The sequence below is a fragment of the Dreissena polymorpha genome, chromosome 15 (assembly GCF_020536995.1).
Source record: "Dreissena polymorpha isolate Duluth1 chromosome 15, UMN_Dpol_1.0, whole genome shotgun sequence".
NCBI lineage: Eukaryota > Metazoa > Mollusca > Bivalvia > Myida > Dreissenidae > Dreissena > Dreissena polymorpha.
The window spans coordinates 40,637,122-40,709,210 of record NC_068369.1 but is presented as its reverse complement, the minus strand read 5'-3'; the positions used below and the strand labels follow the sequence as shown (position 1 = coordinate 40,709,210).

The 72,089-nt window shown below is 35.3% G+C and overlaps 3 protein-coding genes across 5 annotated transcripts in view; all 3 read left to right on the top strand.

Moving 5' to 3' along the window:
• Positions 1-7,434, top strand: part of LOC127860464 (bromodomain adjacent to zinc finger domain protein 2B-like) — a 232,918-nt gene extending 225,484 nt beyond the window's left edge. The window contains 5 exon segments of the mRNA XM_052398546.1: positions 893-1,005; positions 1,453-1,498; positions 2,090-2,454; positions 4,039-4,182; positions 4,839-7,434. Of these exon segments, the coding sequence (XP_052254506.1) occupies positions 893-1,005; positions 1,453-1,498; positions 2,090-2,454; positions 4,039-4,182; positions 4,839-5,007 (837 nt within the window). The 3' untranslated portion in view covers positions 5,008-7,434.
• Positions 7,435-12,386: 4,952 nt separating this feature from the next.
• On the top strand, positions 12,387-68,303 carry LOC127860468 (F-box/LRR-repeat protein 20-like). 3 transcript variants are annotated; one of them, XR_008039815.1, is made up of 15 exons: positions 21,395-21,821; positions 22,490-22,560; positions 24,265-24,319; positions 25,389-25,463; positions 44,904-44,998; positions 45,674-45,742; positions 46,089-46,184; positions 46,753-46,879; positions 49,047-49,121; positions 51,071-51,201; positions 53,534-53,594; positions 55,171-55,272; positions 56,372-56,584; positions 62,344-64,467; positions 64,613-68,303. XR_008039815.1 is itself a non-coding variant. In XM_052398556.1 (14 exons), the coding sequence occupies exons 1-14, from the start codon at positions 12,488-12,490 to the stop codon at positions 62,449-62,451; spliced, it is 1,350 nt and encodes a 449-aa protein (XP_052254516.1). In that variant the 5' UTR covers positions 12,387-12,487; the 3' UTR covers positions 62,452-68,303. The 3 variants fall into 3 exon arrangements, 2 of the variants coding, with proteins under 2 accessions (XP_052254516.1, XP_052254515.1); XM_052398556.1 differs by lacking the exon at positions 21,395-21,821 and adding an exon at positions 12,387-12,559 and having other exon boundaries at positions 62,344-68,303; XM_052398555.1 differs by having other exon boundaries at positions 62,344-68,303.
• Positions 68,304-68,690: 387 nt separating this feature from the next.
• LOC127860185 (pantetheinase-like) lies at positions 68,691-71,463 on the top strand. The gene is made up of 3 exons (XM_052398075.1): positions 68,691-68,812; positions 69,136-69,364; positions 69,572-71,463. Exons 2-3 carry the CDS (start codon positions 69,149-69,151, stop codon positions 70,877-70,879), a joined length of 1,524 nt encoding a protein of 507 aa, XP_052254035.1. The 5' UTR covers positions 68,691-68,812; positions 69,136-69,148; the 3' UTR covers positions 70,880-71,463.
• The last annotated feature ends 626 nt before the right edge of the window (positions 71,464-72,089 follow it).

Below are 72,089 nucleotides of genomic sequence, written 5' to 3'. Positions count from 1 at the left end.
AAGTGAAGTTTCTAAATATTGGGATGAAATTAGTGGGAAGTTTTGTGTGTTCTTATCAAATGACAAGAAAGAAAAGTGCTGCAATATACTAGTATAGTAATTATGGTACTATTTATAATACAATGTTATGTTGTTACATATTGTTAATAGAAAGTTTATTTTACTGTGATTGAGTTAAATATGAGTTAAATTCCTTTCTATTGTATCCAGCCTAAATGATAATAATCTCATGAATAATAGTTGGCATATTTTATTATATGAATGGTAAACAATACTTACATATTTGAGTATAAATGACTGAAAACGTTTATGTTTTACAGTTAACTTATACAACATTAAAGCTGTGAAAATCTGTCACATAAATATAAAGTGATAACCCTGTATCCACAATCTTGCATCCAATTAATCTCATTTTCAAATCTAGGAACCATAAATCTGGGCGTTGCTTTAAAAACCAATAGATGTAAATTTCATTTTGTGTCATTACTTTTCATTGGCGGAAAAAACAAACACTGTGGTTGAAGTATGTACCAATCAACCATTTAAAAGTTGTTACATTATTTCCATAAGATAAACAAATACAATACCTATTGATTATATTACCCTGTTGGGAGGCGGCATAGTGGAGTCATTTTGTTTGAGGTTTGGACAGTCTTTATAACATGAGTGTGGTCTGTGAAAACTAGGGTTATTGCATGTGGGTAAAGTGTCGTCCCAGATTAATCAGGGATGACACTTTACACATAACTGGATTTGTGCTAAGATTTTATTTCTTTTAAATGAAAATACCATGCAAGCTGAAAGTGACATCCCTGATGAGCCAGTGTGCTCTGCTCATGTATTAAGACCAGTTTTCCCAGAATGAGGCTCATATTGTTGTTGTTGTTTTCAGGCAGTGGGAGAGTCCTGTTGTCTGGTGTGTGGCAGACGTCTGGGTAAAATGGCTGAGTGCATGCAGTGTAACCGCTGTGTTCATATCGAGTGTCTGGAACCACCGCTACCAAGGTGATTGAGAATTGTGCAGAAATGTTTGATTTATTTTTATGCCCTCCAAGGTGGGCATATAGTGATTGTGTCACACTTTTGCGTTTAGATTTGGAAAAATGTTCATAACTTCTATGTTGCTTCAGATGTAACCTTCATATTTGGTATGCATGTGTTTATGGACAAGGCCTTTCCATACGCACACAAATTTTGAACTTTTTTACCTTTAACTTAGGGTCCGCGTTTAGGTTTCGAAATCTGCGTTTAGGTTTGGAAAAAGCGTTTTTCGGGGGCATATGTCTTCCTATGGAGACAGCTATTGTTACGTAAGATATTGATTTTTATTGATAATTACATTTGCCATTGAACAAGGATTATGTGAAAATTATTTTGTTGCTGTCCTGAACTTAAATAGTCTATTTTAAAAGAGGTATATCAATAAATTAATGACTTTTGTATTGTTTTCAGAGTTCCTAGGAAATGGCACTGTGCCACATGTAGTGATACTGTGAAGGTAAATTTCTATTGGGAACTTTAGTATCCACCCCCCACTCTAAAGCATGAAGAATATGTCATATATAAAGTTGTTAAACAATTTATGATATCATTTAAGGAGTCACACCCAGTTTAAGTTGTGTTTTTTTCTGTTCTGTATCTTGGTTATCATGCAAACCATTTATATGGGGATGAATATAATATATCAAATAGATTTCACATTCGAACAGTTACAAGATTTGCGTTTATTGATTGTTTAATAGCTATAGGGTTATATTTTAAATGACAAATGGATCTTCTTTTGCCAAATCTGTTCCCAAAGTTTCCATTTGATAGTTTGACTTTCAGATGTTTGGAGATCGAGATATTTGGTGTAAACATAAAGAGTTTTGAATTTTATATAACTATTTTACTCATTAGTTTCTGTTAAGTATTTTCCTTATTTAAGTTGTATTCAAATTTATTACAATGTTATTAATCCAAAAAGTATACTTTTGTCCCCCATTTAAAGTTTTAAGGTAAATTGATTCATTTTCACTGGTATAGACCAAATTCCCAAAATGGTGAAAAAAAGTGCTGAGTTATGAAATTCCCTGTATGTTGTTGACAGGGCTCTGGTAAGAAGAGACCTAGGAAGAACTCCACAGCAAGTACCGTTTCCACGTCCACCCCGTCCAATCCAGCACCTGCCCCCGTGGTTATCCCGGCAACCCAGTCGCCCCCACCCCCTCCCGCGGCCACCCCCACTGCTGATCTCACCCCTACAGGCCGTAAGAGGCGTTGCGATTTTGGGATGCCGAGAAAAAGAAAATCCTCTGAGTCCATGGATACAGATAGCTTTAGAAAACAGTTGGATGATTCTATAAGCAGTGTGGATGATAGTTCCGTAATGGCATTTGGTGATAAGTCGGAGAAATTGAGTGATAGCGAAAGATATAAACTCCAGGAGCAATCAGGAGATATGCGGGTTTGCAAGTAAGTCGTGCTTGCTTTCAGTTTCACTACAACAGATAGCTTAGTTTTAATTAATTCATTGGTTTGTGCAAATGCAAAATGTGTATTTATCAGATTATAATTGAAGACGTTTGCAAGGAATTATGGATAGATTTGAGATAAAAATGTGCAATTTGTGTAAAAAACATAAAATTAAATACTAACTGTAGGTAATAATGCCATGTTTATTTAGTCTTTTTAGTTTATAACCAAAAATGTGTCTATTATGTGGGAATAAATATTAAACTCGATATCAAATGTTTAGACCTGATGATATTACAAGCTGAAATGGGGCCTTAAAAGTCCTTTTGTTAGATCCCCTTTTATAGAGGCAATCTGAAGATCTTTTCGAAGCTTCAAAGTACTGCTTATTTCAAGACAATTTCAAAAGTGTCATGTAAGGCCTAAGGCTTTTGATGGGATAAAGTGAAAAAAGAGCCTCTCTTTGGGAAAATAGGCCAATCAGGGACAAGACTTTCTGCCTGGACTGGATTTTGTTAGGAAGAGACTTTCTTTAAACAAACAATTCCATCAAAGCAGAGACTTTAAAGAGACTTTCTTTAAACAAACAATTCCATCAAAGCAGAGACTTTAAAGAGACTTTCTTTAAACAAACAATTCCATCAAAGTAGAGACTTTAAAGAGACTTTCTTTGAACAAACAATTCCATCAAAGCAGAGACTTTAAAGAGACTTTCTTTAAACAAACAATTCCATCAAAGCAGAGACTTTAAAGAGACTTTCTTTAAACAAACAATTCCATCAAAGTGGAGACTTTAAAGAGACTTTCTTTAAACAAACAATTCCATCAAAGCAGAGACTTTAAAGAGACTTCCTTTAAACAAACAATTCCATCAAAGTGGAGACTTTAAAGAGACTTCCTGTAAAGAAATAATTCCATTCAAGCAGAAAGTGCAATACCTGATGAGCCAATGCGGACAGCACAGGGTTATCTGGGACAACACTTAACGCACATCTGTAAAGCCCCGTTTTCCCATTACAAGGCTCAATTGTAAAGTATATGAGCAGTGCTCTGTGAAAACTGTGTTTAATGCATGTGCGTAAACTGCCGTTCCATCTTAGCCGGTGCAGTCTGCAGAGGCTAATCAGGGCGACACTTTCAGCTGTTATGGTATTTTTCGTTTACAGAAAGTCTCTTCTTAGCAAAAATCCAGTTTTAGCGGAAAGGGTCGTCCCTCATTATCCTAAGCGGACTGCACAGGCTAATCTGGGACGACAATTTACGCACATGTATTAAACCCCTTTTTACAGAGCAAGGCCCATATTTTGACTCAAACTCATGTTAACCCTTAATCACTTAGATATTTTGAGGCATTTGTAGTCCATTTAAAGATTACATTTACTTAATTAAATACATTCATTTCTAAATTCAAGTTTTAAAGGCTTCATTTCCAACCGTTAGTTACTGATGAGCAGCAAACGGCATAAAACCTGAACAGACTGCGAGTTTACCCCAACTCAAGGTCAATGTCACACGTCAAGGTCAAAAGCCATTTTCACTTTGCTTCTTATGGGTGAATGGGTACAGTATATGTTTTTTCTGCAGACTGATTCTGACTGAGATGATGAAGCATGAAGATGGATGGCCGTTCCTGCAACCAGTCAACTGCAAGCACTTCCCCTCCTACCGCAAGTACATCAAGTGTCCCATGGACTTTGGAACCATGAAGGTTAAACTCAGGGATCATGTGTAAGTGATAAGAACAGTTGTATTGAGCCTCGTTCTGGCAAAGCAAGGCTCAATGCATGTGTGTTAAGTTTTGTCCCAGATTAGCGTGTGCACAGGTTGATTTTGGAGGACCCTTTCTGCCTCACTTGGGTTTTTACTAAGAATAGACTTACTTTAAACCAAAAATACCATAAAAGTGGAAAGTGTAATCCCTAATTAGCATGTGTACACTTTATGCACATGCATTAAGCCCAGTTTTCTCAGAATGTGCCTCTCAAGGATCTTGCGTAAGTGATAAGCAAATTTGTTTTATTGGTGAAATCAAGTTAGAGACAGCTGAAAAGTATTATGATTTTGGGTCAAGTTTAATTGGTGTATTATCTTTCACACTTTTAATGTAAAAACACTACACTTGTTGCTGAAAGTGAACTCCTGTTTCAATTGTTCATTGATAACACTTATAAGAAGACCAATTTGATTATACAATAATTTTGATCACAGTGAAACTAAAAAGTCCTCATCAATAAAATAACTAATTAAAAATCTATAAAAAGAATATTATTTTTAATCTCAAAGTTATAATGGCTCGACCATAAACCATGTTGATTTTGTAAGCTAAAAAGAAGATAACAAACAACAACAATAGTTTGTTATAAACAAATGTATTTTCATTACAGATATCAGAAAAGGATTGAGTTTGTGAATGATTCTATCCTTGTGTTTGATAACTGTCAGCTATTCAACGAGGATGACTCAGAAGTAGGTCAGTGTGGACACAACATGCGTGCGTTCTTCATGAGGCGCTGGAAGGAGTTGCTCTTTGAGGGCATGACAGAGAGGGTGTGATGGGGCTGTTTTCTGTAGGAAGCGATCATTTGCCTGAAGCTATTGTATTTATGTTGCTAGTATTTTGTGTTATTAATAAACAATATTTAGCGTGTTTATTAGAAGATGATCAGCCCAATGTTTGTATCTCTTCACTCTAATGGTAATATTTCAGCTCTGCTGTGCTAACTCAAGAAATCATGGGTGATATAAATTAAGACACATACAGCACATGCTGTTTGGTGTATGTAAATTTGGCTTGGTGTAAGTTTACCATGCAAGTTATCATGCTTTATGATGAAAAGCATAGAAATCATAGATCCTTTCTTTTGTTAATTTTAAGTAATGGCTTATTAGTTGGCATAATATGGTTTCAGAATTGTATAAAATATACATGGGTAAATTATAATAAGCATCCTTAATTTGTGCCAATAGAGAAGTTGTTTTTTAATAACATTAAATAGAAAAGTATTATACCTTATATTAGGAAACACGCTTGCCTTTAAAACTTAAATTTCAGATGTTCGTGCAATAAATATTTTCTACAATTATCTACCGCTGGGTTTAAAAAAAAGAGTCTTATACATCTTTGTTCATTTACAAGGTTACATTGAGATTGAAATAAAATAAATTCATATTGAAACTTGTCAAATTAATCTCTTTTTAATATACATAACCAGCTTCGTTACATGAAGTGTCATTTGTTACGTACGATTTTATGATAATTATATCTTAAATGAGTATTTTCAAAAGTCTTGAACATTTTTTACTCTGACAGAAAAAATGCCTTAATACTACTTGTAAGTGTTGTTGATCTTTAGCTCTTGCAAGTTTTATGCTAATTGAAACACATTAGGTATTTAATAAATTGCATTATGGATTGTGTTTGCTAGTCATACATTTAGACATTTTGAATTTCTTGTTGTTTTTTTTCTGTATTTTGTATGTGTCATTTTTGTTAAAAAAAAAACCAGTTAAATTGTCTTGATCAGACATAGTCAGAATGTTTATTTTGACAATATCAAGGCTATTATTATATCTGGGTTCAGTGGTATAAACATTTTGTCAACACGTCAAGTCTGAAATGATTGGTGTACCTTGAACAAATGTGAGCGTTTTTGCACAATTTTTACGAAAAAGTGTAGAATTAAATTTAAATCAAATAAATACCAGACAAGCATAATTCTAAATCTAAATTTAAATGATGTTTGATATCAATAAATTCATGACACATTAATGTAAACGTAATCCATTAAGCCACATAAATACTGAAAATCAACAAATGTTTGCTAAAATATTTCACAATATATTCCATGTGAATTTCCCGCGCCGATATCTGAGCATTTACGTTTAAATGAGAGATCAGCCAGTGTCGGAAGCACTATGTAGTTCTAATGAGCTGCCCGAAGCCAATCTCGCATTCGCTTATAAATGTTCGGATATTGTAGCTGGAAAAATTAAAATGGAATATATTGTCACACAAAAAATAAAAACAAGCATTTTGTATCTCGTTAAATCTATGTTACCAGACCACATCTAGCGTTGACATTTTGGACATTGCTATATAGAATACTGATTTTGTATGGGTTAACTTTATTTTACAAAATATTTTATGAAATATTTGTTGATTAAGAGTATTAATGTGGTTTATAAGGAATAATACTTTAAATACCTTGCTACTGTGATAAGCTAACGCTTACTTTTTAGCTCGACTATTATATATGAAATATATGTAGTGGAGCTATCCTACTCACCCCGGCGTCGGCGTTTCCGTTCCGTTAACGTTGGCGTGCAAATGTTTAATTTTTCGTACTACCCCAATTATTTTCATTGTCCCTTGACATATTGCTTTCATATTTTGCATTCTTGTTTACCAACATGACCCCAACCTATAAACAAGAGCAGACAACTCTATCAAGCATTTTGTCATAATTATGGCCCCTTTTCCACTTAGAATATGCAGCAATTGTTAAAGTTTTCGTACTACCCCATTTATTTGTTTGTTTACCAACATCACCCCAACCTATAAACAAGAGCCGACAACTCTATCAAGCATTTTGTCATAATTATTGCCCCTTTTATACTTAGAATATGCATATTATTGATAAGTCTATGTTAAAGTTTGCGTACAACCCCATATGTTTCCTATATCCTTTGACATATTGCTTTTATATGTTGCATACTTGTTTACCAACATGACCCCAACCTATAAACAAGAGCAGACCACTGTATCGAGCATTTTGACATAATTATGGCCCCTTTTACACTTAGATAATTGAACATTTTGCTTAAATTGCCATAACTTCTTTATTTATGATCACATTTTATTATTACTTTGACAAAACAACACTTACCTGAATACCACAATGGATTCCACCCAAACAATACCCCACGCCCCTACCCAGAATCCCTTCCCTTTTTTTTTTAAACATCATCTTATAAATTACCACACCTCACATTATACCCCCCTCTCACCCCCCTACCCCCCCCGCAATTTTTTTTTAAACATCATCTAATTACCACACCCCACATTATACCCCCTCTCAACCCCCCCCCCCCCCCCCCCAAAAAAAAAAAAAAAAAGATGGCTTAGATTATACTGTCAAGCACTCGAATAGTCGAGCGCGCTGTCCTCTGACAGCTCTTGTTTATATGTCAATTAAGTGTGCACAAATTTCCTTAAAAAAATAGATTTATATGAAATATATGTTAAATATACAATATTAATACCAGTTTATACTGAACCAATAACTTTAAATTAGTCATATAAATCAATCAAGGGGACTTTAGCAAGTTATTTTAAAAACATATTAGTGTTGTCAGGATTCCTCAACATTAAAACAAACACACAAACATGATTTTCCTTATTTTAATCTTATGCTATCAGTAGCTTAAGCTTCTAATTTAAATATGAGCCTATGATTCAAATCATTGCTTCTACTAAACTGCCCCAGCACGTTTTCTGCAACTGAAGTTTTTGAAATGATCAATGCATTTTAAAAGTATTTTAAGAATTAAAATCACATAACAGCAGTATTTATATGGTATTAAGATTGCACACGCAGGAAATGTTATCATATCTTATTGCTTGCAAATGATTACTGTTCTTGATGCTCTACAAAGTAATTTAATGTGTAGTAGTTTTTGTACAGATATTTTGTAACCAGACATTGAAAACGGTATATTTTTAATTCAATGTCTCTTTACTGTTCACTGTTGTTTGTGTAAATAAAAAAAGCGTCATGTATGCCATGGATGTAGTAGGCAATATTTCAAGATTTATTTTTGTGTTGTAATATTCAAATACAAATCTTGTTGTAATGTGTGTTTGGGATCAGTTTGATGTTGTAATACGGTGATAAATCTACTGGTACATAATAACATTTATAGTATTCTATTTCAAACATTAGTTACATTACATATAGTTAAAACATCACTATTAAACGAAATCTTCTAAATGGAGACATAAAGCCCTGTTTTAATGATACAAGTTTGTATATGACAGAAATAGAATATAGAATATTCTATAGGTCTTTGCAGAAATGGACATTCAATAGGGAACCACCTCATTATAGCATAAGGTATGAGTTGGTTGTGTTTCATAGCAAAGTACATAAATTGTTTTTCGTGGAAAGCATCTAAAGGTGGGCTGTATTTTTTTGACGGTATGCATGGAATGGACAGATAAGTTTATACACTGTGTTTAAAAGGCAGCTTTAAATTAATTATGTTGTACAACATTTAGGTAGACACCTGCTGTGTTCTCTATGTTATGGATAAGCAGGCTTGTATACCAGCTTTGCTCTGGGAACATAGGATTCAATGCATGTGCATAAATAGTTATCGCATATTGGCCTCTGGAGTTCGCACAATTTCCCACTATAAAAAGATAGACATCGCATATTGGCCTCTGGATTTCGGCACACTTTCCTTCTTATAAGTCTGCCATAGGGAAAATCTAGTTTAAGCAGACATTCCCTGATAAGCATGTGGGGACTCCAAAGGCTAGTCCGGGATGTCACTTTACACAGATCAAAGACCTATTCTATAGGTCTTTGCACAGATGCATAAAACTCTGTTGTCCCAGAACAAGGCTCACACCGATGTATTTTACATCATTGTTCTTGTGCTTATGTTTTATGAAAGCAGCTAAGTACCAACACCCATCAAGAAACACTTTAATCATTGCAATGATCTGGGCACAGATATTTGTGTTAAATCTTTAAAAACAGATCTGACATAAAAGTCTCATATTCAAGTACAAGTAGTTTTACCATCTGAAATGTATGCCAGACAGCCATTTCTGAGTGTATTTATACATACGGGATGCAGCTTTCTGGGTATTTGTTTGCATCTTCATTTTTTTGGGTGCATTTTGGGTTTTACTTCAGTTTGTAAACCCTTTTCACCTCATATGATCAATCTGATTTGTGTCACTTTAGTTTGTTCTCACCATCTTATAGTATTTGCATTCACTGTTGTGTTGATATGTGTATCTGATATTTCTAACTTTGGCATTTTTGTATTTATACATTTTCACATTGTAAATTACTCTTTTTGGATGTTTTTTTTTATTTATCTGTGGACAATTCACTGATGTAGATATGTACCAAACAGTAAAGCAATAAATGTGAATAAAATATATAAGTGGTGTTAATTTCTAGCTTACCTGTGCCATTATTCAGAAAGCTCATATAAGAAATAGTAAGAGATGTCGTAAGTTGTGTGTTATTGAACATTGCGGATCACATTTTCTTAACAATGTTGTCTGCTTACATAAAGAAACAATAAAACTCATTTTAGCTATATTTACTAAATTGAACCTTTAATGAAAACATACCTCATCAAACACTTGCCAGCCTGGTTAATTACCCCATAGCCCTTAGTCAGTCGTCAATTAAGACTTGATAAAAAAGTTGAAATGGGTGTCCGTTTAGAGCAGTGGTCCGCACACAAGCTTTTCGCCTAGGCAATCCAGGCTCGATTCCTGCTCAAGAAAGCATGTCAGTGTGGTTGGTGGTCACCATACCAGACAGGTGGAGTTTCATGCTGGTACTCCAGCTTCACCCTACTACACGAGAATCAAAATAAAAATAAAAAAAATATATCTGGTTGTTCACGCATATCTTTCTCCATATATATATACCTTATTTTAAATTTTGATTATAAAAAAAAAAATATATATATATATATATATATATATATATATATATATATATATATATATATATATATATATATATATATCGTAGCAATGTAGCAATAATTAAAAAAAATACGTCCCAAATTATGCGAGTCAACTAGGTAGGAGTGCTGTGACATACTCCCGGTTCTCACAAAATGCAGCCGCAGGGCAACATAAAAATCGAAATGCCCATTCACAAAGTTGGAATAACCGAATAACCGATGCAACTATACATGTGATGAACAACATTTAGCAAAGCATCCTCTGTGAAATGTATTTAAACCATACCACACCAATCGTTTGAGAGTGTAAGCAGGACAAGTGCTTGTCTGGTGTTATTAAAACAATCTAGTAAAATCGGTTTGATGTGCTGATGAGTTAAGGTCATTGAGACGCTGTGCAGAAGGTGCGAGTCATTTACCCCAACTCAAGGTCAATGTCACACGTAAAGGTCAAGTATTCAAAACTGATTGCATGTGCGCTCCATATCTCATTTTGCACGTCTTATAACGTTAATAAAATGTTCAATGCATTGATACATTGTGCAAAATCCATGCGTTGGTCCACTCCAGCTATAAGCCACTGCCAGCATTGAAGGGTAATTTTTAGACTCCATTTTCCTGACCGTTGTTAATATCCACGATACTATCCTGAGGATTATCATCAACCTCGTTTCAAACGTTTTGCTCGTTTTGACCATAAAGGCTAATCAAACTATTAAAAAGTCAATGCTTGTCTTTGATCGCATTGCCGTGACTGGCCTATGTCTGAAAAAAAATCAAACTCGAAGTGTGACCTGCGACCTGATAAACCCCATTTTAAACAAGAACATTTATTCAAGCAACAAAAGTTTAAAGTTGAAAAAAATTTCGAAGAAGTGTCCCATATGATTATTACATGTGTATATCTGAATTCTATTCTATTTCGTAAACAAACGTGAACAGGCCCCTTTAATGTGTAACTTTTATTAATATTTGTATACCGTAAAAACCCAGTCATACGTCAAGATTTTTTCCTTAAAATATTTCAATATATTCCATAAAAAATATAATAATCGTGGCAAAGGAAATTCAATGGCCGGTATCTAAACAAAAGCATAATCGCCATCAGTTCGGTTCGTTAGGACCGCGCGCTACTTATTTCCGCCTTCATTCCTTACTTGCTTTCATTTTTAAACCAATTTTTTTTCTATCATATACAGAATTCTATTCTCCTAAGCAAGATGTTATTTTTAAAACTGAACTCCAAATATAAACGCTACAAATCGGTATAAAGTACGAACATGTCAACCGTAAATCTAGATTCTAAAACTCCAAAACGTATGATATTTGCAAAAGTTAAAGTTATAACTCGCCGAGCTGCCAAAATCAGAAGAAAAACTTAATATATATTTATATATCTGAAAACTACATTACGTAAGCTTTCTAATGATATATAATTTGTCAAAATCGGACTAGAAATGAAACTATAATTTAACAAAATACGTGAGTGGGTACATCAAATGTATAACATCGGCGCTTCGATAAAAGATCGACAGATACGACACGGTCACGTGACTTAGACACAACAAGATATTTGGCGTAACGGTCCCGTTTCATATCCGTGTAATCTAGAGTCCGTGATGTACTTGATATATACCGCAAATCTTGTTTAAATGTTTTATTTCTGGTTCCTTGTTGTTGTTGAGCTGTAGATCTTACTCTCATTTAAAACACGAAACACTCTTGAATTATCTTGAAGATCTGTTCAATATAAAAACAAAGAATCTAACAATATTAATTTATGTTCGTGACCGTTTCAGATTTAAGATCAGTCCAGGTTGAAACGGTCATGACTCTCAAGTATTTATCAATAAACAGATCTTTATTGTGCAGAAATGCGTATGTTTGGAAAGCAAAACTAACATGTATGTATATAAAAAGATATTCGGCGTTTGTCACGATTTTTAAAAAATAATACTAGATCTACGATATATCGGTAAAAACATTTAAGTATAATATAGAGTTTACATTTGCAGACGCTTTATTTCATTAAAGTTCGGCACTATTCATCTTTTTACGACAGATGTCGGAGAGATACCAATCTGAACGCATCGGACAGTGGGCTACACCACACCGATATGGCGAAATTGTCCGAGGAGTCCCGATTGGGAGAGATACGAGTAACATTATCCAAGCACCTGTTAACATGACGTTTATCCAATCAAAACTATCGTTACAAAATCAACACAGAGCTGTCAATGTTATTATTTTCTTTTGTTGTTTTCCTACTTTCAACCATGCAATTGTATGATTAGGCGAAGAATCGTTGGTAATTATGAACAACCACACAAACCACGTTCATACCAATGGATTTAGCAACAATTTTCATACGAAGTCACGCTCAGAGGTAGGCGACAGTGTCCATGTTTTGATGAGATTATTGTTGTTCAGATGGCATAAAACCAGCTGATCTGGTTCATTTCGTTTTTACCTGATCGAATTTCATTGCATTAAACATGTAAACGAATTATTGTCGCTCTATGTTTGAAGTAATTATTGTGTGACTTATTTGGATGATAAATAACGGTTGTCTGATTAACGTCTTCAATATTAAGTAATGGTAACAACGCACTTTCTTCTAATATTTCAACTTATGTACACAAAGGGTATTGTCTGTTTGAAGCACATGTTTATACTGACATGCATGAAACTGAGTCTGACATTTCAACAAGGCCAAACATTTTGAAAACAATATTTATAACAATGTTGAGGGGTTACATAGTGCACATTTTGTTTTTACATGTTGAATTCCAAAAATGATATGTAGATCTTTAATGTTTCAACTATGTCTACATGAAACCTTTAAATGACAGTTTTCATAATTGTTGCAATCTTACACTATTTGGTTTGTGTAATACTATGTTACAGTTAATAATTTGTCATATATTAAGTTATCAAACCATTAATACCAGTCTGTTAATAAGTGAGAAAAGTAATACAAAATTAAGAAAAAACAAAAACAATTATTCTTGTTAAACCTGACTCATGAATATAACATACCCAATTTTGATATGGCATATTTCCTGGGCTTGACACTAAATTTGTTTACTTACTGACCTAAAAGACCACCAGCTTTCAGAAATTACTGGTCCTCCAAAATTTCAAGTGGCCGGACAATTTCTATATTATTTTGACTAAATTTCAACTTACTTTCCGAACTATCCACAAGGTATTGTGCATTAATAAAAAGAAAACTATTAGTTATGTTTTTTTAGGCGGAGGTTCAACCACCCCGGGAAAGAAATTCCACATAGCGAAAACTTGTAATCTTGAAAATACGCACATTTACTTTCCGGCAATATCAAAAAATTATTCGCCGGCCTCCAGTGTAAATTTGCATTTTTGTATCAATCACCGCGAAGTCCGGAGACATTTGCAGAACGCAAATCAATTTTTTTATCAGACAACAGGCTTTTGTCATGTCCAGATGTTGTTGTCATCTGGGCATCTAGAAAACTGGAATTTCCAATATGTTGCTATTTTTATCCTGGTCTCAAGTCAGCCCATAAAATAATGATGAAATTATCGGTTTAGTATGAACATATAAAGTTGTTTTATTGATGAAAACGGCTTTCCACCAGTATTTCACAATTAGCTGGCCAGGATTTTTAACTAGTTCGACGGATAAACCAAATTTCTAGTTTCACTGGTCCTCCGTATTTTTTACTGACCCCGGGTTAACGGACCACTGTTCCGTTAGTGTTGAGCCCTGATTTCAGGCTTTCTGGCATAGCTCTGGACAATAGGTCTTACAGCTTAATATTACAATCTGTCCAATAGAAAGTATTTTAGGCATTGGTCTGGTAATTACTTATAGAGTTCAAATCTGTCATAGCATTTAAACTTCTTAAGTAAAACATTTTCAACATGATCAAAATCTGGTCAGACATCAAACTAACAGCATTCTTTTGATCCTGATTACCATTTTAGCCATTCTTAGTGAAAAAGGGGTTTAATGCATGTGTTCAAAGTGTCGTCCCAGATTAGTGTGTGCTGTCCGCAAGGCTAATCAGGGACAGCTCTTTCTGCTTTTATGGTATTTTGCATTTACATAAAGTCTCTTCTTAGCAAAAATCCAGTTAAGCCCAGGCAGTTTATACTTGCTGAGAATTGAAAACCTGGTATCCTGATATTTCTGTGTCTATTGTTTTAAAGATATTTATGAGTTAATCAAGTAAATATACTTAGTTATTTTGTTCAGTTAAGGAAATGAGCTACACTTTTTAGTTACTTTTGTTACTGCTTTTTACTGATCATCATTTTATTACATTCATTTTATTAGCTCGGCTGTTTTCGTAGAAAACCCGAGGTATTGTCATAGCCAGCTTGTCATCCGCCGTAGGCGTCATGCTAAAACCTTAACATTGGCTCTAAAATCAAAGTGCTTCCACCTACAACTTTGAAACTTCATATGTAGATGCACCTTGATGAGTTCTACACGCCACAACCATTTTTGGGTCACTAGGTCAAAGGTCAAGGTCACTGTGACCTCTAATATCAAACTTTAACATAGGCTCTAAAATCAAAGTGCTTCCACCTACAACTTTGAAACTTCATATGTAGATGCACCTTGATGAGTTCTACACGCCACAACCATTTTTGGGTCACTAGGTCAAAGGTCAAGGTCACTGTGACCTCTAATATCAAACTTTAACATAGGCTCTAAAATCAAAGTGCTTCCACCTACAACTTTGAAACTTCCTATGTAGATGCACCTTGATGAGTTCTTCACGCCACACCCATTTTTGGGTCCCTAGGTCAAAGGTCAAGGTCACTGTGACCTGTAACTTTAACATAAACCGCTACATTCGCTCTATAATCAAAGTGCTTCCACCTACAACCTTGAAACTTCATAATTAGATGCAACTTGATGTGTTCTACACGCCACACCTATTTTGGGTCACTAGGTCAAAGGTCAAGGTCACTATGACCTCTAAAAAAAATTAATTCTGACAAGCTTTCGCAGCGGAGCGTGGTACCCGTTATGCGGTGCTCTTGTTTTATAGTAAATAACTACAAATATAGATAATTATTATGGTATGATAACATATTTTTACATAATACATGTACATGACATACAAAATTATGTAATGATTTTTGTTTTCTGAGAAAGCAGATACCTAAATGAAAATATGCAAGTTTTATTAGAGGAGTATAAGAAGGTTCAGTCACTGAAAAACTGTTACCATTTTTAGTTGTTTGCTTGCTAATAATTAATGTCTTACAAGTTTGGCTGTAGCGAGTTACCATTTTTAGTTGTTTGCTTGCTAATAATTAATGTCTTACAAGTTTGGCTGTAGCGAGAAAGTACTACAATCACATACTTATAGAAGTTTGAGTGTGAGTTGTTGTATTTTTTTATCATTTCCTTATTAGGTATACAATTTTATTTTGCATTTGTCCAAAGAAAGACGTTCTTTGTGAAGGAAGAAAAGATTGTCTAATGTTAACATTTTCTTGTTGAGTAAAATAGTAGAAAATTGTATTTTTAAAAAGTGATATGTCCTGAGCTTACCAAACGGAAAGAAGGAACTACTAATGCTTAAAAAGCCAGATGAATTTTTTAGTTTGATACAATGTACCATTATGACATTGGCAAACTGTGAAAGAATTGTGCTATTCATAATTGCGTTTTTTCATACACTGAAAGAAGTGCAAATTTAAATTAATCAATGATTTTGCATACAGAAGCATGGTTTTGGTGAAGAATTTGATAAGAATATAAATTATATAATATATGTTTGAAACAGTAGTTAAATTGCTGACTCTGTTGAGTATAAATCAATGGAAGTAGTAGAATACTTACAGAGATTGCCAATTCATTAAAAGGTTAATTATTATCTCGCTCGTTTATTGATGCAAGTTGATTTTTATGCATTTGAGTGGCCTTGTGAATACTTAAAACTGTTATGTCTAACAACTGTTCATTTTATTGCGAATAAAAATGAATGAAATAAGTATGCAATTTACGTTGCACATTTAGTTATCTGAGGCTATTTAAAGGTCAGGTGAAATGAAATGTCTCTCAGAGAAACTCTTCCTTAGCTGTTAACTAAATAATTTGGTTTATTTGCAACATGCGTAGAATGGTGCGGTTTTCAGAAAGTCGCGAAAAAGTGAATAATTGCAACATTGCAAAACTCAAGTTTTTATACTACTTACATTTGAGAAGTGTCGAATGTTTTTAGTATTTTGAGCAACAAAACCACATAAATTTTAGAAAAATAACAAAATCGGCTTCTTTATTATAAAGAAACATTAAAGCAGACGACAATAAGCGCCCGCTGACTTAAAAGCAATTACGGTATCATTTGAGCAACGTAAATAAAATAATTACAAAAAAAATGAAATCATTATCACACATCAAGAAATTGTTGAAGCAGACAACAGATGGCGACAATGACGTGGATAATTAGTTGATGGCGATTAAATAATTATTTAATCAAGAAATGTTCAACGTAATTTAATTGAAGAAATAACGGCATGAAAAACTAAACCAACCGACAATATTTGCGGCGATTTTCATATAATAATAATTGGCAAAAAAAAATAAATCTAACAGTTACTGATAATTGGTAAAGCACTGGGAGATTAAAGACGTTTTTTTTCCGAAATATATCACTTCTGTCGGACACTGATTCAGAAAAACGCCCTAGGCCACGATATCGCAGAAGTTATTGAGGAGTGTATGACAATACACAGGGTCGAGTGTGTACACAGGTAATCTCGTTATCAATTTTTCCTGCTTGATGGCCCGATTTACAGGCGTTTCGCATTCGCCGGAAAACTTGTAGAGGCAAATTTATTTTTGATCTAGGTGGATAAAATAATCGCCATTTTTTCTAGACAATTTTAAGAAATAATAGCCAGTTGGATTAAATTATCACCATTGGGGATAATGTCTGGCAGCAGCGTGAGCACTGTAGCCGAATCTCTGTATGGATATAAGAGGTTTTCTACAACCCTGGAACAAATTTATCACAGTTAAATACAAATCACATTTTACAAGCACATACTACACCCAGTGTATTTAATCAAAGTACATTTTATCAGCATACACTTTTAACGGAATGGTTTAAATTATTCATTATTATATGTGCAGAGAAAAGTTATATTATAATTTAAATTTATCCTCTTTAAATGTATTAAAGTTGATCATAAACACTTGTATCACAACAGCCGTGTAGTCTGTGATGACCCTGGCGCAACCATATTTATGCATTCTATTTCAATGCACTGTTGTGTTCCCAAATGTGGGGGTAGTGTTACTAAAATGCCTTCTGTTTAAACAATAGCAACTGCAGTGCCTTCAGCGCTTAGATGTTACCAGCCATTTTAAATTGCTGTGCTAGTTTAAAGAAATGATGGTTTACGTGATTGTTTATTATAAGTATTTTAATTGATGCTTTAAAGGCATAACACTTCTATTTATGATACTTTTATCACGAAAGAATTTTAATTGATGCTTTAAAGGGATAACACTTCTATTTATGATACTTTTATCACGAAAGAACTCTTGAATGGTGATATGTTGATGTTAGACTACTCTTCTGTGATATTTGAAGTCTGCGGAAAAGTTGCATCCCTTGTTACAAACTCTTGCATCTTAGTACCAGAGAACTTTTAAGCTCATGTATACTATGCATAAAGCATTTCAGTTCAACAGTCAGTATATAGAATACTATACTCTCATTACTGATACTGGTTTGATTAATGATGTTATTAGGGCTATTTTATTTGAAATAATTAAAAATTATCATTCATACAGCATTTTGGATTCCAAGGGTGTAAACTGATTAGTATTTAATTTAGAAGTCAATCCTGACTGCTTGAAAGTCCATTGGCAAGGTACAGGGAAGTTTCTGCTGAAGTGAATGTTAAACCCTTTCCCTCTCAGAAACGAAGTAAAAATGGCAAAAGTAAGTTACTCACAAACTGTTCAGGTGTTATGCTGTTTGCTGCTCATGAGTATGTAAGGGTTGGAAATGAAGCCTTTAAAACTTGAGTCTAGTAAGAAATGTCTTTAATCAAATTTAACTTTTTAAGGGACTTCAAATGCGTCAAAATACATATCTTAGTGGTAATGGGTTAAAGTAACAGTTTACTGAATGAAAATTTAAAAGGCTATGAAAAAGAAATTATTATTTTTAATAAGTACACATAAATGAAACAAGAAGTGGTGAAATATTTCAAGCCATCCTATATCAATTGGAAAATCAGTATAATGTATCAAGGGAGCTTGGTATTTTGTCAGCCAGTAAATGTCCGGATGTTGATGTTATTTCTGATTGGCTAGACATTTATTTATGCTCTTGTTTTAATTTACCGGTAAGTAATCATTACATCATAACTATTTACCAAACCTAATGACCTTTCCATTCGGAAGCTATGTTCAAAGTTATATCTAAAGTTTTTATGCTCCCCCAAATTTTTTTAGGGGAAGCATATAGTCGCCGCTTCGTCTGTCCGTGTGTGTGTCCGTCCGTCCGTGCACAATTTTTGTCCGGGCTATTTCTCAGCAATTAATGACCGGAATTCAATTAAATTTTATGGGAAGCTTCACTACCAAGAGGAGATGTGCATATTATCAGCCGGTTCTGGTCGGATGATTTTTCACCGCATTATGGCCCTTTGAAATTTTCCATTAACTGTACATAGAGTGCAATTCTTGTCCGGGCTATTTCTCAGCAACTTATAACCGGAATTCAATGAAACTTTATGGGAAGCTTCACTACCAAGAGGAGATGTGCATATTATCAGCCGGTTCTGGTCGGATGATTTTTCACAGAGTTATGGCCCTTTGAAATTTTCCATTGTACATATAGTGCAATTCTTGTCCGAGCTATTTACCAGCAACTTATAACGGGAATTCAATGAAACTTTATGGGAAGCTTCACTACCAACAGGAGATGTGCATATTATCAGCTGGTTATGGTCGGATGATTTTTCACAGAGTTATGGCCCTTTGAAAGCCTAACTACATGTGTAACTTGAGGAGATGCGCATGTTATCTGTGGGTTCTGGTTAGATTATTTATTTAGAGAGTTATGGCCCTTTGAAATTTTTAAGTTGCTAAACCATCCATCGTATTATTTTGTCCAAAGTTATGCCCCTCAAGACGTTTATCTGAATATATAGTGCAATATTGTGACAAAAAAAAACTTTGGGGAGCATCACCCGTCTCAGACGGTTTCTTTTTTTTCACTAAACATGATCTTAGAAAAATTTACTAAAAAAGGGTCATAGAAAAATGATCAGAGGAAAATCTTCGAAAAAAGTTGCTAAGTGAAAGATCGTAAGAATAAGACAATTCTATTTTAAATATCTTGTCTATTTAGTCTTCCAAAATCCTACTACATCCGCGCATTTCTACCCCGTGCTAAAGACGCAACTGACTGGGAGATGTCTTTCTAATTTGCAGCAATATACACATGTATATCATTGGCTAAAGCCAATTTAGGCCTTTTGTTAAGATCGGACTGTGTAAATGTGTTGAAAATAAACTGTTTATTTATCAGATTTACTTTGAAAGCTACCTGCAGCATCTTACCTTATAAATTGACTGTACTGAGCACAGGGGTCTTATTTGGAGCACAAGTTTTTTAGACTTTTTGAGGCAAACAATTATTTAAAAGTGCAATCAGAAAAAATGTATGCAGAGAATCAATTAAAGCATTGAACTATGTAGACGAAAAATAAAATCAGTTTATTGCATTATAATTGCATGTCAGCTTAGACAAAGTATTGATTGTGCGAGCTTTCTTTCCACATAAATTCAGGAAAGCAGGAACTCTCCTTGCTGTTATAGCTCACACACAAACATACTGAGGTTATTGAAAACTTTATGCTTACAGCCATGCTGGATAGTGTTTTGTGATGCTGAAGTATTCTGCTATTAAGCTGGAACTTATTCCTCAATAATTGAGGTATTGTGGAATGTGTGTGACACCTCATTTTCAAGAGTTCTTGGATTGCAATGCATTTTTTGAAGGATAAATGCTGGTGGCAGATGTAATGGGAGGTGAATGATTGGAGAGGCTGTATAAACATATCAGTCGTGTCTATTAATTTTCACATTAATTTCAATGGCTCCTGATGTTAACAGAATCTAACTACATTCTACTGTGAATTCCATTTGCAACTATGGGCAGGGACATGACTAAACAATATTGATACTTAATGTACAATAATATACCAGTATATTACTTAATTATAGTGCAATATTATAAAAACATCAATTTGCAAAGTTCGTTTTAATTTATAGATCGCACACCACTATTAAATGTTGTTACCATTGTTGGGAGGCAACTGTACCAGGAGATTGAAAAATGTTAGTTAGTTTTTTGGACCATTAAATTGATGATAAAAAAAATATAAAAAGGTTTATTAACATTATTTTGACCTGTTCTAACTGGATATATTTACCATTTAAACGACAGTTTATGCAATGATAAAATTCAACAGCTTTTTAATGTTAAGTTGGATAATTTATTCAAATGCAGTGAATCTGTTTGCACATCATTGTCGTTAATACAATTTATGTCATTGCTATTGCACCCATATCAATTCAACTGTGCTTTAGCTCTGTTTTATTTTAATGCTATTCATGTGATAATCACTTCTGTGCTGAACTCAGCGTAGTCTGTTTTTGCTATTAATTGTTTCAATCAATGTTATCCAATTTACTGATCTTTAACAATTCTGTACCTTGTGGTTATCCAAATACTTTTACTTCATACCATTCACCTGGCCAAACAACCCTCCCCACCACACTGAATCCCCTTCATTAATTTCTCATCTTTGTCACGCATATTTAAGATTAACTTTGTGTCTTTCTCATCTTTGTCATGAAAATGTATCATTAACTTTGTAATTTAAAGTTAACATTAACGATTGTAAGCAAATTAAAGCATCATAATTTCTGAAGAAATTTGTAGTTTTAAGTTTTATGATGTCAATAACTAAATATAGTCCTTATCACAAAAACTGTAACTGATTAAGTTAACTTAATTATATAAGGAGCTATGTCATATTCAAGACTGAGTCATATTGTAAGAACATAGAAATAAATATTAGAATAAATATTTTGAAAATGTCTAACAAAATATATTTAACTATATATAATAGTGAAATAATTATTAGTGTACAGTAAATTCCACAATGCGATGGAAATGTTTAAGTGGAATGTGTATTAGGGAAAAGTAGATTGGATTGTGCAAGAATATGAAATGTTGAAATGCTGTTGTGACTATGTTAAAAAGTATTATTATATATTTATAAAATAATACCCTATCAACCCTATCAGAACCTTCAATCATTTCAATAAACAAGAGGACCAAGATGGCTCTTGATTGCTCAACGGCATGTTGGCAGTTAACGGGCAATATTACAACATTCTTTGTATTAGATTAAAATGCTAATAGGGAAATTGTAATAAACTATTTAAATTAATAAAATACCATAATAATTGAAAGAGAAGCAACAAAATGCCCCATGGAGGTTTAATAGAGTGGATTGTGTGGGAATAAGCAATGTCGAAATGCTGTTGTAACTATGTATTCGCTACAAACTGGCAGCTAGTGCAGTGGGGAGAATCTCCATACAGGCAGGTATTGAATGTTTCTGCACATTCATGGTTGTCATGATTGCCTTCAAGATGATATTCATTTCAGGATCAGTTATGGAGGAGAGAATATTGTACTTCAGTAACTACATGTATGTGATGTTTTTTTATAGCAAGACCTACCAGAATAAAGATCATGATTGTTAAGACATGCCCCCTACAAAATGAGTGTGATGTACAGAATTATTTAATTGAAACAGGTGATAATATGACTCAAAGGAATGCCAATATTTATATCACAATATATACATAGGTTGGTGGTTCTATCCATCCACCCAGTTTTGTTTTTGCTCTAACCAATGATTATGCCCTTGGCAATTTTAATTTCAAAGGTCAAGGTCACAGTTCAAGGTTATAGGTATGCATTGCCATTTCACTGATATTCATTTGTTTCGGGAGTATATGTCACACAGTGATTTCAGATTTGTTGTGAATAAAAAGTGATGTTAAAATGCATTTGTCCTCAAAAATGACAACATTGGAAAATTGGAAGAAATATTTAAAATGTTTGGGCAGGAAGTAAGTTGGAATATAAAATAATTAGGTTTTTATTCAAATTGTATTCATATTTGTCATTTTATGTAAGTATTTTTATTTTTTAAAAGTTATGAAAATGTGATTTTAATATTATTTGTTTTCTCGCTATATCTTCAGGTCTCTCAGATCTCTATAACAGATGATGATGCACAGGTGAACAGGAAACTGCCCAAGGAGCTCCTTCTTAGGTATTTAGTGGAGTGTAGCCTCTTATTTGTCACTTAACAGTAGTCACTTATATATATTTTCAGTGCAGCCACTTAGTTATATAGTTTCTTTTTTCAAATGGATCATTATAGTGTTATCTTTTTCGCTCACATGTGCATAATCTGCTCTGAATGAGTTTATTGTGTGCCTTTTGTCTTCTGTGCGTCTGGTGTGCAACCTTTAATCAAACAACAACTCGTAAGCACCAGGCTGATTTTCTCAAAATAACAGGAATGATCTTTGCTTGACTCTCTTGAAAAGTTGTTTAAATCTAATAAGTCTGCTGCCCATGTAGCTCACCGAAGCTAAAAATATACTTAAAAAAGAACACTATAAAAGTCTTCTCTACAACCTAAACGGTCAACAGTTTACTATTCGGTGAGTAACACCATTGTTGTCTTCTTAAAAAGTTTGTTTTAATAATTCCATTGAGATCAAAACTGGCCGCACTCAAGAGGTCACATGTTTTATGTAGCGTTCTTTATTGAAATAACTGCTACCAAACAAAAAGGCAAATATTTGTAATATATTGCACTTTACATCAAAAAGTGATCCTCTACTAAGTTTGTTCAAATCATGCCCCTTGGGTTAAAACAGCCTGCGCTTTATGGGTCACATGATCTATGTAGACCTACTGGTATAATGGTAAATAACTACAAAAAATATGCTCTGAAACTGCTTGAGTCAGGGGCTTGATATACAGTGTAGTATATTGTATTGTGAAAATCATGTCCCTGGGATCAAACCTTGTCTCACCTCAGAAATGACATGATTTATATAGACCTATATGATGAATAACTTTAAAAAATCGTTTTCTCTGAAACCGCAAGGATCAAAGGTTCAATATTTGGTGTGTAACATCATATAGTGGTCCTCTTTTTTTCATACAATATCCCTTGGGGGTCAATAATTTAAAAAGCGTTATATAGCAAACAAATTAAAAAATATGTCTCTTAAAACACAAGACGCACAGTTCTGATATTGAGTATGTTATATCATGAGTGGTACTGTACACAGATTGTTCAAATCATGCCCCTTGGTTTGATACAGGCCACACCCCAGTGGTCACATGGTTTGATACTGGCCACACCCCAGTGGTCACATGATTGATATTGGGGTATATAGTAAATTACTTCTTGAATTTTCTCTAACACTGCAAGGGTCAATTGTTTAATATTTAGTGTGTAGCATCTATAGTGGTCGTATTCAAAGTTTTTTTCAAATCATGTGCAAGGGATTAAAACTGGCCAGGCCATAAAAGGTAACATGTGTGTCTAGATTGTTTCAGTTAAATAACTTAAAAAAAATCTTGAAACAACAAGACCGAGCGAGAGATGTTATATTTCCTTGTGGCCAAAACTTTTCCGGAAACCAAAAAGAACACATGAGCTTTGATACTTTGTATGTGACATCAGATTGTAGTCCATTACAAAAATTGTTTGAATCTTGTCCCTGGGTAAGTAACTGGCCACACCCTATTACCTAGGTCAGGGATCTAGGGCCATATTGGTCTTCTAGTTTATTAAATTTTATTTAAGGTTCTGATTAAGGTTAATCATATATAATTTCATGAAAATATACTACTATTTAATTAATCAATAATTGCGCAGTAACATTGGTAACATTATGTTGTGTGAATGGGATGTCTTCATTATATCTGTATAAACATGGTTTGTAAATTTCAGGATATTTTCCTTTCTGGACGTGGTTACACTGTGCAGATGTGCCCAAGTATCCAAGGTAACCCTTATGCAATAAGTTAGCTGTTGGTTACGTTCTTCAGATGACTAATCAACTTTATGCCATCAGCAACCAACTGTGTACACATATGTGATAAATAATGTCTTGCAGGCTTAAGGAATCTCATTTTATGTTTGATGAAAATCGGTCCTGGGCCACACTTCAAATTTATTCCTAGAAAATTGACTGGTATTTAAATTCTATGAATTCATAAATTAATATGCACATGTTTGTACTCCCTCTGTTAATGAAATCTTCTTTCTGGACATGGATTTGATCAGAAATGTTCAAGTGTGAAGACTTATGTACATTGTGAATTTAGATTTCCCTGAGTTTGTTTCTGTATATTAGCCTTGTTCAGGGAAAACAGGGCTCAATTCAATGTGAATAAAGGTTTGTCCCACAGTACCTTTTGCAGTCTGCTCAGGCAAATAATGGATATCACTTTCAGCTTAAACAGAGGGGGTAATCACATGATAGTCAAGATGGCGACGTCCACGGTAAGACAGTTATTTTTCGTTGTTTTATACCCTTTATTACTTTTGTTTAATTTTTAAACGACTCTCACTTTCCAGCCATATCAGTAAAAAAGTGATTAGCGTTCATTTCGTATTTAAATTCGCTTTGAATCTCGACTTTACTCCCCGCACATTTTTTTAGTGGAGCCCTTATTAGGTCATCTCCTGAAGAAATTTCGCACCGAAAAAAAAGAGATAAAGAGCGAATATTACTATGAAATAAACGCCAGTAACTTACTTGCTAATATGGCTGGAAAGTGGGTGGAAATTAAAAAATAATACAAGTTATTAAAGGGTATAAAATGGAGAAAAATACCTGCAGCAGCATGGACGTCAACATCTTGATAATCACGTGATAACCCCCTCTGTTACAGTGAATTTTTGCTAAGAACGGGCTTCCTTTAAATAAAAAAATTCCATAAAAGCTGAAAGTGTCATCCGTGATTAGCCTGTGCAGACTGGACAGGCAAATCTGGGACAACACTTTATGCATATGCATAAGCCCAGTTTTCCCAAAACAAGGCTCATATGGTCCCCTGTGTACGTTTTAGTACTGGAACCTGTTGGCACTGGATGGCAGCAACTGGCAGAGAGTGGACCTTTTTGAATTCCAGGTGGATGTAAAGGTACGCAAACAGCGTTGGGTATTAGTTTGCATTTATTTTGTGCTTTGTAGTGAAATATAGAAACATTATTGCTAAAAATTAAAATTATTATGTGTTCAAGTGATTATCACACGTCTTCAAGGAAAACTGTTTATGAAAAGATCTAGACAACTTTCTTGGAGGCATATTAACCTCTTGACATTTTTACCTTTTATTTGCTAAAGAACACAATATTCTCTATGTCTTTCTGACTTTATAAGAAATGATGAGCAATTTTTTCATGAACTTCATTGCATAAAGTGTTCTTGAATATAATGTCCTGTGGTGGTAAATTTATGAACTGTTTAAGAATGTCTTTATGAAATTCATTAGATGTTTATGAACAGTTCATGAAGCGTTTTGAAAACTATGCAGGGAACTTTTGACTTTTTATATTCTCGGCCTATATTTATTACAGTTCTTCATGTTTTTGTAAAACAAGTGGATAATTTAAAAATGGAAAGAGTGTTTGAAATGATCTGTACCCAAATTATGAAATTTTTGTTTTATTAATACCATGCTAAATATTTACACCTTTGCACCTGTTGAATTGCAACATCTGTGTTAACATTGGCAAACTATGCATGACAATCAATGCACTACTTTGTCTGAAAACAAAATAATTACATTTCACAATAATGCATCTTATTATGCTTTTTCAATAAAGATGAAACAAAACACAAGTCTGTGAACTTACTTGGTTCTGAACATCAATTCAAAATTGGGCAGACAAAATTGTGTGCATTTTTCAAGGAGTTCCTATTTACTGATGTTTTAGGCATATGTATACTACTTAAAAAGACTATACATTTTTATTTAGGATTGCATTAATGTGTTTGGAATTGCCTCTATTTATCAGATTTTGTGTGCATGCATCCCATTAGCGAGCTGAAGATAATTGATACTGTTATCTGGCGTTATTTCCAAACAGTTTGGTTACAGATGTCAATTAGTACTTTGAAACAAATGAATGTTCTGCTTAACATGTTTGATATTCACAATTCCGAGTTTGTGGCATAACAAGGGATTTCACATGGCATAACAAGGGATTTAACATGGCATAACAAGGGATTTCAAATGGCATAACAAGGGATTTCACATGGCATAACAAGGGATTTCACATGGCATAACAAGGGATTTCACATGGCATAACAAGGGATTTCACATGGCATAACAAGGGATTTCACATGGCATAACAAGGGATTTCACATGGCATAACAAGGGATTTTACATGGCATAACAAGGGATTTCACATGGCATAACAAGGGATTTCACATGGCATAACAAGGGATTTCACATGGCATAACAAGGGATTTCACATGGCATAACAAGGGATTTCACATGGCATAATTAGGGATTTCACACATTAACCCTTTCCCCCAATCAGAAGCAAACTGAAAATGGCTTTTGAAAACAGCATAAAACCAGAACAGCCTGCAAGTAACTCGCAGTCTTTTATGCGAGATTTTATGCTGTTTGCTGCTCATCAATATCTAAGGGTTGGAAATGAAGCCTTCAAAACTTGACTTTAGCAAAAAAGGTATTAAATTAAATTTAACTTCCTATGGGACTACAAATGCATCAAAATACGTAACTAAGTGGAAAACGGTTAAGCTTTATGGGAAAAAAAGGGATCTGAGCTTCTGTTTTGTTTTCAGATGATTTTGGTTTATGAGTTCAGCTTTGAAAGAGATCACTTTATCAGAAAAACAATTCCAACTTGTGGGGTTTAAAATTACAAGCACATGCAATTTGAACTTAATGTTTTCATGGTGAATTAGAATATCTTTTTTGTGTAAAAAAATACTGAAATCTGTAAAGATCAGTGCTGTTTATTATCATTCAGTGCAATATTTCATCAAATTCAGTGCATCTAAATGAAAGGAAGTATTGAATGACATGCTTGTTGGAGATGAAATATTGATTTCTTAACAAATTAAAACTTAACATTGCATCAACTGTCTGTTTAAGAGCTCCAGTGTTCAACATTGAATTGTTTGTTAAAATTGAAATGAACCTTTTGAGATATGGTGGGGCATTACAAATAAAGAATAACTTTTGATTAAATGAATTTTGTTCCATTACATGTATACCATGTATTTAGGGTCTATAAAATGTGAACAGTAAAAGCTCGACATGGGGTATCAAATTGACAAAAAACTCATTTTTCAATATTTTTCTCTGAACACGTTAAACTTATCATTATATTCAATCTCATAAATAATAATTTGATGATTTGCTACGGCAATCATTATTGGTTGAAAATGTAAACACAGACTGCCATTTTAATAAGATATGCACCAGAAGAAAAATGACTACTATGGAATTTGAAATCCATAACAATTGTTAATCAGAATTATAAAGCGTAGCAGGAATTTTGACATTTGCACACCGTTATTTAGCCTATTAGGCATTATGGCAACATTTTGCATACCATTGTTAAGTTTGACACACATTGTCATACCATTGTTTAGCCTTTTGGAAGTTATGGCATTTGCATACAATTATGCAGCCTATCAGGAATTATTGCGTTGGAGTGGAATTATTTAGCCTAGCTTTAATTATTGAGTTTGTCATTTATTAGCCTATCAGGATAAATGGCTTGGTATACCATTGTCTAGCCTATCAGGAATTATGGCTTGGTATTACTTTGTCTAGCCGATCAGGAATTATGGCTTTGCATCATGCAATTGTCTAGCCCATCAGGAATTATGGCTTGGCATACCATTGTCTAGCCTGTCAGGAAATGTGGCTTGACATACAATTGTGTAGCCTATCAGGAATTAAGGCTTGGCATACCTTTTTTCTAGCCCATCAGGAATTATTGCATTTGCATACCATTGTCTAGCCTGTCAGGAATTATGGTTTGGCATACAATTGTCTAGCCCATTAGGAATTATGCCTTGGTATACCATTGTCTAGCCCATCGGGAATTATGGTATTTGCAAACCATTTGTCTAGCCTATCAGGAATTATGGCTTGGCATACCATTGTCTTATCAAGAATTATGGCTTGACATACACTTGTCTAGCCCATCAGGAATTATGGCTTAGCATACAATTGTCTAGCCCATCAGGAATTATGGCATTGTCATACCATTGTCTAGTGCATCACGAATTATGGCATTGGCATACCATTGTCTAGCCCATAAGGAATTATGGCATTTGCAAACCATTTGTCTAGCCTATCAGGAATTATGGATTGGCATACCATTGTCTATCCCATCAGGAATTATGGCTTGGCATAAAATTGTCTAGCCTTTCTGGAATTAGGGCTTGGTATACCATTGTCTAGCCCATCAGGGATTATTGCATTTGCAAACCATTTGTCTAGCCCAACAGGAACTATGGCATGGCATACCATTGTCTAGCCCATCTGAAATTATGGCTTGGCATACCATTGTCTAGCTCATCAGGAATTATGGCATTTGCAAACCATTGTCTAGCCCATCAGGAATTAGGCATGGTATACCATTGTCTAGCCCATCTGAAATTATGGCTTGGCATACCATTGTCTAGCCCATCAGGAATAATTGCATTGACATACTACTGTCTAGCCTGTCAGGAAATATGGCTTGGCATACCATTGTCTAGCCAATCAAGAATTATGGCTTGGTATACCATTGTCTAGCCCATCAGGAATAATGGCATTTGCAAACAATTTGTCAAGCCTATCAGTAATGATAGCTTGGCATACCATTGTCTAGCCCATCAGGAATTATGGCATTTGCAAACCATTTGTCTAGCCGATCCGGAATTATGGCTAGGTATAACATTTTCTAGCCGATCAGCATTATGGCTTGGCATACCATTGTCTTGCCCATCAGGAATTATGGCATTGGCATACCATTGACTAGCCTGTCAGGAAATATGGCTTGACATACAATTGTCTAGCCCATCAGGAATTATGGCTTGGCATACTATTGTCTTGCCCATCAGGAATTATGGCATTGGCATACCATTGACTAGCCTGTCAGGAAATATGGCTTGACAAACAATTGTTGGCATTTGCATACCATTGTCTAGCTTGTCAGAAATTATGGCTTGGCATACAAATGTCTAGCCCATCAGGAATTATGGCTTGGTATACCATTGTCTAGCCCATCAGCAATTATGGCATTTGCAAACCATTTGTCTAACCTATCAGGAATTATGGCTTGGTATACCATTGTCTAGCTGAGAAGGAATTATGGCTTGGCATACAATTGTCTAGCTCATCAGAAATTATGGCTTGGCATACCATTTTCTAGCCCATCAGGAATTATGGCATTGGCAAACCATTGTCTTGCCTGTCGGGAAATATGGCTTGACATACAATTGTGTAGCCTATCAGGAATTATGGCTTGGCATACCTTTGTCTAGCCCATCAGGAATTATTGCATTTGCATACCATTGTCTAGCCTGTCAGGAATTATGGCTTGGCATTCAATTGTCTAGCCCATTAGGAATTATGGCTTGGTATACCATTGTGTAGCCCATCAGGAATTATGGCATTTGCAAACCATTTATCTAGTCTATCAGGAATTATGGCTTGGCATACCATTGTCTAGCCCATCAGGAATTATGGCTTGGCATACCATTTTCTAGCCTATCAGGAATTATGGCTTTGCATACAATTGTCTATCCCATCAGGAATTATGGCTTGGCATACAATTGTCTAACCCATCAGGAATTATGGCATTGTCATACCATTGTCCAGCCCATCATGAATTATGGCATTGGCATTCCATTGTCTAGCCCATCAGGAATTATGGCATTTGCAAACCATTTGTCTAGCCTATCAGGAATTATGGATTGGCATACCATTGTCTATCCCATCAGGAATTATGGCATTTGCAAACCATTTGTCTAGCCTATCAGGAATTATGGATTGGCATACCATTGTCTAGCCCATCAGAAATTATGGCTTGGCATACAATTGTCTAGCCTATTAGGAATTATGGCTTGGCATACCATTGTCTAGCCCATCAGGAATTATGGCTTTGCATGCAACTGTCTAGCCCATCAGGAATTATTGCATGGCATACCATTGTCTAGCTCATTAGGAATTATGGCATGGCATACCATTGTCTAGCATATCAGGAATTATGGCATTGTATACCATTGTCTAGCCCATCAAGAATTATTGCATTGGCATACCATTGTCTAGCCCATCAGGAATTATTGAATTGGCATACCATTGTCTAGCCCATCAGGAATTATGGCATTTGCAAACATTTTGTCTAGCCTATCAAGAGAAATGAATTGGCATACCATTGTCTAGCCCATCAGAAATTATGGCTTGGCATACAATTGTCTAGCTCATCTGGAATTATGGCTTGGTATACCATTGTCTAGTCCATCAGGAATTATGGCATGGCATACCATTGTCTAGCCTATTAGGATTTATGGCATGGTATACCATTGTCTAGCCCATCAGGAATTATGGCTTGGCATACCATTGTTTAGCCCATCAGGAATTATGGCTCGGCATACCGTTGTCTAGCCGATCAAGAATTATGGCATTTGCATACCATTGTCTAGCCCATCAGGAATTATGGCATGGCATACCATTGTCTAGCCCATCAGGAATTATGGTTTGGTATACCATTGTCTAGCCCATCAGGAATTATGGCTTGGCACCCCATTGTTAATCTTTGAGGAATTATGGCATCTGATTGTCTAGCCCATTAGAAATTATGGCATTGGCAATAACATTTGTATGGCCTTGAACAATTGAACATGTATTGCAATAAAAAAGAACATTTTGGGGTCATTTTAGTCAGGTTTCAAATTAGATTATATAAAAAAGCTGCATTTAATAATTCATTTTTATGGGCACAATATAAATGGAGATGTCCAAAATATAGTTTGTTAATTTGCAATTAAATAAAGAATATTTTTTTAAGTTTAAATAATTAAGAAATGCAAAATATTAATAAGTATATTGCCATTATTCTTGGTACACAATTGTTCAAATAATATTCATGAAGTTTATTATAAAACAATCCTTTACTGGCTGTAATATCAATATGCAGAGACAAAATGCTACCTATCTGAAAGCTTCTCTGACAAAGAAGAAAACAAATGAACTAGCTTGTTAATGTTTTCTTAAATGCCTACTCAAGTGTGAAGTTGATATAGATTGTATAGACAAGATCTGTTAAAAAAAATCACCATGTGAGTTTCTAAAATATTTCTTCAATTTTAGGATTAGCATATTAACGTGAGAGCAGGCCTTCACTGACAGGCTTTTGGTGTGCCTTTTCTCTTTATTTGAAATTAACATAATTCCTATAATAATTTATATGGAACTGATACTGCATTATTGTTAATATATTTTAATAACTTGTGACCACCCCTGCGAAACGTTTGAGAACTGTTCTATAAAATTTCTAGAATTGTACTGGAACAAATGACTAGAAGTGTTCTGGAATCATCCTTAAAATGGTCTAGAATGATTTCAGAACGGTTGTTGAACGTTAAATGAGAATAATTTGTAGAACAAATAGTTATAAAACAGTTCTGAAGGTTTGTTCTAGAACAATTCTTGAAACATTGATCTAGAACTATTCCAGAATTGTTTTTGTATAAATTTCCAGAACTGTTTTAGAACAATTGTTCTAGAAATTATTCTCATTCAACGTTCAACAACTGTTCCTAAATAATTCGAGTAGATTTTCAGTATGATTACAGAACAGTTCTAGTTGGTGTGTTCCAGTACAATTCTAGAAATGTTTTAGAACAGTTCCGAAGGTTTGCTTCAAGTGAGTCTAGAACAAATGTTCTAGAACAGTTCTAGGACATTGTTACCCTCAGAACTTGTAACTGAGAACTATTAATCAGGAATAACCTAATTACCTTGCCCATCTGGTAGGATGATTGATCTTGACTTCCATTATTAAATAAAGTGTATATAAGAAAATATATAAATTTTATTTAACTACAACAATATACTTCAAATAGTTACACAATAACCAAATATGTATACTATTGTTCACACCAACATTATATATAAACAATAAGTATAATTAATCTAAGAAAGAACATTTCAAAGGGAGGTTATATCACACTGTTACACATATTTATTTTAAATATGTAGAACAATTTTAGGCCTTGGTTCTAGACCAGTTCTATATGTGTTCTTATTCCCCATTAAAACTTTTGTAGAACTTACTGGTTCTTAAAGAGTTCTAAATGTGTTCTAGAACTACATTTTAGAATTCTTGTATGTTATAGGGACAGTTTTAGAACTAAGCCTTGTTCCACAAATGTTCTGGAATTATTATAGAAAACTGTTCTGGAACAATTCCAGAACATAAGTTCTAGAACACGAATATGGAACATTCTAGAAACTGTTCTTGATGTTCTAGAACAGTTCCAGAACCGTTTCTATTTCTAGAACACATTTTCGCAGGGGTGCATACACAGTTTCATTTAAAAAAATCCGTCACAGATTTCCTGAAGATTTTTAGACCTGTGAATAAGATTCTTTTGCAGTTACACTGGAGTGTGGCCATTTTTGATCATAGAAATAATTCAAGAACCATTTCTCCATTTGATTGATGATCCGTACATGATATTTCCACTTGCAAGAATTAAAGTTAGATATGGGCTACTACTTTCTGTCTAGTGAAGTATGAATATGCAATGATTTGATTATATTTGTTGTAATTGTGCATAAGAAATTGTCTGTATTATACTTCCACATGGATTTCAACAGTAATAGAGAATAAAGTCTTGACAAATGACATGGAATATGGAAGCAATTACAGAATAGTTAGCTATGCTGTATGCATTTTGTACTCTTATGGGAGCATATTTAGCATTTCCAGTTGCAATTGATGTCGTATCATGCAGATTCATTCCCCATATTCACATTAATTTAGATCCTATTGATAGTTTTTGTTGTTGTTTTTTTTGCAAAATGTGTATTTGGATCAGCTTTTTGAATATTCTCAATAAGTAGTTTTGAAGCAAATACCTCCTCACATTCCACAGCAATGCTATTCTAATCAAACTGAGATTGATGTTAGTTAATTTTTCATATAATTATGTTACTTGTATGAGTCATGAAAACAAATTGTTTAAGCATTGTGCCGCATTTATACTAAGAATTTAAAACATTTGGATGATGGTTCAATTGTTGACAGTTATAGATTCAAGATAGATTACAATTCAAGTATGTACTTCATTAATTTAGGATTTCTGATAGGGCAAGTTACATATTTTAAACATACCTTAAGACATTCCGAAAAATGGTTTGGTAATACTGGAAACATGTAACATGACTACAATAAATTTTAAAAGACGGCATGTTACTTATTGCATTATAACTAGATTTACCCACCAGTTACTCATAGTTATTAACAGCCCCTTTACCCTCAAAATCAACAAATATCTCTTTATAAATATTTGGAAAAATAAAGTTTACACATATAAAATTAGTGTTCCGTTTAGAAATAGCCAAAATTTCAACGCTAGATGTGGTCTAGTAACATAGATTTAAACAGATGCGAAATGGCTGTTTTATTTTTTGTGTGACAATATATTCCATGTGAATTTCCCGCAACGATATTCAAACATTTACAAGAAAAACGTGAGATTTGCTTCAGGGAGCTCATGAGATTTAAGTCGTGCTTCCAATGCTGCCCAAAGCCCATCTCACGTTTTTAGCTCACCTGAGCACAACATGCTCATGGTGAGCTTTTGTGATCGCCTTTTGCCCGTCGTCCGTGGTGCATTGTTTGTCGTGCGTTGTCAGTTGTGCGACGTCAACATTTGCCTTGTTCAATGATATCTTAGATGAGTTAGAAAATGGTTACATTTGCTTGAAAAACATGGCTGCCAAGGGGCGGGGCATTTTTCCCTATATGCCTATATATGGCTACAGTAAAATCTTGTTAACATTCTAGAGGCCACATTTATTGTCTGATCTTTATGAAACTTGGTCAGAAGATTCATCATGATAATATCTTGGACGAGTTCGAAAATGATGCTGGTTGGTTAAAAAACATGGCCGCCAGGGGACGGGGCATTTTTCCTTATATGGCTATAGTAAAAACTTGTTAACACTCTAGAGGCCACATTTATTTTCCAATCTTCATGAAACTTGCTCAGAAGATTTGTCCCACTGATATCTTTGATGAGTTTAAAAATGGTAATCTTTGCTTGAAAAACATGGCTGCCAAGGGGCGGGGCATTTTTCCTTATATGGCTATATATGGCTACAGTAAAATCTTGTTAACACTCTAAAGGCCACATTTACTGTCTGATCTTCATGAAACTTGGTCAGAAGATTCATCCTTAAAATATCTTGGATGAGTTCAAAAATGATGCCGAATGGTTGAAAAACATGGCTGCCACGGGGCAGGGCATTTTTCCTTATATGGCTATAGTAAAACCTTGTTAACACTCTTTGTGAAACTTGGTCAGAAGATTTGTCCCAATAATATCTTGTTATCTCAGATGAGCGACTTTGGGCTTTTCAGGCCCTCTTGATATTGTAAATGTTTGAATATCGTTGCAGGAAATTCACATACATGCAGGCTAAATTGTCAAACAAAAAATAAAAACCAGCATTTTGTGTCTCGTTAAATCTATGTTAACATACCACATCTAGCGCTGAAAATTTGGCTATTGCTAAAAGGAACACTGATTTTTTATGGTTTAGCTTTATTTTATGAAATATTTATGAAACATACCGTGATTTTGAGTATTTATGTGGCTTTAAATGCAGCGAAACAAAATATGGTACAAAGTTGACATAACAACATTAGGTCATTCATTAAATAAAGATGGGCCATGCTCTGTGATAAAAGGGTTTAATGCATTTGCATAAAGTTTCGTCCCAGATTAGCCTATGCAGTCCGCACAGGCTTATCAGGGACGACACATTCCGCTTTTAGGATATTACGATACTTTTTGTTTAAAGAAAGTCTCTTCTTTTTAAATATTGCTATTGGGCCTTTGCCTTGAGAAATGCTTCATGCCTGCTGGCGTTATTGAGGACTGACTGATCTGGGGGGAAGCTGATGTAGAATCAGATGGAAAAAACATGAATATTTGTACAGTTGATATTATCCAGAGATCTAGAAGACATATTAGAACAGACATGAAAATCAAATTATTGCATGAAAAAATGCTCATTTCCCAAGTGTTCAGTAAATTATTTGATCTGATTCAAATCTTTAAACTTTGTCAGATCTGTGTAAAAAAAGTTAATATTTGTAGTGGAGTTTTGGTGGTGTTAGGTTATGGGAAGGGGTGGGTGGGGAACCCAGTTGTTATTCAATATTGGCATTCTCATCCCTGTATAGGGAACATCTTGGTGAAAGCTTCATTGCACAGATTTAAAGCTTCAGTGACTGGAGTTTATTCTGGGTATCTGGCAACATTTTGTATACCATTGTTAAGTTTGACACACATTGTCATACCATTGTTTAGCCTTTTGGAAGTTATGGCATTTGCATACAATTATGCAGCCTATCAGGAATTATTGCGTTGGAGTGGAATTATTTAGCCTAGCTTTAATTATTGAGTTTGTCATTTATTAGCCTATCAGGATAAATGGCTTGGTATACCATTGTCTAGCCTATCAGGAATTATGGCTTGGTATTACATTGTCTAGCCGATCAGGAATTATGGCTTTGCATGCAATTGTCTAGCCCATCAGGAATTATGACTTGGCATACCATTGTCTAGCCGATCAGGAATTATGGCTTGGCATACCATTGTCTAGCCCATCAGGAATTATGACTTGGTATACCATTGTCTAGCCCATCAGGAATTATGGCTTGGCATACCATTGTCTAGCCCATCAGGAATTATGACTTGGCATACCATTGTCTAGCCCATCAGGAATTATGGCTTGGCATACCATTGTCTAGCCCATCAGGAATTATGACTTGGCATACCATTGTCTAGCTTATTAGGAATTATGGCTTGGTATACCATTGTCGAGCCCATCAGGAATTATGGCTTGGCATACCATTGTCGAGCCCATCAGGAATTATGGCTTGGCATACCATTGTCGAGCCCATCAGGAATTATGGCATTGGCATACCATTGTCTAGCCTGTCAGGAAATATTGCTTGTCATAAATTTGTGTAGCCTATCAGGAATTATGGCTTGGCATACCTTCGTCTAGCCCATCAGGAATTATGGAATTTGGATACCATTGTCTAGCCTGTCAGGAATTATGGCTTGGCGTACAATTGTCTAGCCCATCAGGAATTATTGCTTGGTAACCCTTTTTCTAGCCCATCGGGAATTATGGCATCTGCAAACCATTTGTCTAGCCTATCAGGAATTATGGCTTGGCATACCATTGTCTAGCTGATCAGGAATTATGGCTTGGCATACAATTGTCTAGCCCATCAGGAATTATGGCATTGGAATACCATTGTCTAGCCTGTCATGAAATGTGGCTTGACATACAATTGTGTAGCCTATCAGGAATTAAGGCTTGGCATACCTTTGTCTAGCCCATCAGGAATTATTGCATTTGCATACCATTGTCTAGCCTGTCAGGAATTATGGCTTGGCATACAATTGTCTAGCCCATTAGGAATTATGGCTTGGTATACCATTGTCTAGCCCATCAGGAATGATGGTATTTGCAAACCATTTGTCTAGCCTATCAGGAATTATGGCTTGGCATACCATTGTCTAGCACATCAGGAATTATGGCTTGGCATACCATTGTCTAGCCTATCAAGAATTATTGCATTTGCATACCATTGTCTAGCCTGTCAAGAATTATGGCTTGGCATTCAATTGTCTAGCCCATTAGGAATTATGGCTTGGTATACCATTGTGTAGCCCATCAGGAATTATGACATTTGCAAACCATTTATCTAGTCTATCAGGAATTATGGCTTGGCATACCATTGTCTAGCCCATCAGGAATTATGGCTTGGCATACCATTTTCTAGCCTATCAGAAATTATGGCTTTGCATACAATTGTCTATCCCATCAGGAATTATGGCTTGGCATACAATTGTCTAACCCATCAGGAATTATGGCATTGTCATACCATTGTCATGCCCATCATGAATTATGGCATTGGCATTCCATTGTCTAGCCCATCAGGAATTATGGCATTTGCAAACCATTTGTCTAGCCTATCAGGAATTATGGATTGGCATACCATTGTCTATCCCATAAGGAATTATGGCATTTGCAAACCATTTGTCTATCCTATCAGGAATTATGGATTGACATACCATTGTCTAGCCCATCAGGAATTATGGCTTGGCATACCATTGTCTAGCCTATTAGGAATTATGGCTTGGCATACCATTGTCTAGCCCATCAGGAATTATGGCTTTGCATGCAATTGTCTAGCCCATCAGAAATTATGGCATGGCATACCATTGTCTAGCCCATCAGGAATTATGGCTCGGCATACCATTGTCTAGCTCATCAGGAATAATGGCTTGGTATACCATTGTCTAGCCCATCAGGAATTATGGCTTGGCATACCATTGTCTAGCCCATCAGGAATTATGGCTTGGTATACCATTGTCTAGCTCATCAGGAATAATGGCTTGGTATACCATTGTCTAGCCCATCAGGAATTATGGCTTGGTATACCATTGTCTAGCTCATCAGGAATTATGGCTTGGTATACCATTGTCTAGCCCATCAGGAATAATGGCTTGGTATACCATTGTCTAGCCCATCAGGAATAATGGCTTGGTATACCATTGTCTAGCCCATCAGGAATAATGGCTTGGTATACCATTGTCTAGCCGATCAGGAATTATGGCATTGGAATACCATTGTCTAGCCCATCAGGAATAATGGCTTGGTATACCATTGTCTAGCCCATCAGGAATAATGGCTTGGTATACCATTGTGTAGCCCATCAGGAATTATGGCTTGGCATACCATTGTCTAGCCGATCAGGAATTATGGCTTGGTATACCATTGTCTAGCACATCAGGAATTATGGCTTGGTATACCATTGTCTAGCTCATCAGGAATAATGGCTTGGTATACCATTGTCTATCCCATCAGGAATTATGGCTTGGTATACCATTGTCTAGCCCATCAGGAATTATGGCTTGGCATACCATTGTCTAGCCCATCAGGAATTATGGCTTGCCATACCATTGTCTAGCCCATCAGGAATTATGGCATGGCATACCATTGTCTAGCCCATCAGGTATTATGGCTCGGCATACCATTGTCTAGCTCATCAGGAATAATTGCTTGGTATACCATTGTCTAGCCCATCAGGAATAATGGCTTGGCATACCATTGTCTAGCTCATCAGGATTATGGCTCGGCATACCATTGTCTAGCTCATCAGGAATAATTGCTTGGCATACCATTGTCTAGCTCATCAGGAATTATGGCTTGCCATACCATTGTCTAGCTCATCAGGATAATGGCTCGGCATACCATTGTCTAGCTCATCAGGAATAATGGCTTGGTATACCGTTGTCTAGCCTATCAGGAATAATGGCTTGGCATACACTTGTCTAGCCCATCAGGAATTATGGCTTGGTATACCTTTGTCTAGCCCATCAGGATTATGGCTTGGTATACCGTTGTCTAGCCTATCAGGAATAATGGCTTGGCATACACTTGTCTAGCCCATCAGGAATTATTGCTTGGCATACAATTGTCTAGCCCATCAGGAATTATGGCTTGGCATACCATTGTCTAGCCCATCAGGAATTATGGCTTGGTATACCATTGTCTAGCTCATCAGGAATAATGGCTTGGTATACCATTGTCTAGCCCATCAGGAATTATGGCTTGGCATACCATTGTTAGTCTTTGAGGAATTATGGCATCTGATTGTCTAGCCCATTAGAAATTATGGCATTGGCAATAACATTTGTATGGCCTTAATCAATTAAACATGTATTGCAATAAAAAAGAACATTTTGGGGTCATTTTAGTCAGGTTTCAAATAAGATTATATAAAAAGCTGCATTTAATAATTCATTTTTATGGGCACAATATACATGGAGATGTCCAAAATATAGTTTTTTAATTTGCAATCAAATGAAGAATATTTTTTTAAGTTAAAATAATTAAGAAATGCAAAATATTAGTAAGTATATTGCCATTATTCTTGGTACACAATTGTTCAAAATAATATTCATGAAGTTTATTATAAAACGATCCTTTACTGGCTGTAATATCAAGATGCAGAGACAAAATGCTACCTATCTGAAAGCTTCTCTGACAAAGAAGAAAACAAATGAACTAGCTTGTTAATGTTTTCTTAAATGCCTACTCAAGTGTGAAGTTGATATAGATTGTATAGACAAGATCTGTTTAAAAAAATCACCATGTGAGTTTCTAAAATATTTCTTCAATTTTAGGATTAGCATATTAACGTGAGAGCAGGCCTTCACTGACAGGCTTTTGGTGTGCCTTTTCTCTTTATTTGAAATTAACATAATTCCTATAATAATTTATATGGAACTGATACTGCATTATTGTTAATATATTTTAATAACTTGTGACCACCCCTGCGAAACGTTTGAGAACTGTTCTATAAAATTTCTAGAATTGTACTGGAACAAATGACTAGAACGTTCTGGAATCATTCTTAAAATGGTCTAGAATTATTTCAGAACAGTTGTTGAACGTTAAATGAGAATAATTTGTAGAACAAATAGTTATAAAACAGTTCTGAAGGTTTGTTCTAGAACAATTCTTGAAACATTGTTCTAGAACTATTCCAGAATTATTTTTGTATAAATTTCCAGAACTGTTTTAGAACAATTGTTCTAGAAATTATTCTCATTTAATGTTCAACAACTGTTCCTAAATAATTCGAGTAGATTTTCAGTATGATTACAGAACAGTTCTAGTCGGTGTGTTCCAGTACAATTCTAGAAATGTTTTAGAACAGTTCCGAAGGTTTGCTTCAAGTAAGTCAGGAACAAATGTTCTAGAACAGTTCTAGGACATTGTTCCCCTCAGAACTTGTAACTGAGAACTATTCATCAGGAATAACTTGATTACCTTGCCCAACTGGTGGGATGATTGATCTTAGATTCCATTATTAAATAAAGTTTATATAAGAAAATATATAAATTTTATTTAACTACAACAATATACTTCAAATAGTTACACAATAACAAAATAGGTATACTATTGTTCACACCAACATTATATATAAACAATAAGTATAATTAATCTAAGAAAGAACATTTCAAAGGGAGGTAATATCACACTGTTACACATATTTATTTTAAATATGTAGAACAATTTTAGGCCTTGGTTCTAGACCTGTTCTATATGTGTTCTTATTCCCCATTAAAACTTTTGTAGAACTTACTGGTTCTTAAAGAGTTCTAAATGTGTTCTAGAACTACATTTTAGAATTCTTGTATATTATAGGGACAGTTTTAGAACTAAGCCTTGTTCCACAAATGTTCTGGAATTATTATAGAAAACTGTTCTGGAACAATTCCAGAACATAAGTTCTAGAACGCGAATAGGGAACATTCTATAAACTGTTCTTGATGTTCTAGAACAGTTCCAGAACCGTTTCTATTTCTAGAACACATTTTCGCAGGGGTGCATACACAGTTTCATTTAAAAAAATCCGTCACAGATTTCCTGAAGATTTTTAGACCTGTGAATAAGATTCTTTTGCAGTTACACTGGAGCGTGGCCATTTTTTATCATAGAAATAATTTAAGAACCATTTCTCCATTTGATTGATGATCCGTACATGATATTTCCACTTGCAAGAATTTAAGTTAGATATGGGCTACTACTTTCTGTCTAGTGAAGTATGAATATGCAATGATTTGATTATATTTGTTGTAATTGTGCATAAGAAATTGTCTGTATTATACTTCCACATGGATTTCAACAGTAATAGAGAATAAAGTCTTGACAAATGACATGGAATATGGAAGCAATTACAGAATAGTTAGCTATGCTGTATGCATTTTGTACTCTTATGGGAGCATATTTAGCATTTCCAGTTGCAATTGATGTCTTATCATGCAGATTCATTCCCGATATTCACATTAATTTAGATTCTATTGATAGTTTTTGTTGTGTTTTTTTTTGCAAAATGTGTATTTGGATCAGCTTTTTGAATATTCTCAATAAGTAGTTTTGAAGCAAATACCTCCTCACATTCCACAGCAATGCTATTCTAATCAAACTGAGATTGATGTTAGTTAATTTTTCATATAATTATGTTACTTGTATGAGTCATGAAAACAAATTGTTTAAGCATTGTGCCGCATTTATACTAAGAATTTAAAATATTTGGATGATGGTTCAATTGTTGACAGTTATAGATTCAAGATAGATTACAATTCAAGTATGTACTTCATTAATTTAGGATTTCTGATAGGGCAAGTCACATATTTTAAACATACCTTCAGACATTCCAAAAAATGGTTTGGTAATACTGGAAACCTGACTACAATAAATTTTAAAAGATGGCATGTTACTCATTGCATTATAACAAGGTTTACCCACCAGTTACTCATAGTTATTAAAAGCCCCTTTACCCTCAAAATCAACAAATATCTCTTTATAAATATTTGGAAAAATAAAGTTTACACATACAAAATTAGTGTTCCATTTAGCAATAGCCAAAATTTCAACGCTAGATGTGGTCTAGTAACATAGATTTAAGCAGATGCAAAATGGCTGTTTTATTTTTTGTGTGACAATATATTCCATGTGAATTTCCCGCAACGATATTCAAACATTTACAAGAAAAACGTGAGATTTGCTTCAGGGAGCTCATGAGATTTAAGTCGTGCTTCCAATGCTGCCCAAAGCCCATCTCACGTTTTTAGCTCACCTGAGCACAACATGCTCATGGTGAGCTTTTGTGATCGCCTTTTGCCCGTCGTCCGTGGTGCATTGTTTGTCGTGCGTTGTCAGTTGTGCGACGTCAACATTTGCCTTGTTCAATGATATCTTAGATGAGTTCGAAAATGGTTACGTTTGCTTGAAAAACATGGCTGCCAAGGGGCGGGGCATTTTTCCCTATATGCCTATATATGGCTACAGTAAAATCTTGTTAACATTCTAGAGGCCACATTTATTGTCTGATCTTCATGAAACTTGGTCAGAAGATTCATCATGATAATATCTTGGACGAGTTCGAAAATGATGCCGGTTGGTTAAAAAACATGGCCGCCAGGGGGCGGGTCATTTTTCCTTATATGGCTATAGTAAAAACTTGTTAACACTCTAGAGGCCACATTTATTTTCCAATCTTCATGAAACTTGCTCAGAAGATTTGTCCCACTGATATCTTTGATGAGTTCAAAAATGGTAATCTTTGCTTGAAAAACATGGCTGCCAAGGGGCGGGGCATTTTTCCTTATATTGCTATATATGGCTACAGTAAAATCTTGTTAACACTCTAAAGGCCACATTTACTGTCAGATCTTCATGAAACTTGGTCAGAAGATTCATCCTTAAAATATCTTGGATGAGTTCAAAAATGATGCCGAATGGTTGAAAAACATGGCTGCCACGGGGCAGGGCATTTTTCCTTATATGGCTATAGTAAAACCTTGTTAACACTCTAGAGGCCACATTTATTTTCCGATCTTTGTGAAACTTGGTCAGAAGATTTGTCCCAATAATATCTTGTTATCTCAGATGAGCGACTTTGGGCTTTTCAGGCCCTCTTGATATTGTAAATGTTTGAATATCGTTGCAGGAAATTCACATACATGCAGGCTAAATTGTCAAACAAAAAATAAAAACCAGCATTTTGTGTCTCGTTAAATCTATGTTAACATACCACATCTAGCGCTGAAATTTTGGCTATTGCTAAAAGGAACACTGATTTTTTATGGTTTAACTTTATTTTATGAAATATTTTATGAAACATACCGTGATTTTGAGTATTTATGTGGCTTTAAATGCAGCGAAACAAAATATGGTACATAGTTGACATAACAACATTAGGTCATTCATGGAATAAAGATGGGCCATGCTCTGTGATAAAAGGGTTTAATGCATTTGCATAAAGTTTTGTCCCAGATTAGCCTATGCAGTCCGCACAGGCTTATCAGGGCGACACTTTCCGCTTTTAGGATATTAGGATACTTTTTGTTTAAAGAAAGTCTCTTCTTAGCAAAAATCCAGTTTGGGCGGATAGTGTTCTCCCAGATTAGCCTGTGCGGACTGCACTTTATGCACATGCATTAAACCCCCTTTTCACAGAGCATGGCTCATATGGTGTTTTTAAATATTGCTATTGGGCCTTTGCCTTGAGAAATGCTTCATGCCTGCTGGCATTATTGAGGACTGACTGATCTGGGGGGAAGCTGATGTAGAATCAGATGGAAAAAACAGGAATATTTGTACAGTTGATATTATCCAGAGATCTAGAAGACATATTAGAACAGACATGAAAATCAAATTATTGCATGAAAAAATGCTCATTTCCCAAGTGTTCAGTAAATTATTTGATCTGATTCAAATCTTTAAACTTTGTCAGATCTGTGTAAAAAAAGTTAATATTTGTAGTGGAGTTTTGGTGGTGTTAGGTTATGGGAAGGGGTGGGTGGGGAACCCAGTTGTTATTCAATATTGGCATTCTCATCCCTGTATAGGGAACATCTTGGTGAAAGCTTCATTGCACAGATTTAAAGCTTCAGTGACTGGAGTTTTTTCTGGGTATCTGACACATACGATTTTAGAAATATTAATAATTCATTTCATACAAGGGATCGAAAATATTGGCTCAGAATTTCGTAACGTTATTATATGTCTGGTAATAGCTAATATTTATTTTGCAAAAGCTCAGATTTTCCAACATAACCTAAACATTTAAATTATTTTGATTTAAAGTATCGGCTTACGAACCTTATATAACCCCCATATATAAATGTATTTTTCAATGTAAGAATAACAAACTCAAAGTAGTAAAAATGAACATATTTCTGTGTGAATGCAAATAATATTCATTGATCGGTACATCATAATGGTGAGTCAACTTCCTTGTGAATATCCTGGCTTTTATGGATGTTCACTTGAAAAAAACAATTTGCATTTTGTCGCAGCCTGCAAGAAAGTATTTCTTGTCTTTTTATGGGTATAAGGAACACTGCAATCTGTCATAAAGGAATAACGTCTGAATAAATCAATCCATTGTAGCCTTGGTCTTGGTAAACTGGTTTTAATACATGTGGGTGAAGTGTTGTCCAAGAATAGCTTGTGCAGTCCTCGCAGGCTTATCAGGGACGACACTTTCTGCTAAAATGGAGTTAAGGAAGTTTGCTATGAATGAAAATCCAGTCTAGGCTGCAAGTGTCGTCCCTGATAAGCCTATGTGACTTGCACAGGCTGCAAGTGTGGTCCCTGATAAGCCTATGTGACTTGCACAGGCTTTTCTGTGACAACACTTTATGCACATGCATTAAGCCTGTTTTTCCCAGAGGGCAGGTCATTTATTTTGTCTTTCGCTTCTTGCAGGCGTCCGTGGTGGAGAATATATCCAAAAGATGTGGCGGGTTTCTTAAGGCATTAAGTCTAAAAGGATGTCAGAACATAACCGATGAGGCATTACAGTAAGTTGACTTACAAAATCAGTACCTCAGTTTGAGCATGTTTTAACTCTTTCAGTGCTGGAACCAAATTTTGAAGGCCTTTGCAAACAGTTTGGATCCAGATGAGATGCCACAGAACGTGGTGTCTCATTAGTATCCAAACTGTTTGCTTTTCTGATAGTTTTCTTTGAAAAAAAAAATCGTAGAAAATGCTTATTTTAGAAATTCAGCAGACATTTTAGCAGACGACAAATTTCTCAGCATGCAAAGGGTTAAGGCTGTACAGAATTTCAGGTCATAGAGAGCTATACTATCTGCTACCTATGACTGTCTTTGCCCTGGTCAGTAGAATATATTTATTATAGTGTAAAACTGTGCTGTTTTGGTTATTTAATTTATTAAATAATTGTATACTAGAGTCACATTAATAAGAAAATCATGTTTCAGCATTTTCAGTGATAACATTTTTTTTCCGTCTACAGTTGATTTATGTAAGAGAGACTTCCTTCAAGCAGAAAGTAAGAAAATATGGAAAGTTTTGTTCCAAATCAGCATATACAGTCTGCACAGGCCAATCCAGGACATAACACTTAACTAACATGCACTGAGACTTGTTTTTGGGAAACACTTATCATATTTGAAGGAATGGGCATGAATCATCTTGAGTTTCCTGAATGCTGTTTTTTTATGTTTCAGAAAATTTTCAGAGAAGTGTAGAAACATTGAAGTATTGAATCTGGACAACTGTAAAAAGTTAACAGATGCGTAAGCATACATTTCACACACATTCTCACTTGTGAGTTGTTAAACATTAAGGTATATTTATATAAATTACTCATGCTTATAACTGTTTTATGGCATTAACCCTTTTGGCTTTACTGCTTGTACTTTGATGACTTGTTTGTAGTCCCTTAAGAAATCAAATAAAATGTAAGACCTTTTTTACTAGATTAAAGCTTTTAATGCTTCATTTCCAAACCTTAGTTACTAATAAGTAGTAAAAAGCATAAAACCTGAACAGGCTGCAAGTTATATAAACCTATTTTTGATATATTTTTTTGTGCTCTGTAGAAAAGTAGTCTTGCTATTATAATCCCTTGTTCGTTTTCAGCACCTGTGCAAGTCTGGGGTTACACAGCACTAAGTTGCAGCAGCTGGATCTGAGCTGTTGTCTCTGTATTACTGACAATGCTCTCAAGTTTATCAGGTATACTTACTCCTGGAAAATATAGAATATATTTAGATTTTTGATTGAATATTGTTTTGTTTTTTCAAAGTGAAAAACAATCAAGCTCATGCTCATGACAGGAATTCAAAAATAAATTTTATAAAATTAACAATTAAATTTATATTTATTACATTTAATTTTTATATGAGATTTATAAATTATCATAAATTATCATCATATCAAGACTACACAAATGTATCTGATATATAATGTGGCTCGTTTAAAGTTGAAGTTACAATGACTTTTAGTGTGTGCATATTCCCTATTTGTGAATGTGATTAAAGTAGATTATTATTTCCAGCCCATGTCTTTATTGCGCATAATGAGATTCTGAAATAACTTTGATGCATTTGATAATCTATGAAGATGTTAAATCTGGCAGTCCTTGAAAGGTAAAGGAAAATAGCTATGTTGTGTTAAATGTGCGTTTGTTGAAGGTGGTGCCCTGATGAGCCTCTGGGACTGCACAAGCTAATCTGGGAAGACACTTATCCCACATACATGTACAATTCAGCCCAGGCTGCATTAATGTAGTTTATAATTTCAGTAAAGGGTGTCATCATCTGAAACATATCAATATATCATGGTGTCATGAGGTCACCAATGACGGACTAGAGGCATTGGCGCAAGGCTGTCTCAAACTGGAGGACTTTATCTGCAAGGGATGCAGTCAGGTATGGATATGGTTGTTAAGAAGTGTAACGCCAGTTCAAATCAGTCTATATCGTTACATTTGGTTGTTTTCAGATTTTGTTATATTTTTTAATGTCAGTCAGTTCTGAGGCATGCTGATCAGGCATTAATTGGAAATCTTTATTCCACATGGTGTAAATCAGTTCCCTTAATGGGTCATGTCCAAAAAAATGTATTTTACAAAGTTTCTATACAATTAACTTATGAATGAAACTCTCATTTACAAGCTTTGTTGTGATGGATTTAAACTTTAATATAAAAAACAATATTGTAACATGTGCATGTGGGAATTCACCGTTCAATTAAACCATTATGCAGCAAATGCATGTTTTATATGTGAATGACATCCTGAATTACAGGCCATGATTTGTCATTGAAACTACACTATAAAGATCAATAGTTTTGCGTAGAATAACAAAGCCAACAAATTGCTTCAAAATCACTCCAATAAAAACCAATAGTTACTTAACTGGGGTTATTTATTCATCACAGATTCACTTACCTTTGTTCCTATATTGCCTAAAAATGTGTTGTGTTTAAACAATACATGGGTTATTGGCATTGTTATAGAGATAGTATGATTTAAAAAAAAAACATGATTGGACCAAAGGCCATTAATGTTTTGTTTTTTTCAAACATTTATAAGGGTCAGGAATTCGCTAATGTAATAATTATATGATCCATGCTTTTTTCATCCGAATAACTTTGAAGAATGCTTAGTCAAAGTTGAAACCTTACACCAAAAATTGTTCAACTGAACTTAAACAGACACTTTGTCCTGAATGGTTCTATATGATTTATGTTCTAAAATCAATGATAAAAAATGTACATTGTATATGGGCCTTGCTCTGTGAAAAGGGGGTTTAATGCATGTAAGTAAAGTGTCGTCCCAGATTAGTCTGTGCAGTCTGCACATGTTAATCAGGGACAACACTTTCCGCCTAAACTAGATTTTTGCTATGAAGAGACTTACTTGAAACAAAAAGTATCATGAAAGCGGAAAATGTCGTCCCTGATAAGCTTGTGTTGACATGCACATGCATTAAACCCTCTTTTCACAGAGATAGGCTCATATATTTTTTGAGACTTTGTTTCTCATAAATGCATGATTGCCATAAAGTCCCTGGAGTTTTTCCAAGTAGTAATTGAGGTCAAATAGATAGGTCTAGTGGTCACACTCAGCTGTCATCAAAATATGTTGTGGTCTGATAACAACATCATGGCATTGGAGAAACAACATAACGCTCAATTGGTGCAAAAAGGTTTATTTGTCATACTTGTACTTACTTGGAAATAAGGCTTTTATGTCAGGAAATATTTCTAAGTCTAATTATGCAAAGCATGGCTGCTCCTGCCATCATATTTGTAAGTCTGGATAAGAAGTTGTAAAATGTAAGAAATAGGGCCAATATGCTTTTATTATGCAGTAATTTTTTGAAGTTATTTATTATTTATTTATTAATTTAAGCAAACTTTCATATAGTACTTGCTTCATTTGCAGTGGATAATAATAAATAAATGTACTTTATAAAGTTTAAAACCTGCTTCATCGTTGTTTATTATGATTAATGGGTATAATCTCATGAGTGCAGTGCAGTTTTGTTAGCATTCTAAGATCGTCTCACTATGACAGTTAATCATTTGGCATCAAGATATGTAGCAGTCAAACAACATTGCTTGCAAAGATGCCTTAGACACATCGTGTCTTGATTTATTTGATTATGTTGATAATGTTGAGGTTCTTGTATAAACCTATATTAAATTACCACTGCGTTGATTGACTTGGCTAGTGGCAGAGATTGCTATATTTGGGGACTTTGGTAACCTTGGTAACCTGTGCATGTCTGGGTTGCCATAGATATAAAAAATTTAGGCTCTGGATAGGCCATTTGAGAATAAGCATTGATGACACTCATAAAATAACATTTTGTCAATAAAATGTCATTCAAATAAGTATATGTCCTTATCTTTATTTAAAAATGTACAAGTTTTCCATACACAATCGAACGTAGTACTGATTAGTGGTCAGTGTTTGCTAATCTCTATCATAGATGACAATTTACTTCTTAATTTATTGATTTTTTTCCTTTTGTCTTCTAAAACAATATGAAAGATACACATCCTATAGAAAACCTCTTTTGGTTTCAGATAACTGATGTTGGCGTGGGACATATAGCTGTACATTGTAAGAACATCAGACGAATAAACTTGCACTCATGTCAGGTACGTACAAGTTTAAAAAATGAAACATAACTCTTAGAATGCACAAGGCAGAGTTATATAGAGAGGCTTATCTGTTGGGCATATTTATGGGATTGTAATATTGAAAGCTAAAATTAAATCCTCCTGATATTATTCAAAACGTTATACTTCCAAATAGGACATACAAGATGAAACATAGTCCAACTGGTAAAACAGACAGTGTTTTAGATTGCCACCTTCTGGTGCATTGAAATTTATATACAAGTTCAAGAAAATTAATTTAGTGTACATTTATCTCTTGCCATTAATCAATAAACCGCTTAATAATATAATATAATCAGCATTGGCTTGTACAGGACCACATTAGTAGTGACAGAAATCTTCTGCATGCTTATGATACAACATACATTTGATGTAACATATCCTCTAGTTTCAACATTGCTATCTAGTGCATTGTTCTCACCATCAGAGCCATCAACAGTAATGTAAGCCTTTGATAGCTTTCAATGATGGCATTGTTTCTTCCTTTTTTCCAATTTTCCGTCTCAATCCTTGTGGGCTACACACCACTCTAATGTATTATTTGTTCAAAAGTTGTGGCTATAATTACGAAAGACACTCTTATTGATTTCATATATATTATAAGATGGCTATTTGGCACTATAGCAAGATTTGTGTCCTGATAGTTGATATGAATAAATAATGATGTCTATATTGAAGTACCATGTTAACTCTTTATGATTACTGCTAGCTATATATTGTTATTGGCTTTCTACAAGCAAAGTACTTTTAGGATGACCGCGGCAGTTTTATTTATTTTTTGTTACACTTAGAATGTAGTAATTTGTTTTTAGTTTCCTAGAGCAATCGTTTGCTGATATAAAAATGAAATAAAAATCCAGGGTCATTATGATTGTTTTTTTTTTTATTTGGGTTTAAACAACACAGTTATTACAACTTTTGAGTAGCCTCACAAATATGCCGTAAAGGACAAATAGAGGGGAAAAAAAGGGGATAAACTTTAAAATGGATGTTTATCTGATTATACATTTGGGCCGTGCTTTGTGAAAAGGGGGTTTAATGCATGTGCGTAAATTGTCGTCTCAGATTAACTTGTGCAGTCCACACAGGCTAATCAGAGAAAACACTTTTTGCTTTTATGGCATTTTTCTTTAAAAAAATATTTTCTTAGCAAAAATCCAGTTGAGGTGAAACGAGTCGTCCCTGATTAGCCTGTGTGGACTGCACAGGCTTATATGGGACGACACTTTACACACATTCATTAAACCCCCTTTTCACAGAGCGCAGTTGATTTATTAACATGATTAACTTTAAAATTATAGTCGAAATATATCCATCCTAAACTTTAACACAGTTAATCACAGTTTAAAAGGCACTAAATAAGTGTCTGTCTTGGTTGCCCAAAATTATATTACTGAAGTCATTCCTCTGTTGACTGTAAGACACATGTATCTCATTGAAACTCGTAATATACTGTATGTGTTACAGTCAAACTTTATTTGCATGAAACAAAACTTCTGGGTGCATCCTTAATGTAAGTTTTTTTGTTAGTTAGTTGGTTCCTATAATTGAAAGTGCAAAGGTCTGGACATGCCATTGCAACCCTATCTTGATGTTTATTTTAAAACAAAACAGACTTATGAAATATCAGCTAAAACATATTTATTTTACTTGATTGCAGTTAAATCTGTAGGCATTTACAAACATTAATGAGTTTGCGTCCTGAGAAGAACCATGAATTTGTGTCTTTACTTTTACCTTGAGAATTAGTTATAAGACCTCTGGGTTGAACGACAGCTTCTGTTTGCATTACACAATTGAAATCCTGTATTTATGTTGCTGTGAACATCATCAATATAAGTACATAACCAAAGTGATAAATAGTTCAGTACATCACTTATGTGATACATCCCCAATGTAATACATACATGATATGATACATATTTCAGAACATTACGGATGACGGTCTGAAGCTGCTCGGGGAGCATTGTCACGACCTCGCGTTCCTCTGTGTGTCCAGCTGTCAGCGGCTGACTGACCAGTCTCTAGTCTCCATTGCCAATGGATGCCCTGCCTTAAAGTAATTTTCTCTCCGGATTGTTCTTGTTATCTGAAAATTGACGATTTGAGCTTCTTTCTGGGAAAACTCACAGGAGGGAATCCCTGTTTTTTAGCTCACCTGAGCACAATGTGCTCATGGTGAGCTTTTGTGATCGCTTTGTGTCCGTTGTGTGTCGTCCGTCGTGCGTCATCAACATTTTGCCTTGTTACCACTCTAGAGGCCACATTTATTGTGTGATCTTCATGAAACTTGGTAAGAACATTTGTCCCATTGATACCTCCACTGAGTTCGAAACTGGGTCATGCTGGGTCAAAAACTAGGTAAAAAAAAAAGGAAAACCTTGTGAACACTGAAGAAGTCACATTTGATGCCCAATCCACATGTAACTTTGTCAAAATGTTTGTCTAAATGATATGTTGGTTGAGTTCAAAAATAGTTCTGGTCCGTTGAAAAACATGGTCGACAGTGGGCAGGGCAGTATTCCTTATATGGCTATAGAGAAACCTTGTGGACACTCTAGAAGTCACAATTTTGGCCCAATCATCATGAAACATGGTCAAAACATTGGTTTCATTGATATCTCGGACGAGTTCGAAAATGGTCCAGATCGGTGAAAAAACATGGCCGCCAGGGGGCGGGGCAGTTTTCTCTATATGTATATAGTGAAAACATGGGAACACTCTAGAAGTCACATTTTTGGTCCAATGTTCATGAAATTTGGTCAGAACGTGTGTTTTTTGGATTTGACAGTTGAGTTTGAAAATGGTTCGGATCGGTAAAAAAGCAAGGCCGCTGGGGGGTGGGTCATTTTCCTTATATTTATATAGTAAAAACAGTATAGTTTATTATGTCGAGGGAAGTAACTGCAAATGAAAAATTATGTTGAATTGACAGAGTTGTCTCCCTTTTTAAAATATTTGTTTTAAGCACAAGAAGATTAAGTGGAATTAATTATAAATTATAGTTTTACATTCTGGAAGATAGCAAACTTTTAATATGTTTTTTATTGTTTGATGATTCTGTACAATATGGCATTCTTTTGTCAAACAATTAAAGCGAGACTATACGATTTTTATATTTCGTACATATTTTCCTACAATAATCGAAGAATTCGTCTTTTTATTAGGATCGGAGTTAGTGTTCGTGTGTCGTATGAATAGACATCGCTGATGGAATTTAAAAACAACCATTAAACTAAATTAAGATTCATATCGTACATGCATGATATACATTCTGGCAAATTCAATTGTACAGACATTTTCGATTTCAGAATTAAATATCTCGCTTATTTCGCATTTTCAGCACATGTTCTTCTTAATTTTATTTTAAATTATATTTAAATGTATGACCTTGTTAAAACTCTAGAGGTCACATTTATTTTCTGATCATCATGAAACTTGGTCTGAAGATTTGTCCCAATGATATCTTGGATGAGTTCGAAAATGGGTTTTGTTGCTTTAAAAACATGGCCACCAGGGGCGGGGCATTTTTCCTTATATGGCTATATATGGCTATAGTAAAACCTTGTTAACACTCTAGAGACCACATTTATTTACAATCTTCATGAAATGTGGTCAGAAGATTGGTCTCACTGATATCTTGGATGAGTTCGAAAATAATTATGTTTGCTTGAGAAAAATGGCTTTCAAGGGGCGGGGCATTTTTCCTTATATGGCTATAGTAAAATCTTGTTAACACTCTAGAGGCCACATTTACTGTCCGATCTTCATGAAACTTGGTCAGAAGATTCATCCCGATAATATCTTGGATAAGTTCAAAAATGATGCCGGTTGGTTGAAAAACATGGCTGCCAGGGGGTGGGGCATTTTTCCTTATATGGCTATAGTAAAACCTTGTTAACACTCTACAGGCCACATTTATTTTCCGATCTTCATGAAACTTGGTCATAAGATTTGTCCCAATAATATCTAAATTCTTGTAATCTAAGGTGAGCGACTTTTGGCCTTTCAAGCCCTCTTGTTTAAATATATATGCTATACTAAAAAAAAATAAATAATAATAATTTTTTTATATATATTTGTATATATATGCTATAATAGAAACAAGGAGTGCAACTTCCTTTGCCGTAAAACTACTCTATCTTTACTGTAAACCATGTAACTCGAACAATTTTGAACGCAAAATGCATGCATGCATCATGTGACAAACAGAGCACTGAGACATGCGAAGCAATGTTACCTTTCTTTCAAGTATTACTTGAAAAATTAATGAATAATTTCAACATTTTTTTCCTACGAATGTTATTGGTTTTAAACTTTTTTATGGACTGTATGTATGCGTAATTATTTTGGAAGACAAAGCCAATTATGCCTGCTGAATCCTCTTGCAGAACCCTGGAGGTCGCTAATTGTTCACACTTGACAGACAATGGATTCCAGGCTTTAGCAAAAGTAAGTGGCTTTGTACTGTTATCTACCATAATAGGTTTGCAGTGTTATGTACCGTACATGTCTGGATTGTACAAAGACATTTAACAAGTTGGTTACAACATATTGGGATTTTTTAGTTAAATAATCTTAATTATAATATTAAATAATTGTGCCTAACATTACTTCTAACTAGACGTATAAATATACAACACAGACGATAATGACCAGTTCAAATAATTGTAACATTTACACTTTATCAATGTAAAACATTTATTTTTTATATGAAGATACAAAAATGTAAACCATGTATGTGTGGACTGTTTCCATGAGTACAAACATTCTTAATCATCAACTTAAACAAAGTATATGCGAGTGGTTTTCAAGTCTCATTTGTTTAAGATTGAAAATGTTTTGAGACCTGGCATGCACACATGCAAAAATTCTCTACCTTAAATATTCTCTCAATCAAAAAGATTTATTTCTAGACCAATAATAATGCTTTTTAAACTATGCTATTGATTTCCAACCAATGAGAATGCTATTTACAGTTTTGCTCTGATTTTCAACTGATCAGAATGCTTTGCTTACTACAGTTAAGCTCTGATTTCTATTAGTTGATTAATAAAGACTGTATTTAAGTTCATAAATATTTGGGGTATGGGGTCTGCTCCCATGACTGCGACAATTCCTATACTCAATTTTAGTATTAATCTTTAATAGTAAACTTATGGAGATCAAGGCTTACTTGTTAAAAGCCCATAAACACTCAAAATCAACAAATATTTTGTACAATATTTCAAAAAATAAAGTTAACACATACAAAATCCATGTTCCTAATAGCAATGGCTAAAATTTCAACGCTAGATGTGGTCTAGTAACATAGATTTAACAAGATACAAAATATTCTTTTTTGATTTTTTATGGAACAATATATTCAACTCATGATCATGTACCAAGTTAGTGTTCATACCAAGTTAGTGTTCATGTGTCGTATGAATAGATATTGTTGCACAAAATTAAAACGGAATATATTGTGCAACAAAAAAAAATAAAATCAAGCATTTTGTATCTTGTCAAATCTATGTTACTAAACCACATCTAGCGTTGAAATTTTGGCTATTGCTTTAAGGAACACTGATTTTTAATGAGTTAAATTTATTTTACAAAATATTTTGTGAAATATTAGTTGATTTTGAGTATTGATGTTACTTTAAATGTAGTCTCATTGGTCTATGAAGAAAGACTAAGTTGAGACTTAATTTTAGATCTTTTTGTAGTCATTAGGCCAATTATCACTTTCCAGATATGCCTCTATTAATTTTAAATAGCCTTGTTGTAGTACAAAGTGGGCTTTATGGAAGTGTGTTTGTGTTATCCTAGCGCAGCTTGTGCTGTCGCACAGGCTAATTAGAAATAACACTCCCCGCCAAAAATTGTATTTTCCCTAAGAGAAAACGACCTTTAAAAAAAAACAACCATTGAAAATGGAAATTGTCGTCCCTCATTAGCATGTGCGGACTGCGCAGGCTTATATGGAATGACACTTGACACACATGCATTAAGCCCCGTTTTCCCAGAACCGCTTTGTGTGTTGTAGAATTGCCATGTACTGGAGAGAATGGACCTGGAGGAATGCCTGCAGATAACAGACTCCACCCTCAACTACCTGGCCAGCTACTGTCACCACCTCACTGTTCTGGTAGGCATCAGTCATTTATGTGTGTCTTGTTCTGAGAAAACTGGGCATAATGCATGTGCGTAAAGTGTCATCCCAGATTAGCCTGTGCAGTCTGCACAGGCTAATCAGGGACGACACTTTCCGCTTTTATGACATTTTTCGTTTAAATGGAGTTTCTTCTTAGCAAAAATCCAATTTAGGCAGAAGGTGTCGTCTCAGACTGCACAGGCTAATCTGGGATGACACTTTACACACATGCATTATGCCCAATTTTCACAGAACAAGACACATGTAATCTATTTATCAGTAGTTTCGCGGATATAAATTATGTTTTAGTGATAGTGTACCAGTTGCATATGTAACCTATGTATCATTTGTGTATTTAACCTATGTATTAGTGGTTTCACTAAACTGTGTATCAGTTGTATATGTAATTCATGTAATATTTTTATATATGTATCAGTGGTGTCACTTATCTATCAGCAATATCATAAAATTGTGTTGTAGATATGTCACTAAACTGTGTTAAAAAAATCACTAAATGTATCTATCAGCAATATCATTAAATTGTGTTGTAGATACGTCACGAAACTGTGTTAAAAAATCACTAAACTAAGTATTGGAAGTATCACCAAACTTAGTGGTTGAAGTACAACTGAACTATATATTAAACTATCACTAAACTATATATTAGAAGGATCACTTAACTAAGTCTTAAAAAAATCACTAAACTTTGTATTTGAAATTTGTTAGAATAAAACGGTGATGTCTGTTTTTGCAATTAATCCCATTGCCACACTGTTACTGTTAGGTATCACTGAACAAAACAAAAATTAAAGTCAGGATTGGCCACTTTCTCATACAATGATGAGATCTTCTTGCTTTTTAAGGTAAATATAGTAATTTTGTAAAGCATATGAAAGAAACATTCGATTTTTTTGCTTTTCAAAGGGAAATGATTATTAAGCAAAGAAATGGTTCACTTTTGTGTTCATGCTATTATGAAGTGGATATAAAATGAAATAGAGATAAGTGCAAAATATTAAAAACATCAGGTAAATTGTTTGTGTTTACCTATTCAGAAATCACACAATTTTTAAACAAAACTTCTATTTTCCAGAGTTTTTCGCACTGTGAGTTGATAACAGACGAGGGTATACGTCATCTGGGCTCGAGCGTATGCGCCACAGAGCAGTTACAGGTGCTTGAACTCGACAACTGCCCTCTGATCACGGATGCCTCACTTGAGCATCTGATGGGATGCCAGTCCCTTGAGCGTATAGAACTGTACGACTGTCAGCTGATCACTCGACAGGGCATCCGTAGACTCAAAGTGAGTTTAAACCCTATACCACTCAGATTCACATAACGACTCGTTTGTAGTCCCTTAGAAAATCAAACAAAATTGAAAACCCTTTCTTAATAGATTCAGGTTTAAGAAGCTTCATTTTCAACTCTTAGATACTGATGAACAGCACACAGCAGACAACCTGAACACACTGTGAGCTACTCTCTGGCTGTTCTGGTTTCATGCTGTATGTAGCCATGAACAGATAGTGAGCTAATCCCAGGTTGTTCTTGTTTCATGCTGGTTGTATTTAGCCATGAACAGATAGTGAGCTACTCTCAGGCTGTTCTGGTTTCATGCTGGTTGTATATAGCCATGAACAGATAGTGAGCTACTCCAAGGCTGTTCTTGTTTCATGCTGGTTGTATATAGCCATGAACAGATAGTGAGCTACTCTCAGGCTGTTCTGGTTTCATGCTGGTTGTATAAAGACATGAACAGATAGTGAGCTACTCCCAGACTGTTCTTGTTTCATGCTGGTTGTATATAGCCATGAACAGATAGTGAGCTACTCTCAGGCTGTTCTTGTTTCATGCTCGTTGTATATAGCCATGAACAGATAGTGAGTTACTTCCAGGCTGTTCTTGTTTCATGCTGGTTGTATATAGCCATGAACAGATAGTGAGCTACTCCCAGTCTGTTTTTGTTTCATGCTGGTTGTTTATAGCCATGAACAGATAGTGAGCTACTCCCAGGCTGTTCTTGTTTCATGCTGGTTGTATATAGCCATGAACAGATAGTGAGCTACTCCCAGGCTGTTCTTGTTTCATGCTGGTTGTATACAGCCATGAACAGATAGTGAGCTAATCCCAGGTTGTTCTTGTTTCATGCTGGTTGTATTTAGCCATGAACAGATAGTGAGCTACTCCCAGGCTGTTCTGGTTTCATGCTGGTTGTATATAGCCATGAACAGATAGTGAGCTACTCCCAGGCTGTTCTGGTTTAATGCTGGTTGTATATAGCCGTGAACAGATAGTGAGCTACTCACAAGCTGTTCTTGTTTCATGCTGGTTGTATAGCCATGAACAGATAGTGAGTTACTTCCAGGCTGTTCTGGTTTAATGCTGGTTGCATATAGCCATGAACAGATAGTGAGCTACGCCCAGGCTGTTTTGGTTTAATGCTGGTTGTATATAGCCATGAACAGATAGTGAGCTACTCCCAGGCTGTTCTGGTTTAATGCTGGTTGTATATAGCCATGAACAGATAGTGAGCTACTCCCAGGTTGTTCTTGTTTCATGCTGGTTGTATATAGCCATGAACAGATAGTGAGCTAATCACAGGTTGTTCTTGTTTCATGCTGGTTGTATATAGCCATGAACAGATAGTGAGCTACTCCCATGCTGTTCTTGTTTTATGCTGGTTGTATATAGCCAAGAACAGATAGTGAGCTACTCCTAGGCTCTTCTTGTTTCATGCTGGTTGTATATAGCCATGAACAGATAGTGAGCTACTCCCAGCCTGTTCTTGTTTCATGCTGGTTGTATATAGCCATGAACAGATATTGAGCTACTCTCAGGCTGTTCTTGTTTCATGCTGGTTGTATATAGCCATGAACAGATAGTGAGCTACTCTCAGGCTGTTCTTGTTTCATGCTGGTTGTATATAGCAATGAACAAATAGTGAGCTACTCCCAGGCTGTTCTTGTTTCATGCTGGTTGTATATAGCCATGAACAGTTAGTGAGCTACTCCCAGGCTGTTCTTGTTTCCTGCTGGTTGTATATAACCATGAACAGATCTTGAGCTACTCCCAGGCTGTTCTGGTTTCATGCTGGTAGTATATAGCCATAAACAGATAGTGAGCTACTCACAGGCTGTTCTGGTTTCATTCTGGTTGTATATAGCCATGAACAGATAGTGAGCTACTCCCAGGCTGTTCTGGTTGCATGCTGGTTGTATATAGCCATGAACAGATTGTGAGCTTCTCACTGGCTGTTCTTGTTTCATGCTGGTTGTATATAGCCATGAACAGATAGTGAGCTACTCCCAGGCTGTTCTGGTTTTATGCTGGTTGCATATAGCCATGAACAGATAGTGAGCTACTCTCAGGCTGTTCTTGTTTCATGCTGGTTGTATATAGCCATGAATAGATAGTGAGCTACTCCCAGGCTGTTCTTGTTTCATGCTGGTTGTATATAGCCATGAACAGATAGTGAGCTACACCCAGGCTGTTCTTGTTTTATGCTGGTTGTATAGAGTTATGAACAGATAGTGAGCTACTCACAGGCTGTTCTGGTTTTATTCTGGTTGCATATAGCCATGAACAGATAGTGAGCTACTCTCAGGCTGTTCTTGTTTCATGCTGGTTGTATATAGCCATGAACAGATAGTGAGCTACTCTCAGGCTGTTCTTGTTTCATGCTGGTTGTATATAGCCATGGACAGATAGTGAGCTGCTCCCAGGCTGTTCTTGTTTCATGCTGGTTGTATATAACCATGAACAGATAGTGAGCTACTCCCAGGCTGTTCTTGTTTCATGCTGGTTGTATATAGCCATGAACAGAAAGTGAGCTACTCACAGGCTGTTCTGGTTTCATGCTGTTTGTATATAGCCATGAACAGATAGTGAGCTGCTCCCAGGCTGTTCTTGTTTCATGCTGGTTGTATGTAGCCATGAACCGACAGTGAGCTTCTCACATGCTGTTCTTGTTTCATGCTGGTTGTATATAGCCATGAACAGATAGTGAGCTACCCCCAGGCTGTTCTTGTTTCATGCTGGTTGTATATAGCCATGAACAGATAGTGAGCTACTTACAAGCTGTTCTGGTTTCATGCTGGTTGTATATAGCCATGAACAGATAGTGAGCTACTCACAAGCTGTTCTTGTTTCATGCTGGTTGTATATAGCCATGAACAGATAGTGAGCTACTCCCAGGCTGTTCTTGTTTCATGCTGGTTGTATATAGCCATGAACTGATAATGAGCTACTCCCAGGCTGTTCTTGTTTCATGCTGGTTGTATATAGCCATGAACAGATAGTGAGTTACTCCCAGGCTGTTGTGGTTTTATGCTGGTTGTATATAGCCATGAACAGATAGTGAGCTACTCTCAGGCTGTTGTGGTTTTATGCTGGTTGTATATAGCCATGAACAGATAGTGAGTTACTCCCAGGCTGTTGTGGTTTTATGCTGGTTGTATATAGCCATGAACAGATAGTGAGCTACTAATAAGCTGTTCTTGTTTCATGCTGGTTGTATATAGCCATGAACAGATAGTGAGCTACCCCCAGGTTGTTCTTGTTTCATGCTGGTTGCATATAGCAATGAACAGATAGTGAGCTACTCACAGGCTGTTCTTGTTTCATGCTGGTTGTATATAGCCATGAACAGATAGTGAGCTACTCCCACGCTGTTCTTGTTTTATGCTGGTTGTAAATAGCCATGAACAGATAGTGAGTTACTCCCAGGCTGTTGTGGTTTTATGCTGGTTGTATATAGCCATGAACAGATAGTGAGCTACTCCCAGGCTGTTGTGGTTTTATGCTGGTTGTATATAGCCATGAACAGATAGTGAGTTACTCCCAGGCTGTTGTGGTTTTATGCTGGTTGTATATAGCCATGAACAGATAGTGAGCTACTCCCAGGCTGTTCTGGTTTCATGCTGGTTGTATATAGCCATGAACAGATAGTGAGCTACTCACAAGCTGTTCTTGTTTCATGCTGGTTGTATATAACCATGAACAGATAGTGAGCTACCCCCAGGCTGTTCTTGTTTCATGCTGGTTGTATATAGCCATTTTCACTTTGCTTCTTAGCAGGAAAGGATGAATAGCAGGGGAGCAAGAGGTTAACCAGTTAATAGGTCAACCATCCAACATGATAAGTTAACCAGTTACAATTTTTGGAAAAGGTTAACCTGATTATTTTAATAATGCCTTTTTCATAGAATAAATCATACAATTTTACTTTTTTGCTTGCGGCATACTTTCACGGACTTCTAGTAAGAACAACATGCTACACCAACGACGATAATAAATAACTAGTCAACAAACAAAGTAATGATCAATAAATTAGTACCTTTGTTGTTACATACAGGGGATGCCATTTGATAACAGGCATTATTGTTTTGTTTTACACGCGGAAATTAAACTTGCGAACTGAGGGTAGTTGGGACTATACGCGTAGGCATAATTGACAAATTTATTTATCTCACGATAAAATCAGTTGTGACGTTAGGTGGCCTTTTATGATGCTTTGTTAACCAATATCCAACACTTATTGCTCGCTTAAAGTGTTTATTGAGTAAACTAATGTCATATATATCTGAGTTTACAACCCAGCTTCACATGGTATCTTACTTAGTACCATACTGCTTCACATGGTATCCTACTAAGTACCATAATACTTCACGTGGTATCTTATTAAGTACTATAATGCTTCACGTGGTATCTTACTAAGTACCATAATGCTTCACATGGTATCTTACTAAGTACCATAATGCTTCACCTGGTATCTTATTAAGTACCATTATGCTTCACATGGTATCTTACTAAGTACCATAATGCTTCACATGGTATCTTACTAAGTACCATAATGCTTCACATGGTATCTTACTAAGTACCATAATGCTTCACACGGTATCTTACTAAGTACCATAATGCTTCACATGGTATCTTACTAAGTACCATAATGCTTCACATGGTATCCTACTAAGTACCATAATGCTTCACATGGTATCATACTAAGTACCATAATGCTTCACATGGTATCTTACTAAGTACCATAATGCTTCACATGGTATCTTACTAAGTACCATAATGCTTCACATGGTATCTTACTTAGTACCATAATGCTTCACATGGTATCTTACTTAGTACCATAATGCTTCACATGGTATCTTACTAAGTACCATAATGCTTCACGTGGTATCTTACTAAGTACCATAATGCTTCACATGGTATCTTACTAAGTACCATAATGCTTCACATGGTATCTTACTAAGTACCATAATGCTTCACATGGTATCCTTCTAAGTACCATAATGCTTCACATGGTATCTTACTAAGTACCATAATGCTTCACATGGTATCTTACTTAGTACCATAATGCTTCACATGGTATCTTACTAAGTACCATAATGCTTCACGTGGTATCTTACTAAGTACCATAATGCTTCACATGGTATCTTACTAAGTACCATAATGCTTCACATGGTATCTTACTAAGTACCATAAAGCTTCACATGGTATCTTACTAAGTACCATAATGCTTCACATGGTATCTTACTTAGTACCATACTGCTTCATGTGGTATCTTATTAAGTACCATAATGCTTCACATGGTATCTTATTAAGTACCATAATGCTTCACATGGTATCTTATTAAGTACCATAATGCTTCACATGGTATCTTACTTAGTACCATAATTTCCCAAACATGAACATATTTACAGGATAAATTTGAGACATTCTGCATTTTGAGATATCATTCTGGTTATTTTTGTGAAATCATATATTCTTAGTTTGAAATATTTTTAATTGCCTATTGTATATGAAGCTCTTCTTTCGAAATACTGAAAAAAAACATAAACACATTACAACGGTACTTGAGAAAGAGAATTTTGTTTGTTTTAATAACTTAGAACCCCATACCGTTCTCTTGTTAAAGGAAGGACTCTGTCAAGATTTGGAAGTCAAAGTGCCACTATTTGAAATCTTTTTATTTCAGTAGTACATAAACTTGTTGAATATGCATCTTTGCAGTTATTATGCATTTCTCAAGTATTTTTTATCTCTGATTTTCAGAACAGACTCCCAAACATACGAGTGCATGCGTACTTTGCGCCAGTAACTCCGCCAGCCAGTGTCGGTGGTGGCCGACAGAGGTACTGCAAGTGCTGTGTCATACTCTGACCACAAATTGACCACAGACTGACCTTTCTCCCGATCTGTGATTTTTTTCTGTACAGAAACTAAGCTGGCAATGAGAGAAAGCAATTAGACATTTAAGATTTGTGTACAGTTTCTGTGCTTTGCGTGGACTTGAGTCAGCACTGTCTGATATAATGTCTGATGTTTATTTTGTGAGGTCAGATGCCTCAAGTCAGACATATTTTATTGCTCTAGCTTTGATAGAATTCTTTGTCTCCGCCAACTGTGCACAAGATATTGTTCTATCTTATAGCTGCAAGCAGGTTTTGGGTTGAGCTTGCAACTATTGTTTGGTTGCTTTCTCATAGTGGATATGGTGTCTGCCTAGCTACCATCAAGTCACCTATTCAATCCCCAAAGTGGGAGCTTTCTCTAGATCTCTTCAAATGACACCAAGTACTGGATCTTCCCAGAAAATGGACTTGAGAGCTTTTAAATAAGGCAATTGTACTTAGATAAATAGGCTTAAAAGTATTTATTATTTAAGCAGATAACACATTTTTGGGCTCAACCCTGTATTTATGTCCACCCAGCTAAGTGATTTCTGTTGAACATTTTCAGCCTTATTCATAAAATAGCCAGTATTTAGTTTACTTGTATTGGGATTAATTTAATAGCATCCATCAATATACTAGCTAAAATGTGCTTAGCATAATTTGTATGCAAAAGTTCCTTGATTTTTGTGAAAAAATTGATGCTTTAATCTTCGTCATCCTTACCCTTGTGAATGTTAGTATTTTTAAAAATAATTATTGTGATGACTTGAAAGTAATCGTGTATTAGTGGTATTTATAATCTGTAGATCCCAGGCTTGAGTTTGTATATTGCAGATTGTCTGACTATTGTATGTCTTTTCTCATATTGTTTGAACTTTGCAATTAAATAACTCATGGGACCTTATAATCATGCATCAAATGCAAATTATTAATGACTTTGTATGTAGTTGATTCACTGTCATTTACTTTTTATAAATAAAATCATTCACTCAGTTTTCAACACAAAATAAATATTGCAGGCACTGTACACAATTTTTACTTCAATCTTAGTCATGAATGAAAACATAAAACCAATTGTTCAGTTGTTTCAACCAGTTTAACAAACATTGCCAGAAAGTTGGGTTTAAATTTTTCATCTTATCTTCACCAAACTTTCTGGAAATATTTGTTGAAATATATGGAACCTAGTGTGATTACCAGTTAAATCGTGTTAGGCTTTTTAGAGCTATTGCCCTTAGTTTGAATTAAAAAAAGCAAGATTTGTCTTTTCATAACTAATTCACATTTCACATTACCTTTATTAAACTTTCTAGATATGGGGTCTAATTTTTACCGTGGGTTCATTTTTTTCCCATGACCTTATTCTTCAAAATAGGGTTTATTTTGTCAAAGTGCACTTGATAGCAGGAAAAAATAAGCTACCTTAGGTCTTTTAGTCAATATGTCATTTCAATTGTACACCACAATGTAGTCATTGCCAAGCTGAGTATGCCGTTTAAGAATTTGCTTCAAAATACTAATTTAAATGGGCTACTAATATTTCCATCAATTAGATGGAGTGGCTAAGTGATTTACCATTCATTTCTTTAATGGTGTGTGTTATTAAACTGGATATTCAAGCAAATTTTTATGCCCCCCTTCGAAGAAGAGGGGGTATATTGCTTTGCTCATGTCGGTCGGTAGGTCGGTCGGTCGGTAGGTCGGTCGGTCGGTCGGTAGGTCCGTCCGTCCACCAGGTGGTTGTCAGACGATAACTCAAAAATGCATACGCCTAGGATCATGAAACTTCATGGGTAGATTGATCATAACTCGCAGATGACCCCTATTGATTTTGAGGTCACTACGTCAAAGGTCAAGGTCACGTTGACCCGAAATAGTAAAATGATTTTCGGATGATAATTCAAGAACGCATATGCCTAGGATCATGAAACTTTATAGATAGATTGATCATGACTCGCAGATGACCCCTATTGATTTTTAGGTCACTAGGTCAAAGGTCAAGGTCACAGTGACCCGAAATAGTAAAATGATTTTCGGATGATAACTCAAGAACGCATATGCCTAGGATCATGAAACTTCATAGGTAAATTGATCATGACTCGCAGATGACCCCTATTGATTTTGAGGTCACAAGGTCAAAGGTCAAGGTCACGGTGACCCGAAATAGTAAAATGATTTTCGGATGATAACTCAAGAACGCTTTTGCCTAGGATCATGACACTTCATAGGTACATTGATTGTGACTTGCAGATGACCCCTATTGATTTTCAGGTCACTAGGTCAAAGGTCAAGGTCACAGTGACAAAAGTTGTATTCACACAATGGCTGCCAGTACAACGGACAGCCCATATGGGGGGCATGCATGTGTTACAAACAGCCCTTGTTATCCAGTGCAGTTATACCTGTGAAATTATGTATTTTAACCAGTGAGCTGAAGTCATAATTTAAAAAGATGATGTTGTCTGAAGTTTTAACATCACTGATTTTTATACAACCGTTTAAAAAAAACGGGACATATTATAGTTTCACCTTGGCGGTGGACAGATGGCCGGGCGGGCAGGTGGCGTCCACAGCAGTGTCCGCTCTCTAATTCAAATAGTTTTTATCAGATCTTCACCAAACTTGGTCAGAAGTTGTATCTAGACAAAATCTAGGTCAAGTTCGAATATGGGTCATGCCGGATCAAAAACTAGGTCACAGGGTCACTTAGTGCATTTCAAGCATTTAGCATGGTGTCCTCTCTCAAATTGAAGTAGTTTTTATTCGATCTTCACCAACCTTGGTCAGAAGTTGTATCTGGACAATATCTAGGTCAAGTCTGAATATGGGTCATGCTGGGTCAAAAACTAGGTCACGGGGTCACTTAGTGCATTTCAAGCATTTAGCATGGTGTCCGCTCTCTAATAGAAGTAGTATTCATCCGATAATCGCCAAACTTGGTCAGAAGTTGTATCTAGACAATATTTAGGTCAAGTTTAAATATGGGTCATGCCGGGTCAAAAGCTAGGTCACAGGGTCACTTAAACCATTTCAAGCATTAAGTATGGTGTCCGCTCTCTAATTGAAGTAGTTTTCATCCGATCTTCACCAAATTTGGTCAGAAGTTGTGTCTAGACAATATCTACATGTAGGTCAAGTTCAAATATGGGTCATGCCAGGTTATAAACTAGGTCACGAGGTCACTTAGTGCATTTCAAGCATTTAGCATGGTGTCTGCTCTCTAATTGAAGAAGTTTTCATCAGATCTTCACCAACTTTGGTCAGAAGTTGTGTCTAGATGATATGTAGGTGAAGTTCAAATATGGGTCATGGTAAAGTTATCAAATTGTCCAAAGCCTTAAAACGGGCATATCTTGTGACAGTTTGGCACTCTTGTTTAATAATAATTTGACTTGATCGATTCTAGTATTCTAAAATATTTGTTTATTGCATTTAATAATAGCACTGCTTAATGCAAATTTCTGTGACATTTGGTATTAAATATCTTAACATTTGAACTTCCAAAACATTACACTTTTACGAAATGTTTAAGTGAAAACATGTAATGCAGTAAATTGGGTGTTTTTTATCTGAATTAACATCACATTATGAATTGATCTGATTTTAAAAATATTTGTCATTATTGACTACCTTGTTTTTCCGTTTGATATTATTTAATATTTTTGTTATGTGTTTGTTTTATGCTGTTAAGTGATTTTGTTGCTGTTTGCCATTAGCTTTCTCGTGCAATACCATGTTTATGGCTTGGTTTTCATAGCAACCATTAAATGAATATTCTAAGTCATGCCATGAACTGCCTGTATCTCAAGCACAGAATATTTTTTTTTATTTGTTTCATTATTATATTTAATAAAGGTTTTATAAATAATGATTCAATCAAGTAAAACTTTAAAGTTTCTCAATAAATTATTGTTTTGAAATGAATTTCTATGAATGTGTGCAATTTTAAAAAATATTTTATAACACTGATCTTACAATTAGCAGATTAAGGTCAGGTTCAAAGCTATCCACCAAACACACATGCTTATTTAGATGGTTTCTTTATTATAACAGCGTATGCTCTTATCACTTCTAATTGAACAATTATTTAACATTTTATAAACAATAACCACAATTTTATAAAAAAAAATGTGAAAAATATTGTCTGGAGTAAGCTCACTTCATGTAAGAGAGAACAGTAATGTTTGATATTTGTAGTATTTGAAGCCAAATTCATCTTTAATTTTTGTTGTTATATAAATACGATTTTGCCTCTATATATTATAATGTAGTAATCCCACCAGCTTTTTGCTTTTCCATTTTATATGTGATACTAGTTTATGAATGCAATCATTTGTGACATTAACAGATTGAATTGTTAATGAGAAATTTGCAGATTGATTTGTTTAATATGAATGTCAATTTTTGTGGAAATGTGCTTAACACCCCAGGCTTGGTAACACAACCAGCAATAATACCCTTTAATATTAACACATTATTTAAGTGCATGTTTCGTTGGGCTAATAAAAGTTCATTTGTTAGACTTTTTCTTATACCAGTTTCATATTGGTAAGTTCCAATGGTTATGTTGTAATATTGTGCTCTTAAAACATACATGTTAAAGAAAAAGATTTCTTTTTGTATTTATTTTTGTAGTCTAATTTTTTAATCAAATGAATAATTTATATGTTATGTAAGGAAGGTATTGATTAAATTCTCTACGTAAATGTGATAGCTATTTCTTATGAAAAGAGAGCATGGGAAAAACACATCCCCTGTACTATTTATGAGTATGTTACAAGTGAACAGTTTGAATGTGGCGCTTCAGTTGATATGCTGTGGTATTTAAGCTTTCAGTCTCAGAGTCCCTCAGTAGTGTCTGTTTGGTCTACAATGTGGTTGGTACGCAGGTTTTTTCACCCAGGTGAACCAGGTTCAATGCCCGCTCACAGGCGCATGTTAGTTTGGATGTTGGTCATCATGCTTGACAGGTGGGGGTTTCTTCTGGGGACTCGGGCTTTCCTCCATAACACAAGACCACACCAAAGTAAAGAATATATATCGGTAAAATATTGGTTATTGAAGCTATAATTCAAAATTCTTCTTATCTTTTGTGAGTTAATTATCAGGAGTAGTGGGACACACTACGGGTCCTCACATGATGCAGCCTTGGAAATACACACACATCCCCCAGAAGTATTCCGTGTTTTATGATACAACAGAAAGAAAATACTGTAATGGTAAGGGACTTCAATCTTGTCTTTTGAAAAGTAAGTTTAGTTTTAGACTTTCCAATGATCCACAAGAGAGAGACAGGTACATAATATGAACATATCCACTCAATATTCTCCATTGTTGCTTTTATTATTGATATATGATATTCAGTATTCACTCATTGTATGGGGGAAGCTTGACCACTTCCACATATATTCTTTCATTGAATAGGAACAGACATTTTTCTACATTCATTCGAAAAAATCAATTTTTATATGCATGTTTACAGTTAAGAAATGATAGGATTATTATTGTGATTTATCATTTACCGGTAATTGTATCTTTTGTGTACATGAAGTCTCTGCGTTGAGAAAATTCAGTCAAGGCGGAGAGTGTTGTCCCTGATTGGCCTGTTGGGACTGCACAGGCTAATCTGGGACGACACTGCGTACATGCATTAAGCCTTGTTTTCCCGGAGCGCTGCTCATTTCATGATGTCATGTTGCAAGAGATATTGCTGTTTGATTATGATTGTGTTTTGTATGCGGATTATCAGTTTCTACATTTGAACTTGTATATTATTGGTTTTACTGATTTTGTTAAAATTTTTGTCACACATATATTAATAAATGTACCTTAAAAGTATGTTTTTATTTATATTTGGATTAATATCTCAATACCTAAACCAAATTCGATAACATCGTTCATGATATACACTTAGAGCTAATCTGAAAAGTAAAAGCATGCCAAAATAAAACATGAATCAGGATGACTACATTTAAAAGGTGGTATTTCATGTATGGTTTTCTTGTACAGTCACTGTTTGCAACGGACTTGATAAGTAATGATCAATATTTTAAAGTACCGGTGTCCTCTAGTGTCACGGCTACAAAAACTCTGTCTAAAATTAATCTTAATTTCTAGGCAAAACCAGAACGTTATACATGACCATTTATTTAAATGGCTTATTGTGCGACATTAAGACTTCAGTAAAGTTTAACGCTGTTGTCGTTAACTGTACTTGAAAGCGTACAGTATATGTATGTAGTAATTTAACGAAAGGCGTTTCAGTGCGTTATCATGCCGATAATAATGCCAAGGTCATTAAAATATACTCGATTTTCAACATAACCAGTTGTAACACTTAGCAGCACGTAAGTAAACCTTATTTACTTGTTTTGTACAATGAAATAATGGCTGAAAAATTATGCAGAAAAACATTGTAATATACAGGTATATCTAGCTGTTTATACGGTATTGGTTTTGCGTGCCATACACAATAAAGCGCTTCAATTATAATATGTTCAATTGCTTTATCGTTTTACATTTTAGACAATCTGATGAAGTCCCGAAATTGTATAACACAAGTTTTAATTCATGTTGACGTCTCATTAGTTCCCGGTCGACGCTATGCATTTTTACGTCGGTTCTGTCTATGAGCATTATTTACAAATGGTATTTATTTCTATTTGTTAAGGTAATCCGTTTAAATGAAGTACCACCACATAAAAACGGCAGTGTTACTCATATTGACACCGCATATACTCCACGTCGACGCCATGGATTCGTTCGTCGGTGCCGTCTATGAACATAACGTCACGTATCCTGCGGATAGAGGCACGCTGGTCACACGTCGTCAAGCGCTGAACGTTATGTTTAAAAACCTCGCCGTGTTCGCAGAGCAGGCTAACTTGGCGGCTAGCAGGGTACGTTGATTATTGCTGTTTTATTTTGCAAGAGATATACTGTCAGCTTATTTTTCGATAGAGAATAAATTATTATTTATCGGCCGTTTCTAGAGCGAAAGCTGTTCAATTTTCCTAGATAAATTGTTGTGGAACTGGTTACACTCAAATTTCAACTAAACTTCGCACTGTTAATACAATTATACTTTCAAAATTGATACATTTTAGAATGCACAGATAATCGTTTTCCCTGAGTATGGAATATACGGACTGGGCTGGACTAGACAGACCATGTTGCCCTACTTGGAATACATACCTGACCCAGCAGCGAGCACGTGGAACCCGTGCAACAGTTCGAAACCATTCGACTCTGAGGTTCAAACTGAACTCAGCTGCATCGCAAAGACCCACTCCATCTATTTGGTCGCCAACATGGGCGCAACGTTACCATGTCAGCCCGGCGATACGTTATGCCCCGATGACCACCGTTATCAATACTGCAGCAACGTAGTATATGCTCCAAATGGCGACTTTATCGCCCGCTATTTCAAATACAATCTCAATAAAGAAGAGTTTAGCTATTTTGACAAACCCGCAGTCGTCAACTACACAAAGTTTACCACTCCGTTTGGAACATTCGCAACTTTTTGTTCCAATGATATAATGCACGAGGAGCCTACGGTTACATTGATTAAGAAGATGAATATCACCAACATTGTCTTCCCGTCGGCCTGGAGGGAGCAACTTCCGCTCATGTCGGCCATTGAATTCCACTCAGCGTTCGCAGAAGGCATGCTGATAAACCTCCTGGCGGCAAATTTACACCTGCAACCGCTGGGTTATTATGGCAGCGGACTGTATTGGCCGACAGGTACGTCAGTCAACGCAAGCTACTATTACAACGACGCCGTCGGCAGCGGTGGCTCTCTCGTCGTTGACAAGCTGACGCCATTTATAATTCCACCAAGAAGAACAATGCCAATTCAGTATAAAAGGCAACACGATGTCTTTAGTAGAAACAAAGACAAAGTGGACGTAAACCTTACTCAGAAAATCAGTATCAACGGTGACCTATCCACGTCTGTCCTTATCAACGGTGACCTATACACGACTGTCCTTATCTCAGATGACGCTGGAATGAAAACGGTTTGTCAACGGACGCTTTGTTGCTCAGTGCAATACGAGGGCGGATTCAGCGCGTCCCTTTACGCGTTTGGTGCCTTCGACGGTATGCACACCGCAGACGACACGTATTATCTACAGGCCTGCGTTTTGATCAAGTGCGCCAATAACACCGCGGAGAGCTGCGGACAACCGACGAAGCAAGCCGAAAGTTATGTAGACAAGATGGGGATGCAGGGAAACTTCTCAACACCATATCAGTACCCGGAAGTGCTCACGATCATCGACGGGAAGCCTAGCCTGGTGACAGAGATCTGGTTGTACCAAGGATCCATAATCATTGACGTCGGTCTCTATGGGGCGGCACTCACGGTCGGAATAATGGCTCGTGATTATAACAAAGACTCGCGATAATTGATATTCATTTTGATGGGAATACAGACTCGTGATTAGTTTCATATTGTATTTAAAGAAACACATAATATAAGTATAAATATAATATATTATTCATTCTTACCACTATATACTATTTCAATTTTAACTAAAGTAATGAAAAACTTAGTATACTGAATCATTAAATATTTTATATCGATGTTTGCTACCCGGCAAAGCGAATGGCTAACGGGGCACCATTAGGGCATGGATAAGTGTTGCCGTTTTATGCCTGTTTAAAAGGATATAGTGAATTAGTCACTGATTTGATATATGATATAGCATTTATAATGTCATGTTTAATTTGTATAATAACCATTATTAAGTCAAATCGTCAAGTAGCAATCCTTTATAAATGAACGCCATGTGAGTAACTTCTTTATCTACAATTTCTTAGATTGGGGAATTTGCATTTTTTCTAAAACGGCAAAGCCCACAGCTTCAGCAGTTCGTATGTTACTATCTAACATTATACTGTAATTCTATCTAGTTTGTTCAACGCCTTATGTCACAACTGGCAACGGGTTCGGCTCATATGATTTATAAAGAGTTGTGTAGCAAAATAAGTCCAATGTTGTTGTTTTTACAGACTGATACATAACAAGGTAAATTAACAAATCTTTTCTTAAACTACAAGGCCTATATCTTTGATGAATTTGCATGCGTCATCAGATAGTGGTCCTCACAAAATGTGGTTAAAATTAGCGACGATGTTACTGATTTATGAAGACTAAAAATAATAGAATTAATTTTAAAGTCTCTAAACAACAATTCCAAGAGGTACAACATGTGGCCGTTCGTAAGTTTGTTCAAATCGTACCTAATGAGGGAAGTACTGGCAACATCGCAGGCATCAAATTATTTATATAGACTTATTAAGCAAAATTACTGCTACTTTAATTCCACAAGTCTCAGAGCTTTGATATTTGTTAGGTACCCACACACGAAATAGTGGTCCGTTTATATGTTTGTTCAAATCATGTCCCTGGGTACTGTTTTATATTGACTGACATAGCAAAATAACTTGAAAATCATCTCTGAAACCGAATCGTTCATATTTGGTATGACGTTTGTTAAAATCGTTCACTGGGGTTGTACTGTCTCAGGGGTCATATTTTGGCAAATAATTCATTCGCAAAATAGCTAAAATTGTTCTTTTAAACTACAATCCAAAGAGGTTGAATACATGTCT

What these genes read in the sequence shown, in the direction of transcription:
- LOC127860185 (XM_052398075.1), top strand. Translation starts at nt 69,149, where the DNA reads ATGAAGTACCACCACATAAAAACGGCAGTGTTACTCATATTGACACCG. An exon ending in CTAACTTGGCGGCTAGCAGG is followed by an intron (nt 69,365 to 69,571) that starts GTACGTTGATTA and finishes GATACATTTTAG; the next exon opens with AATGCACAGATAATCGTTTT.
- LOC127860468 (XM_052398555.1), top strand. Translation starts at nt 21,744, where the DNA reads ATGTCGAAATGCTGTTGTAACTATGTATTCGCTACAAACTGGCAGCTA. An exon ending in TCTGCAAGGGATGCAGTCAG is followed by an intron (nt 46,880 to 49,046) that starts GTATGGATATGG and finishes TTTTGGTTTCAG; the next exon opens with ATAACTGATGTTGGCGTGGG. An exon ending in GTCACCACCTCACTGTTCTG is followed by an intron (nt 55,273 to 56,371) that starts GTAGGCATCAGT and finishes TCTATTTTCCAG; the next exon opens with AGTTTTTCGCACTGTGAGTT.